At 39.0% G+C, this 60,948-nt stretch overlaps 2 protein-coding genes across 4 annotated transcripts; one reads left to right on the top strand and one right to left on the bottom strand.

Moving 5' to 3' along the window:
- Nucleotides 1–351: 351 nt before the first annotated feature.
- LOC117413635 (S100P-binding protein-like) lies at nt 352–6,359 on the top strand. 3 transcript variants are annotated; one of them, XM_058997407.1, is made up of 5 exons: nt 352–1,370; nt 2,451–2,560; nt 3,245–3,342; nt 4,453–4,552; nt 5,342–6,359. In XM_058997407.1, exons 1-5 carry the CDS (start codon nt 396–398, stop codon nt 5,484–5,486), a joined length of 1,428 nt encoding a protein of 475 aa, XP_058853390.1. In that variant the 5' UTR covers nt 352–395; the 3' UTR covers nt 5,487–6,359. The 3 variants fall into 3 exon arrangements, with proteins under 3 accessions (XP_058853390.1, XP_033878754.2, XP_058853391.1); XM_034022863.3 differs by having other exon boundaries at nt 352–1,421; XM_058997408.1 differs by lacking the exon at nt 352–1,370 and adding an exon at nt 1,429–1,748.
- A 4,330-nt stretch (nt 6,360–10,689) lies between these two features.
- On the bottom strand, nt 10,690–35,481 carry LOC117412734 (fibronectin type III domain-containing protein 5-like). The gene is made up of 6 exons (XM_034021285.3): nt 34,512–35,481; nt 19,509–19,624; nt 18,615–18,807; nt 14,793–14,882; nt 13,629–13,793; nt 10,690–12,027 (listed from the first exon to the last, which is right to left on the bottom strand). Exons 1-5 carry the CDS (start codon nt 34,579–34,581, stop codon nt 13,651–13,653), a joined length of 612 nt encoding a protein of 203 aa, XP_033877176.1. The 5' UTR covers nt 34,582–35,481; the 3' UTR covers nt 10,690–12,027; nt 13,629–13,650.
- Between the last annotated feature and the right edge of the window lie 25,467 nt (nt 35,482–60,948).

The following is a 60,948-nucleotide window of genomic DNA, read 5'->3' as shown; positions in this document are numbered from 1 at the left end:
CTACTGTCAACAAGGACTGGTTTGAGTGCAGAGGCCTGGTCACCTATTTCTGACTAGAGTGAAGTGTTGGTGTTTCTTACTGAACAGAAGTAGTGGTAACCTACCTTTTGCAAGGTACTGAAATGCGAGTTATTACATTTTGAAAACTATCTTGGGAACACCTTGTGTGGGTTTGATGAAAGTGCTTGGGCACTGACTGAAATTAAAATGACTTCCTTTGTGGGAGGATAGGTACTGTTGTTACTAATAATATTTGTGTTTTACAGGACAGAAGTTTGTAACCTCACAGTTAGAAACAGAAGAGGATGGAATATGAGAACCAGACTGAAAGCCAGGCCTTTGAATGTAAAAACAGACAAATTGAGACATTTAGTTTGAGCTGTGACTCTGGAAGCATGCCAGAGAAAGACTTTAGGTTTTCCCGAACAGTGTTTTGTGAAAGCTCAGATGGGGAGCCTGTTAATTCTGATCTGCGAGACCCGTTTTCTAATATAAAAATAGAAATCATTAATGTCCCGCCGCCCAGCAGCAAAAGGCAGCTTGACGATTCCTTTCTGGAGGAATCTTTTAAGACTCCTTTAAAGAAACATTTTATTTTATCCCCCTTTTTTAGCACCCCAGATGAACACCCTGCTAGCTCTCCTGGTTTAGCATGTGTCCTTGACCCCTGTGATTCTTTGCCTGTGGGTCACACCTTTAAATCCCCATCTGGCTCAGCTCAGCAGAAAAGGAAAAGATCATGTGATGAAAATTTTACATGTATAGGTAGCAAGAGCAGCAACTTGATATGTGTTGTAGATCCAGGTGCTGGTCTTCTGAAAAGGCTTGGCTCCACCCAGGGTGGGGAGTTGGAGCCCAGTTCTAGCCGCGATGCTCGGGCAAAGAAAAGTTTCTGCCCTATTTCAGTGCAGTCTGAGAAGAACCGTTGTGGTGAACAACCTCAGATTGTGTCTAAAGAACCAGAATTTGACTTTGATATTGACGAACTTCTGTCCCTAAGCCCGATTGAGTGTCACAGCCCCTACCAAGGGATTGAAGAATTCATTGAAAACTGTCACAGTTTTTATGAACAGGGGAGTAGTGGTAAACTAGGTGGCGAAGACCTAGAATCATGTAGGGTAAGCTGTACCAAGAAAGAGGCACAGCAGATAGACGGGTCAAAGCAATGTCCCGATAGAGGCTATTTTTCAAAATCCTACCACGAAGATTTGGAGCAATACATTGGAAATATCAGCGATGATCTTAAGAATCATCCACTTGCCCCCCTGCATCTAACGTCCTCTTCAAGCCCTATAAAGCTGGAAACCACGAAAGTGGACTTTGAAAAACCATGTATTTCGGCTGGTGTCAGACATGGTGACGATATCCAAGTAAATATACAAAGTGCACCGTCTGTGAACGCTTTTCAAAATGAAGTTTCGGTATGTAAAAATGTAATATTAATGGGGACAGAAGATAACACTGATGATGATGCGCTAAACATTGGCGCGCCTGAACACCAATCTTCTGTTTGTATAAATGTATTGGAGACGGAACATATTAGTACAACTGATGACGATCTTGGTTTGCCTGTGCACGAGTCTTCTGTATGTGAAGTTTTGAAATTACAGGAAACTTTAGATTGTGCAGTAAGCGATAGTGCCAGTGGGACTGAATCTTCAGTTTGTACAAGTTTAATACTGCAGGAATCTGAAGTTGCTGTCACTGATGATGATGATTCACTTAACATCACTCAGCTTGATGTCAAGGTAAAACTATTTATCATAGTTTGTGGGACAGCAGTGACTCTAGTATAGTAAAGGCTGACCTGTACTGTACGGCAGTATGTCTGTAACATTTTGTTTGACACCAAATTTTGTAATAGCTTGGCTAAGTTTTTTTTTTTAAATTTGTTTTTTATTCTTGGAAGATTTGTTTTCCAATCATTCAAATCTAAAATGCCCTTGCTTTTAAAAACAAACAAAAGACTTGCTAGTGTGTTAAATTCCGCACATAGCTAAGGCAAGCACATTGATCCTAAACATGACAGGCTGCCAAAACATGAACGAAAAATGAAATGTCACAGAAGTGATGGCTTGCGTTTTAAAGCGGGGAGTCTTGCATTTTTAAACTTCTGCGACTACCTCAAAGGTAAGCATTTTAAAAGTTTCAGTAAACAAAAAATTAGTTTAGTGCATCATACCTGGAGGCATTGCAGCAAGCTTAGTGGTGGGACTTCATAGTTATTGCCAATGTAATTATTTCCTTTGGGCGTAGCGATCACTGAATATAATGAATAAGGAAGGAAATGTTGGTGGTGTTTGCCTTTTATAAATATTGGCAACAACACTACTATTCTAATTATACATAACGTAACCCCACCTTGCAATGTGTTACCATTCATCTAACACGCATTCTGTTGAGGTCGAATATTTTGTTCCATTTCTTACCGATGCCTTTTGATTTGTCAGGTAAGATCAGTGGTTGTGTTTCCACAAAAAAGAAAAGAAGCCTATGCTAAAAAGGCTGGGAAAAAAGAAGATAAAGTGGGGATCATTAATCCATTTTCTAGAAAAGAAAGGTATGCTTCCCCCATTTACACTGTGATTCCAGGCAGATCAGTCCAATGGACTGCATCGTTGCAGGCATTTGTTTTTTGAGTACATAATTATCAAACAACACTACAAATATACATGTGCATTCCAGGATTACTTATTCTACCTGGTTGGGTGAGGTGTAGAGGTGAGCTTTGATCCATGTCATTGTAATTGATATTGTATATCAGTATTCAAAGTACGTTGATCAGTTCTCAGCCAATCGTGGGTGAGCTTGTGTTTGAAGTAATAGCCCTACACACCGGAACAAAAGGTATAAGGATATGTAGAATACAATACAAATACTTGGATATATAGAACACTGAACATCACCAATGTAGCAGGGGGTACTACTAACAGTCTAAAGATTTTGATACCAAAATGTATTAACCTAATTTTCAATAAGTACTCCTGGAGAAGGGCACCAGCAGGATTAATACAGGGAGGTGGTCTTTCTATCTGCCACTTTTTAAATCTTTAAATTAGACCCCAGTATCTGAAGATTGCTCTTGTCCTATTAAAATGAACAGCATGTGTTTCCCTCATTAACCCAGTAGGTGGCAGCATTTGCACATGCAGTACTGCGTTGTTTCATTTCGTGGAGGTGCGTTTCGCAGCGGTAGCTGGTAAGAGCAGTTTCTGATGGGTTTTTGTGGCCTCTTTCAATGCAGGGAGGTAATGTTTAAAGACACAGAGCTGGAACGGCGGAAGGAAATGTACCTGCAGTGTGTATCGGGCCACATTACAGATCATGATGAACAGAACCAAGGTGAGAATACTGACCTGCTGTGCTTGCTTTTCTAGGGGTGTACTTTTCTCAAGGACATGCCGATCCAATGTAAAACCTCAACCATTTAAACTGGCACAAGTAAAGGTGACTTTCTAGCCTCCTTCCATTCACTAGAGCGAGTTAATATTAGATATTCTGTTTTTGTACAAGCCAGTCATATTGCTGATATCAAGGGAATTGGCTGAGCTTGGGTTTCATACAGTGGTGTACAGATTAGCAAAGCAGAAAAAACAGATATTAAGCATGCACAAAAAAAAACACAACTACGTTTTTTAATAATTAAGTTCTCTTAGCTCGACAGAGGAGATTGTTCCCTTTCAAGGCAGTAGAGCATGACATCTTGTAGATACTGTGGTGTCCCACCTCTATGGGTTGCACATAGTGTAATGTTCAGTGGGCGAGGTAAAGGGAACACAGTTGCACAGTCTGCAGAAGCTCTTGCAGTCAGGAGTGTCTGAATTTATTTGAGCCAACCATTGCCAGTCATTTTAATTATAGTATGGATACGCCTCAGTGTTCCTCAAGTTTTAAAAGGTGGGTAGGATTTTGTTTGGGGTTTCTGTTGAGTGAATGTGTTTTGTGGGTAACCTCTTAATGAATTATTCTGCAAGGACATCTTTATCCATGTCTAGTTATAGTTTTAGGGTTGATGAAGTCAAAAAGCCAGTTAATCATGACAAATGCCTGTAGCTTGAATTGTCAACCCTTTTATTGTGAAGTGTGCTTTACACTAGTACACTGGACCTCCTTTCCATCATTACACATGTACTCTAATGATGCAACCCATGCAATATGAAGTGTTCATTTAACAAATCAACAACTGTCATTGCAGAAGAGCTTTTTATGGAGCAATTATAGTTTTATTTATTTAATTTTTACTTGAGCAGCCAGTGTGTTTCTAAGATGTGTATCTGACTTGACTAATGGTTTTTTTTTTTGTTTTTTTTTGTTTGTTTTTTTTAATCCAGCCTTGTTCAGCGATATTCTCAACTGAAAACAATTTGTTTAAATATCTCTCTGGGGTGATGGTCCGTCATGCTTTTTTATAGTTCTATAACCGTTTTTGTGTAACGAGTGTGTTCTTCTCAGGTGTGATGAATGAGTTGCTAAGCTTGATGAACACAGTGGCTAGGCAGGAGGGTAGAATAACTGACAGGCAGTGGCAGCATCCCTCAGATCTTACATCAAGGCAAGTAATATCAGATTCAAGTAGCACTTTGTTTAATCAGTTGCTAAACTTTTTTTTTTTTTCTTATGCATTGTCATTTCTAAGCAAGCTTAGAATTCTTTATGTACGCCACATGGATTTCAACACATTTATTTAAAAAAAAAAAAAACAACAAATCACCCTATTCTCTGGTGTCGGGCTAGTCCCTTTTCACCCATCTACAAACTAATCAAATCATGTGTGCCCAGAATGTGTACCTCGGAAGTGGACGCCTCAGTTCCATGTCCTGCACACACATTTTGCACTGTAAGGTTTTCTGTTTACAGTGACTGTTGATCATAGCACATCCATTCGTCTGTATGTCTGCCATACTTACTACATCAGCTTGTCGTCCAGCTAATGGAGACTTGTGTATGGACTGTTGATTCATTGTTTTCACTAAAAGGCTTGCATGCATTTTGCGATTATTACTAGCAGACCTTCTTTGCTGAAGTTGCAGTACTGTTTTGTTTTCTTCAATTACAGTTGCAGCTATGCTAAAAAGTTACATAAACAACTACACACTAACATGTTTACTGTATTTACTCTAACGAAGCAATAATCGCAGTTACAAATACAGAAACATGATGTAACACAGAATTGAACTGTAATTGATTACAATTACACAGGTGTGCCAAGGTTCAATTAGTATTATGTTGTAATTGCAATTAATTTCAAGTTGCACAATTACAGTATTAATTGACCCTAGGCTTGTCATATAAGAGCAAGCCTGAAGAATCTTTCATCTTGTGCTGCATCCTTTCTCTGCAGAAACTACTCCAGTGGCACTGACAAGCTAGCTAATAAGATCAGTCTCCAGGACTGGCAAAGCAAGAACAGGAAATACTTTCGACGGTTTGCTTCCATTCCAGACAAGTTTCAACGTAGCCAAGTCCCTCAAACGGAGGCACTTTGAATCACCTCTGTTTTGGTGTATGGATTGTTTTATTTCTTTTTTTATATATATAAATGTAATTTAACTTTAAATGTAATAAGAGTTTTGTATAATTTTATTTTTGGTGTCCGATAAATGAAAATCACAGTTCTTCAGTCCTGACGATAGAGAAGGATCCATCATTATTAAAGCAAAATGACTGCTTCTGTTCAAAGCAGACTTTAACATGCAAGTGTAATGCCTGTGGTACTAGGGGCATTTTCACCAGCTGGGTAGGAACCATTAGTTAAAGGATGTGATAAAAGTTTGCAAACATACACGTGTAGTACTTTGAAAGTCAGCTGTTCAATAAGGTAATGTACTGCATGAGCTAATGTTTTAAATTGTTCAATTATTTCGATATGGTATTAACTGTGAGGATGTTCTCCCTCCCTGATTTTGAAGATAATTCATTCAAGTTTGAAGTTGAGAAGCTATGCATAAGAACTTGCATTTATTCTCTCTTGTTAATGATATTGCGAGTTTTTATTGAGCAGATAAACACATGCTATGTAGTCCACGTCATTACTGATACACTTGTCATTTGAATGATGTTCAAAGACCCCGAATGATACATTTTATTACGAAACTCATGACCTTCAAAGGTTCAGATGACTTTTCTATCTTCTAGGCCTATGTAAATGAATGTACAGAGCTATTCAACTTGTTTTTTCATCAATCAAAGCACTTATTTTTATTGTGGACCAAATTGTTCCGGTTGTTTTTTGTTTTCACTTGTTTACTTGTTAAATTGTAAAGTAAGAATAGCATAATTACAGAAATGTGCACTTAAAATATTGTGTTTCTTTTAAGCTGCTTAAGTAAAAAGCACTAATTAAAAACTCTTGAAACTCCCTTTTTGTAGGAATAATGTATTTTCTTTCAAACCATCTTGTGATCTTTTTAATGCAAGTGTACTTTTATCTACAAGTTGGTTAGGGTCCATTCTCATGATAGTCATAAAGCAGCAGCATGTAGTAAATATTCTAGAACTGCAAAGCATTGCCTGTGACACTGCTATCCTCAGTTATCCTTTCGGATGAGCCATTTGAGAATCTGCATTTTAGCTTTCCCCCACCTTGAAGTACGGATTTGGTTCTTTGGGGTACTGTAAGGGTTAATTTCATCTGCTGAAAGCAGAAGTTTAAAAATGAGAAACGTTCCCGGCTGCTGAACTGCACATTCTGCCAAGATGGAGTAGCTGCTGGCAGTGCAGTGACCTTCACAATTAGCTACTTTAAAACCCTCTGTGTGTGAGATGCGAGTGGGAGAGAGCTGTAGTGTGTGGGAGGACTGGCTGGTTTGTTTTTCCAGCGTCGGTGATGTACACATTTTGAAAAAGCACAATGGTGTGATTAAACTAAAGTCTGCTAATTCGCTGCTGAGAGAACATTTCAAAACAGTTCTACACAACAAAATACCCCCCCCCCCCCCAAGAGAAAATGGCAAGCATGCTTGGGGGAAGGAGGGTCCAGCTGAAGGTATTACAATTACTGAGCTTGTGTGGCACCATTTTAAAGTAATAGTTTTTTTAGATCTATTATAAAACAAGAAAAAATGCAACAAGTTGTTTCGTGATGGTTTGGTTATCTATCTATCTATCTATCTATCTGTTTATCAAGGGCCAGAGAGAAATGGTGTATACACTTAACTCTGTAATACCCAAGCATATATATATTTTTGAGAACTGCTTTATTTATGTAACTAGGTTCTTGTTTCTTGCACAAAACACTTTTTTTAATGTACTGTGTAGGAAAAATTCTGGCAGTAATCCAGTACTGGTTATACTGGGTCGGACTGCCTTCTGTGATGTGTTTTTAGGCAAGCTGTGGGGTCTTCAGGATGTTAAATGGACTGTTCACACCCACTGGCTTAATAAGAACTTACACTATCAAAGACTATGTATGTGCCAGAGGAAATGGTACACGTCAACCTAATGCCTTTCAGCATGGGTGCTTTAGCTGATTGACTTTATAATATTACGAAACTCCTGCAATCTACACTGGCGAGAGCTTGGGATGCAGCAGCACACAGGGATGAATTGAGCTGCTCTGAAATGCTCTGCCCTCTAAATAAAACATGCTGTTAAAGCAGGCCTGGCTGTAGAAATCAGATTTATTGGTCGGAAATGGAAAGCCTTATAAAAGCGTGAAACGTGTGCAGTAAAAGCTCTTTAGGTTCATCCCAGATAAAACATACGAGGCTCTTAATTGAGGGACTCTTTAAATAGCAAAGACCTACTCCTTGTATATGTTTTGTTTTCTGAATCGACGACAATGTGAAAACAAGGGAGGAATAATGAATCTACGGTTTTATAGATTCAATCACTTGTGTTCAAATAAAAACACATAACTGCTGGAAGGTAATATCTCTCCCTACAAACCACAATGTTCAGCATTAAATATGATTCCTTTAAAAATGTGTGCATTTTTTTGTTTTGTTTTTAAAGACATTCGCTAATTTTAATAATTATTTTTTAAAACCTCTGATTAACGTGAATTGTGTAAACTTTTTGTATGACCTACATATTATTGTTTTGAAATGTTATCAAACAAAAAAAACACCTTGATTTGAAAATATTAGATAACTTTATTTGATTTACATTTAATACATTATCAGGTTTATATACAGTCCTTAATAGAAAGTGTGTAATCTCATTTGTGCATATTAGCTGAACCATGCTAGCCCTCTTTGTAAAGCAGTTGGATTTATACATTACATACAGAGCAATATGAACAGCATACTTTACATAATGCATACCTTTATATTATCCATGCTTCTTCACACAACACCTGCTGTCATAAGTTAACATGTCAATATGCTTGCTTTTGTTGTTTTTACTGCAACTTTGCATTTTAAGGTTCTGGCCAATGTGTTTTCTGGGAGCAAGAATTAAACGCTGAGGATGTAAAAAGAAAAAAAAAAGATTGATTGGAGATTGCAACAAAAGAAAAACTGCCTTACCTCCAGCCCATTTTTCTCAACTGAAGTCGCAACACCTGATCTCATATCCAGGGCCAATTAGCCGTGGTATTCCCGAGATCTCAGTGAAACCTGGAATGGATCAAGCTGCTACGCAATAGAAGCACTGTGAAGCGGTAATTGCATGTCTTTTTGACCATGATAATGACTTCGGGGCGATTTGTATTCTTTGTGTTGTCTGCCTTGGAAGTGAGGAGCTGCCCTGATTGAACTGACAAGTACAAGTAATACTAAATACTGAATCGCGATTAGAAAATACCTAACTGACGTGTGCTGTACCTATTCGTGTACCATGTATATATTCAATTTACAGTAATTGCATATGTTTTGATATTTTTATACAAACATCCATAAATATCAAGGTAATTGGGCTTGTGTTGCAGACATACATGCAGCACAGGCCAGCCGGTCTATACAGTATTCAGTATTGCATCAGTATGGCTTTACAGTACTGATTCTAGTAGATACACATTTTGGTATCCATTAGAAAGGGATAAATCAATGCGTACAGTACAGTCTAATTGTGCTTCGGAAGTGTATCCATTATACTTATTGCTATTCATTTGACCAGTTTCAAAAGCCATTTTTCCGAAACTTGATTCAGGTAATGTGTCTGAAGCAAGTCCTCGCTCCTGTCAGGCTTTCCTAACTGCCTGTCATAAAACATCAGCAAGCAAATCACAAGCCATTCCCATCGACTCGTGCTATTCATGACACAGAGCAGCTCCGCACTGTGTCTCAGCTTGGAAAACTACTTTGTTTTATTCGTTTCAAGAAGCATGAAAATTACATTAATTTATTTTATGATGGTAAAAGGGGGAAAAAAGCATTTGTTATTAGAAATGCACAAATGTTCATGTTCACTTTTTCTGAAATTAGGACCTTGTGCCTTGACGTGAACTGTTTTATTTTATTGCAAAAGCTTTGCATGGGGGGGGTGCTGCTAATGTGTCATATCACGGGGGTTGACGAGGACGCACTGAAAGAAACAGGAGCATTTGCAATAATCAAATTCGATTGATTCAAGCTACTGTTCTCAAACTCCTGTCAGCAGCATTCTGCCCATATGTGATCTGTTAGTTTTTATAAATGTCCTGCCCTTCTGAAACTCTTCACAGAGAAGAAAACGGAGCGGCTGCATGTACTCCTGCTTACGCAAGCCTCTAACCTAGAACATAACCATTAGCAGCTGCCTATCATTGTCCAAGGCTGATTGTCAGTGATTAAAAAAAGAACCAAACAGCAGTGCACTATAACAGCAGAGACAAATTCCCCAGTTCTCATGAGCTGGAGGCTTAATGCCAGTGCAGTGCCACTGATCAGCTTCCAACAAGGTCACGAGTCATTCCAAAACTAGTAGCAAGGTGCAGTGATATTAAACAACCATCTGGACCTGGTGATGTGGGATTACTCACTCATATATTCCAGAAAAAAAAAAGAATGCCTGTAATGCATGCCGTTCACTGCTGTATAGACCCTGTGACTAACACCATGCAGCTGGCCTTACCCAGCTTCAAATACTATTGGGATACCTGGGGCCAGCTGGACTAAGTAGTTCAGAGAGGGTACCATGGTACTGCACATACATAAAGGTATCAGTTTTATACTACAGTTGAAAAAATAAAACCAAAGCAAGTCTGCCATTTGTGTTCCCTTCTTAAACACCAATCTCTGCTGTAGTGTTCATGTTTGTACAGGTCCAAGCATGTGTCCCGGCTGGAAAGTGGCAACTGACATTATGTATTACTTGAAAACTAGCCAGCGCTGCTCCGATAGTAAGGGGTCTGTCTGCACCCTTCCACCCTTTCCTCTATATCAGGGGTGTTCAAACACGGTTGTGGAGAGCCATTCCACACCAGGCTTAACAGGTAAAATGAGATCATGAACTACTTCAGGTTCCATGGAGGCTTAATTGGTTTAATTAAACAATTTAGAACAGGGCTGGAATAAAAGCCAAGACTGGAAGGGCCAACTTTGGCCACCCCTGTTCTAAAAACTATTTAGAAGGCGTGTTGGATCATTCCATCTCACAGGGAGAGGGGGGGAGGCGGGACGCACCACCATCACGACCAAAGAATGTCAGCACAGCAGAGTAGGACTTTAAGATAGTGAAAACAGAAGTACAAAGCCAAACGAGGAATAATAATTAAAAACAAGTGTCGTGAAAAATCGAAAGGGGGATTATGTAGCTAAGTCCTGTGCATTTAGTTTTTTTTTTTTTTTTTAATTTAAACAGTTTCCTGTAGTCCATGCTTTAGGTCATTAGCCTGAGGGTTACTGTATATTGGGTAAAACCTATTCTCAGAATTCCTGCAGAAATTACCACTTATTGCAGACATGTAGAACAGCAAGGGCTTTTTATTCAGTCTTAGAAGTGAAATCAAACGTACAGGTTTCCCCAGAGGAAACCTCAAAGAAAACAGTGGCCTGCAGACACCTGAGTGCAGTGTGCTGAGGCCAAATGAAGCAGACTTACTCATGTTACCAGTATTACGAATCTCAACCTGCTTAAAGACAGAAGAGTAGAACCTAGATGCCTGAAAAATCAAGGCACCTTGTTGTAATATTTAGCTAAACGCTGTTCAAAAATGATGACGAGAGACCGCAAATGATCATCCAGGATTTTTAAAATCAAGATTTTCATCAAACCATCAGGCATCTTTTTTTAAAATAGTAATATTAATAATGGTAATAACAATGAGGTTTAAGGATAACAGGCTGCAAATACTGTCAATGTCTGTGCTTTTCAAGAGAATTAACTCTTAAGTGCTGGAGAGTTTTTTTTTTCATTTTTTTTACAGATAAAAAAAAAACATACTGACAAATACTTGAAAGATTTCTTTGAAATGCAATTTAAAAAAAAACCCCCACAAAAACACTGATTAATAATGCTTATAACAAAATGTGTAAAAGTATGAATCCGGAGAGTCCTGTAGGATATAAAAAGCAAGCCCAAGTGAAAGCAGGTTTTCTCAAACTGTGTTAGTACCCTGAAGGTCCTGACAGCTGCGGTTGCTATCGATTAACTAGGCGTCCAGAAAATGTTCTCTTCGCAAGCATCAGAACCAATCAGAAGCAGACTTGTTAAGAGGCTTTGTTCTCTTCATAAGCATCAGAAGCAGACTTGTCAAGTGGTCTTCTCAGAATCCCTTGCTTGTCTGGAGCTTAGCAATCATGATACTGTTAGAATTAGACAATAAATAATCAAGTATAGTGTTTTGAATAGCAATGCTAATGATGAATGTTGGCAGTTTTTGTTCCACACACTATGAGGTGTACTGAATGCGAGTTCATGTAGGCTTTTGATTTCCTCTTGATTAAAGCGGGACTTAATTAAAACTATTAAGGGGTCACACCAATGTAGACGTCTCTGCTCCACCCGCTACACCCTTCCTGCTGCTTCCTTCTCTTGTAAACTTCTGGACAGGGCAATTCCCAGGGCGAAGCTTCTCTGTCTCTGTTCTGCTGCTGTGCCTGCTGGGCAAACACCTTCTTGTTAGGCTTTGATGATGTTCACGGATGGCTTATTGTTTTAAGGGAACTGGAAAGGGAAACAAAGCTGGTTAAAACTATAAGTCTACTGTACAAAGAACTTATAATATACACATTACAAGCATGGCATTCTGGCTATGTAGTGTTGAGTGATGCACCACCGTTGCAGATTCTGTCCTGTCCCCTGTCAGTGAGGTTAAAGGCTCTAAAACTAGGAATGCAGACAAGCCTAGCTCTTTTGAATTGTGGTTAAGATTTAAACATACTGAAGCTCTATCACTGTATACATTTTCATAAAGTCTACCTTGAAAATATGCTCCTTGCTAATTCACATTCATAGATCCTGTCATCTATTATTCTCTACAGGCTGAATTACCAAGCAAATGACGTAGTAGGCATTGTTAATATAACTAGATTGTGATCAGAGGAGGCATTAGTACAGTAACTTCAAAGAGTGATTGAAGTGCCAGCTGCAAATCTTATTTATTTACCAGAAGCTGACATAAAAAAATGCAGTAAAGGGTCCCTTCATTCATAAATTGTATACATATATGCACAAAACAGATTTCTGTTAGTTAGAATGGGCCTCATTGCATATCCAGAATAAATGCCCTAGATCAGACTGCCTGTCTGTCTGGAATGATAGGCACATTCTACCCGCTAGGAAAGCTCCATATTCCTACAGTCAAGCAGACAAGTGGGTCCTAGAGTGTAACCCTATTGGGACTCATTCTGTGAAGCTCTGAGAGATCTTCAGCAGAATATGCAAAGAAAGATTATTCCCAGCTAACATATCCTCCAATACACAGCTGTGGGTTGAGTCTAGCATTTGAAAATCCGAAATAATGGGACAAATGTGTATTTAGTCTGGAAACTTGTAAGAGGCTTTCAAAAAGAAACTTAAGTCTTTGCAATTATTACATTTTAATATCTCCTTATTACTTTCCATTTTATTCGCTGACCCATGGGATCTGTAGTTGTTCAACAGAACAATTGCAGACTCCAAATATTGAGCTTTGCTTCCTTCATGACACCAATTTATTACAACAGGTACAGGCAGCTCGCTGCAAAGGTAATGAATAGATCATTTCGGCTGTGCGTATTTGCAGAAACGAGAGAGGATGGAACACTTCAACATTAGAATCAAGTCATTCTCAGTTTTTATTTTTTTTTGTAGTGCTGGTATTCTAGTTAGCCAGCCCATTTAAAAGCAGCTGGATAAATGTGAATTGAGAAGTTGGCAATAAGTTTTTATAATATGCCTCAGAGTTGGAGTTTTTCAGATTTCCAACTTTTTTATGAAGCTTTAAATCACTCTGAAGTCAGTTCTTGGTCTGACTTTGTATTTCATTTCTATCCTCAAATGGACTATAAATGCTACATGCCTTTCAAAGTCAAACCATCATTTTATTTGTAGAAATCAGACCCGTTTAATAGCAAGCTTCATATCGGAAGAAATAATCGGATGGCGACGGCTGGAAGATTTAGCCAAAAAAAAAAAAAAAAAGATTTTCAAAGGTTGTTTCCCCAAAGCTGGTTGAGGTTTCAAAGAGTCCTTATCTAAATAAAAGCATTAAATAAATGGGTTTCCAAATACTGTGGATTTACAAAGTATGGTTTTTAGATACATAGAATAAATGAAAGATTCACCTGCCCTGAAGCGTGGGGTAGCCTATACCTTGCTCCTCAGCAGCCCCCCAGTCGGATGCTCTGGTGTGCTGCACTCGGACTCTGAGTTCTTGACTTTATCCTTGTTGTTGTTTGGTTCATTGTCTTTGATGATGTCATATTGCCTGCAGAACAGGACAATCACACCTGCCAAAGACAATTAAAACACATCCGTTTACTTTAAGGTCTCGAACCTTCAAGAAATTCAAGTTGTTTTTTTTATACCACACAGTCTCTTGTTCTTGGCTATTTGAAGACTTGTCTTAGCTCCTAAAATAAAAGGGTGTGTGCCGCAGCTTATAAAGCACAACCAAAGCAATTTAAGCAACTGGATTCTACTCTGGTTTATTCTATATAGACACTCGGGTCTGATCAATTGATTAAAACTGTAGTAAATGTAAACACCACAGAGATAATTCGCATTTGTGTAACAAGGTCATTCAAATCAAGCATCTGACAATTCTGCTTCTGCATGTAAAAATAGGTGAATGCCAGGGAGGGTGTTTTACTTAGTGTTTTAAAGGACACCAGTGTTTAGAGACCCCATTGTTTAGATCAATTAAATAGACCCCATTGAGTTGAAAATTGCATGCTTTTTATGTGACTAGAGAAGGATATTATAACAGTGGCCATACTTTAGTTTAATCAATTGATAAAAAATGTATAACAATTTTTATGGTTATTAACAAGCAAGAACAGTTTATTATAACATTTTAATTACACAGTACTAGTGTTATGCTTGTTCTTATAATGTTTTAGTTTATTACAGATACCTTAGTTACATCAAACTACGTTGTAATACCCTGTTATTATATCGTTTTTAAACTGTCTAATATTGTTTCTTTTACAGATGCATCTATTTATCGTGTATTGTTGACTGTTTGTAATAAACCCTTAACATGCATCTACAATCATTTTCTTACCAATTGTACCATAATTAGAGCCCTGATTCCAAAGGATGCTATAGGACATACTTCTAACTAGCCTTTATACATTCATTAAATCCTGTTGAGCCCATCCTCGTGCATTACTTGTGTGGGTGTATTACAAAACAGGTCCACACTCGGTGTGACCTGGCAACATGAATGATTTATCCATTTCAATGATTAGTCACACAGTACCAACGAGACGCACACAGACACCCACCTGCCCACATGATTAAAACCACTACGATGATAATCATTTCTCCCGCTCGCAGCTGTGTGCTGTTTCCAACCTCCAGCATCGTCACCTCATCTGCGGAATAAAAAAACACCAACGGCAATGCAGTGCTGCTTGACAGCAGACCCCACGAACCCAGGAGCGAGACGCCTCTTTCCTAAATCACGTTGACAGCATGTGGTTACCATTAGCTTCATTCACAAGCGCATTTCCGAAGCCAGGGGAATGCTCATTATTTAGGGGGTGTGGATGCAGGTGTAGTGACCTGCATGCTTCTTTATTGATAACACTCTTTGCTGGTATAATGATCAATATACCCTGTGAGTGCCCAGTAACATCAAATGATTTCCAGAACACATAGATCAGAACAGGGGTAGAAGGACTAAAAGAGTCGAATAGGCGACCAATCTATTAGACAATATTAATAAAGAATGTATTTGATAATGTCTGGTGTGCTGCTTGTGAATGCTCTGTTCCGTAACACTTTGTGCATTATATTTTAAAAGTGTTACCCACGTTTATATGAAGTCAGTAATATGAGTGACGTTACTGCACTGTAGTGGTTAATTTGTATATAAACTACTCCTCTTTCTGATCATTGTTTCCTCTTAAAATCCTGGAAACCAAGTCAATTCCCACCCCAATTAAAGACTGGGAAGTCTAAAACGGTCATCAGTTACATGGTAAGAGAAGAATGCCTATAATTAGAATTGAAAAATGATATCATATGAAGCCCTTGCTAATGTAACGGGACAAATTCTCCATCATCTAAAGAAACCAGTGTATGCTTATACTTGGGAATTTCATTGCAGACACATCATGCAAGAAAGGGTACATGCAAATTAACAAGGCTTTTTAAAAGCGATGTACTCCTAATTAAACTACAGAGAACAGGTTGCATGTAAATGTGGTTTATGGAAGAAATAAACTAAAGACAAGAATCGATAGGGTTTCATTTTGCATACTTGGTCATGTTTTACCAGTCTATTGGTACTGTGTATTTACATAGTAGTTACTTAGTAAATACATGTGCAATTACACATCATTACAATGTTGTTATACAGAGTTACACTGTACTTAATGTGTAAATCTTTATCCCCACTTTGACTGTATCTCGAACCTCTGTCCCCAGCCTCTCTGTTTCTATCTCTCCTTCGCATTTGCCCAGGAGAAACTCCTTCATATGGTAGCGATCCTGGTTACCACAGGCAGGCGCATCACACAGGGCGAGGCAATCCACACACAGGCGGAGGGCGGGCGCGAACCTGGGACCTCTCGCACTAAAGCATAGCGCCAATACCGCTGTACAAAAGAGCTGGCTCCTTTGCAAGGAGCGTATATCGGGATTATGTCTTACGTCACCTACCAGCCCTGCTGCTGCCTTCCCCCATGCATGCTACAATATTAACATTTCAAAACCGGCTTCAAAGCCAGATGTTTCTCATCCGCAGATGTAAAGGCTACTGAAGAGACACCTGAGAAAATTCCATCCCAGGTAAGCTCAGGAATGAATACGGCATTAACTCATAACAGAGCCACACCTCTATTGAATCTGTCAAAACTCAACTCAGCTGGCATTTACCACAACCAGTTTGGAAACACATTCAAATAATGGCTGGAAATTCATAATGCATTCCGTCTGAATACCATTTTGAATTCAGCAGTACATTATTGTAACAGCAATAGAGGCTCATTAACCCCCAACAGGTGTGTTTCTGAACAATACTGAGTGTAAAGCAGGGTCAGCACAGTCTTCCAGTTAACAGGTAATACAGATAATGAAGGGCTAAGCTGACAGTATGGTGTGCGTTGTATCTGTGTAATTAAAGTACTGTACTAGTAAAGCACTTCCACCAATTATACATGCCCTGTAGCAAAATAATAACTGTACCCCACTGAACTTTATGTTGAATTAGAATGTAATTATAGCTTCATTTGTTCAACTCGAGTGATAACAAGATTAAATTAATGCTGGTGATGGACACTAAGCATTTAGCACTCCTTTAATAAGTGTTAATATAGACATTTTCTCATCAGATGATACATAGAGCAAACCCTGGAACATGTTCCTTACATTGCCAGGCCTTTGGTGTGTGTGTGTGTGTGCGCGTGTGTGTGTGTGTGTGTGAGACAGCAGCCTTGCAAGATGATTCATTGTGATGTGAGCTGCTGTTACGGACCCCTTGTACTCAGTGGAAAGCAGTCAGCTGTAAAAAAAAAAATAACAGATTAAAATTGTTGAATCTCAGGATGTAGCTTTTGACTGAACTCCAGAAAGACGGTTTAATCCTGGATTACAACACGGCCCGGAATGAATTAAAAACCAGTCCTCAGCAGGGTTGCCAGTGATTTCAATCCCTGGAACCCTTCAAGGGATCAGATGGCAGCATTGCCTCATTTTTATTTATTGTTTCGGGTATCATTGGCCAAATGCCTATTGCTTAATACCCTGAAGAGCAGTTGAGAAACTCTGTGGACGGAAACTTTATAATGTAACACTTTCCTGCCTCAGATACATATTTTCAGCCTGCAGACAACATCGTGCATTTGAAAACTCAAAATACTCTCCTGAAGGGTTATATTCTCAGAATCTCTATTGCTAGGCTTACATTTATGCATTTAAATTCCAACTTCTCTCCTGTGGGCTAATTATCCATTTAGTTACAAGACTCTGATTTCATTTCTTAAGCTTAATTCTCTGTCTTTTGACAACAACCTAGCGATAAATTAAATATTTACATCTTGTAATTTCATAAAGTAATAGTGTAATACCGAACGTGACGCTGTTTATTATAGCATGTCTACTGCTGCCACATTAAAACTCATTTAATTATGTCTTTGTTATGCTAGACTGTTCTTCCTTTAAGAATATCTAGCAGTTTCTTTGAAACCATATACATTTATGCACAGTATTATGCGTACAATCTATAGGTCACGTTAAGCATTAGGAATTAAATGTTTTGGCTAGTGCCTTCATCAAACTGAAAAAAAAAACTAACAAAAAAAACACAGTACAACCTTATAAAATACTTAAACGAAATGACTGTTGATGTTCATTGATGTATATTTAATTATACATGTATTTTGCAAACATGACCTACTTCAACAACCTCAGTATCTCACTGTGAAGGTTCATGCTGGAAAGCCTTTGTAAAAAACACGTTCTTTGGTGGTGTTGCGCATGGGGTGGGGGAGTGAGGAGATCCAGGAGATTTTTTAGTTAATTGATTTTTATATATATATAAATTAATTGACATTTATATATATATAAATGTCATTGCTGAAGTAAAACTGGGACAAAATGTCCTAGTTTGTATAAAGAACGTTTCCCAGGGAAGCAGCTAGGAATGGAGTCTATCACAATAGGGCTGCATGCATTGGTCACTGGATTGCAGTACCGCTGTTTAAAATAACTAGCACATTTAAATACTAATGCCGTTCTAGCATTCGGTACCAGCACAACTTCGAATGCTGACCTTGTGACCAGTGTGATAACGATAATAATGTTCAGAAGGCTATCATGACATCACTTAGAAGCTTATCTGACATCACCTTTGAGAGGAGCGGGCAGATCAAGCAAACCAATGGTAGAAACCTTGAAAGAGCATGAAGTTGCTAACATGTAAGGATTGCACAGAACGTTAAACCCCTTTGCGTCACCAATGGAGCTTTACCTTGGTCTATTACCAGAAATTGAAAACTGGTGGGGGCTCAATTACCATATCCAATGACCAAGAGGCTAAACAGGTTCTGAACAAAGTTTAAATGTAATACGCAAAGCCACTGCTACACATGTATATTCTGTACCTTTGCTCTTGGATTGCTGCTTCTCTGCTTCCTTCAGCGTCCTGAAGAGCACGGGGTCGCTGGCCGGGCTGGTCCCTCTCAGACTGATGGACTGGACATGGACGAGGTACTCAGTGTCCTGCTCCAGATCCCACAGAGTGCAGGACCGTGTGGTGGTGTTCACCTCCTGAATGAAGCGCAGCATGTCCTTCTTCTAGAGACAGAGGAGGCGCAGAGCAGGAGCGTTAATAATGCCAAGGGCATGGCGACATCACAAGCTCCTGATTGGGGCTACACCAAGAATGAGGGTTAACACTAGGGGGGTGCTGGAATCGTAACATTGTTATGCATTGAATGGGAGGGGGGGTTGGCAATCTAGATCTTTTAGTGTAAGCTCAAATTTTAATTTACAGAAAGTACAGGCACTAAAACCCTTATCAACATTTCCATCATTCTTATCAGATGTCTGAGAAGAACAAATATGGGTACCGATAAATACCACATGTGTGCATTAATTATGTGTGTGTGTACAGTACAGTTCTGCGAGGCTTGAGCTTGCTTGAGCTTGCTTCTTGCAACAGTTAATATATGGAATGTATTGCACATGTGATCTAAACAAACAAGCAAAAGAGCAGCCTTGTAATAGAACTTTTAATAAACAACACAATACCCAAGCTGTTACCTGAACATACAGTACTGTAGCCAAAACTCCAGTCCATTGTTATATAAACTGCCTTCCTGGGAGAGCACACGCGCTAACAATGAGACATCAGGAACCTTATCACCGATGAGAAGTCAGTGTTAAAGCTGAAACCACTGTCCCTGCCCTGTCAGTCTCTAATTACTAACAATAGGAGAGGTGTTGAGAATCTAGCTCCCACTGGCTTTCAACGTGAAGGCACTGATTGCACTGACCTGCTGTGAGATTGCGAAGCCGATGACAATGTCCGCGTCCAGAGTGTCCCATGACACCTCGGCAGAGTTTGCCTTCAGATGTTTGATCGTGACATTGACGGGAGCCGTCGGGCTGTCTGAAACGAGCGAGAAAGAAAAATCAACAAAAAAAATAAATAAACACATTTTCTGGTTTCTGAATAGAAAGCAGCTTTGATGACCAAAGTGGCTCGGAAGCTCGGGTTTTTTTTCGCTAACTCTCGGCGAAAGCGATTCTTATAATTACTGCCAGACGGTAAGAAGTGATAGTTTTTTTTTTTTTTTTTTTTTACTATTGAAAAGCTCAAAGGATAGGACTCCCAGATCTGTATTGAGCCTGGGAATCTGGGGTATGCTAACAGAATAAATTACACCTTCATCCAAGGTGACTTACAGAGACTAGGCTGTGTGAACTATGCATCGGCTACAGAGTCACTCACAACAACGTCTCACCTGAAAGACAGAGCACAAGGAGGTTAAGTGACTTGCTCAAGGTCACACAGTAAGTCAGTGAATGGCAGAGGTGGGATTTGAACTGGTGACCTTCTGGTTACAAGCACTGGACTTCACTGCCTCCTAACTAGTTAATGAGATGACTTGCTGAAATGAAATTGACTTATTTTCTGCTCTTGAAGAAAACTGCTTGTCCTGGTGCCAATCTCTCACACTTCTATAGTAACATAAGATGCAATTGTTGTTTATTTTAACCCTGATGTATCGATCCTGTCTTTGGGATTTGATAGTTTGTTTTTTTTTTGTACCACACAAACACTTTATTTTTTTTACTTTTTATTAATTTTCTAATGCACAGCTCATTTCCCTTGATGGAAACTGCAATCAGCTCCATCGGGTTTCGCAAAATGATCATTTCTAATGAGGGTCACCATTTGCATATTGCAGAAAGTTGTTTTTGCATTACACGCAACGGTGCTCCGCTGAAGAAAACAGTAGCGTTCTGATTGCCTTTGAGATGCATCCCATTTAAATATACGAAATGCTCTGCTGAATCTCACCCTCAGGAAGTTAAAGAAACTCCATCTGCTTTTGCTTTAGATTCTTTTTTCTTAAGTCATTTTACCGTGAATCCTCTTCTGAAGTCAGCCTCCCTACTACTCACCCTTATATCCTTGTGGAACATGCGTTTATGCACAGTCTAGGATGTCTAGTAACTTCCCTGAGACCTTAAAGTAATTCAAAATAATCAAAATCTTCATTGATATGTAACAGCAACATGACTCTTTTCGTCAAGCATTAACAAGACAATAATGACGAACTTGCTCCTGACTATTGCTAATCGGCTCACAATCCCTGGTTACTGCTGACTGACTGTGGAAGATGATGGCTGAAGAGGATTGGGGAAGATGATGGCTGCAGAGGACTGGGGAAGATGATTGCTGCAGAGAACTGCCACATCTGAAAGGCTGAATGTTTTGCATGCTACACTTTAAAATGAAAACCTAAAACTTTCCACAGAACTGTGAAACTTTGCTAATTTCTCAATGCATGCAGAAATGCGTCATGCTCCAGCGCTCTGCGGGCTTGAGTGAAGTTCCATTGTGGGATATATTTACACTCTAAAGCCTGAAAGATTGAGGCTATACATCTGATTTTTCTAGAAAATCCACCAATGAAAGGGGCTTTTCATAAATAGCCTGAAAGCATACAGAATCTCACATTCTGAATAAAGATTCAGAGATGAAAGCAGCAGAATCTCTTTATTAATCCGATTAACATATTTACATTTCGATGTGAATTACACTTGGAGATGGGAAATACATTGTACGCTAAAATATTCATTTCATTCACTGGTGTCTGTACACTGCATCGCTCCCCATTTTATCCTGTGCACAGCTCTGCTCTTGAGCAGACAGCAGCTCTTGTGCACCAGTTAGTTTACACCCCCCTTGAGTATTATAAGTTACAGACACATGCACTGTCAGCCTGCTTAAAAACCTGCTTACCACAACAGCACACCGAGCTCCAGCTCTACCCAGAGCACCACAGTGTAGTAGAGTCATATAAATAACATCTTCAGCCTCTGTTATACCTAAGAGGTGTGCGCCACATAAATATCACATAAACCACTCTTCATTAACACCTTGGGCAATTACAGACTGGTTCAAAGAAGTACTTTATCCCCTTCTGTAACCCCAAGGATAACACTTTTTATTGACAATTGCAGACATTATTATTTTTTTATTACACAACAGTAGGCAAAGAAAAGTCTCAATGGACGTGCACACTAAAAGACAAGAATCCAGATCCGAGACTTACTCACTGTTTGATTGCAGAAACATATATATTTATAGACAGGTAGTTATCCATAACAATTAAACACTCAATAGAGCTGCATTTAGTTTACTAAAATGCAATTGAATTTTTTGTTTCTTTTGGTATTTCTATAGATAGATAGAGTACAGGATAGAGCACACCAGGGCTAAATAAACATTTCAGTTATTCATGCAACCTTTACACAGCAAACCTGGTATCTTTTTTTAAGATTCCAGTAATTTTCCATCTCTTTCAGTTTCAGCTGCCTTGAAGTTAAGAAGCCCTTGAAAACTTCTTACTATCACGCTTAGTGTTTATTTTAATCTCCCTTTCCCCTGCTGCTGATGATAATAAATCATCTTCAGAGAGAAGCCAGGGATCAGCATTGCTTGATTCTGAAGTGTACAACTGCCATGTGGTGTCAGCTGTTAATGTGATTTTACAAGAGGATATATAAACCTTTATAAACCGGAGGTCCTATCTGAACAGCTGTAACTCCTTTGGCTAACAAGTTATTATTAAGTACCAGCATTACAGTTATCAGAGATGCTATGCTCCATGTCTGTATTGCAGGCTTTCATGGACAAAAAATAACATAGTAAAACTATAGTAAATTACTACAGTCTGCAGAAAAACTACTGAAAAAGTTATTGTTAAACTCTGCAGTATCTTACTACTATAGCAGATTCGCCTTTCATTTCTGTGAACGTTTCTTTAATCAGCACATTGCTCATCAATTGTTAATCTTCTACCAGATGATTAGGGCTACGTCTGCCTGTTTCATAACTGCAATGGGACTGTGCTATAACATTTTCATATGGGATCCCATGTGATACAGTAAACCTGTTTAATTTTTTATCAGGCATTTGGCTCCGTAAGATCAGAAGCTAGCTCTCTCTCTCTCTCTCTCTCTCTCTCTCTCTCTCTCTTTCTCTCTCTCTCTCTCTCTCTCTCTCTCTCTCTCTCTCTCTCTCTCTCCCTCCCTCCTACACCATGCAGCAAAGTCATCTGTCCTGGAACAGGTCCAAATGAGACCGATGTCTAAGAACACAGTATTCCTTAGCAATAAACAACAGAAACAGATAAAATATTGACAATAATAAATACCACCACTGTATGTATGTGTGTATACTGTATACAGAGTAAAATAAGAACAATTATTATTATTATTATTATTATTATTATTATTATTATTATTATTATTATTGTTATTATTATTATTATTATTATTAATAATTACTTATTTATTTATTTATTTGTTTGTTTGTTTGTTTATTTATTTATTTATTTGTACTGTATTTGAACTGAATTCAATAATGCTTTGTCTTCATCTGCACTGGGACTGAGTTGAAAGCATTCTGAAATCAGCCCCACTCGTTTCCATTGGCAGCAGACCAAGATCAAATCGGTCTGAATTAGGACTGGGATGTTGGGTTAACAGAAACGCAGAAAACAAACATGTAGCCAGAAGGAAAGGCTGTCAAATAACTATCCTAGCAGAGAGGTAGAGTGGGCGAAATGCAGATGGGGTAGGGATAGGAATTGTGTCGTATCACTACAGCTCTCTGCAATTCAGTGTTGACATAAGTTAATCACATCCTTCACCAGCTATGTGCGGGACTCTTGTTGACTGGCAAATCCAAGGTTTAGAAGGGAACACTGTGAATAGTGTGTTTGCATCAGCTTGCTTATCTGTAGTCAAGGCCAAACTCTCTAGGTTGTCACTGCCTCGCTAGCTTGACCAGGATTTGTGCAAACTCGCTTGAGAAGCTGTGTTAACATATTCTTTAATTATAGTGTCCTGAAACAAGCTCCTGAATGAGCATTGTCAGCACACTCGCATGCAGATCCACCTATTTTCAGAATCATAATGGGGAGGAGACTGATGCAGGGTTCCTTGACACTTCAACACTGCATTATTTTTCCATTGGTAGTCTTTGAGTGAGTGTCCTGCTGCCAAGAGAATTCCTTACCCTGAAACGCCACAGAGGACACAGCAGAGCATGCTGCCCGCGCACGTTCAGCAGAGCAATGGAGCACCTTTCTGATTGCTTTTTATTGCTGTTTAATGGCACTGCAATGCAACTGTAAGAAAACAGATTCACTCCAGGCACACATAATCCCATTTGTTCACAGAAGACATTAGGCCTTATTTGTCTTTAACCATCTTGGTTGTGGTGCAATATTTTAGCGCTTTAGTGAGATGAACGATGACAAGGCTGGAGATCTGTGATTTAAGTGTCAGGTGCTGCAATGCCACTGGTATATATATTTTTCCCACCTCATTTGAATTCAATTTTGCAGATGTCCACCTGTCTGAAAAATTGCACCCCAGAGAGTGATTATAATGACCCTAGTCCACATTGTACCCTTATAAGTAAATAAAATCCTATAGAAAACTACAGCTATGTGTGGGCTCTTACAGACCTCTATTCAAGGGTGTTGTTATCTTTAGAGTGATGTAGAGTTAACAGGTTCTCGACTTGGCACCACACACAAAGCATTAATTTGCTACATTATTAACAATGCAGCATTTGGTTACAGACTAATCAGTCACTGCAAATCTGTTACCATCTGTTACCATCTGTCCCAGATCCCTGGGATCTGTTTTTACCATTCAGGTCCAGAGGCATGGTATTCAGTATAATCTATATGTGTTAGCTGTGTTTTGCAAACACAGGGACATATTTAAACCGGGCGATTGGTATATTATTATATAATACAACCGGTGCCATTATTCAAAGTGTGGATGCAGTCAAAATAACTGTACAGCGGCTTCCTAGAAAATGCATATTTTATGTTTTGCCATATGGTAATTTTGTTTTGTCTGTGCTGGAATCTGAGCCCTCTTGTAATGAATGCAATATTGTTTTAAATGTAGTTTGCGCCTGCGTGCCATTAGAGGAACATGATTGCTAATTAGAATTTTTCCAGCTGTAATTGCAGACAGACTCTCAAGGTATAAAGGGGAGGGTAATGTTCTGTTCTGAATATTAACAGTTGAAAGCACACTATAATAACCCATGCTGCAATAACAGATCTCATTTATTTTGGCTGGAGAAAAGGCTTTGGTTTGCTAGTTTTGCTGCAGTTTTTACCTCAGGGGAACCTGGTATTAGTTGTATTGATCCAACATGACAGATTAACTTTCATCATTGGTGTTGGTGCATGACTGTGTTTATCAATACTCTCACTGCAACATCAAAAATAGCCTTTTTCTTCTATTGTGTGTCCTGGAGTAGAATAGCCTCCAAACAGATCTTCCAATTAGCTTGGAATACCCTCAATGAAATCAAGTAAAATAATTGTATTGAGGGATGTAAAGCATTATTTGAGCTTGCATTTCTTTTAAATTGTCAGCTTAAAAATGCATTCACTCCACTATAACAATTGATGGATTAATGTCTTTTTTTTGTGCAAGCTTCAATTAAGTGTTAATTAATTTCACCGGAGTCCAGCTACTCGGAAACACATGGAATAAGCTAATGGAAAAATAAAAAAGAAGCTTTTTAAGACTACCATTTTCTCAATCTATATAGTAAATAATATAATAATATGTACAGGCGTGTTTCAGTTGTATTGTGTGAAAAGTCTACACATTGTTCTTGTTTTTTGCTTCTGAATACCAAAGAGTTCTCAATGCTAGATTGATATTTGATAAGGACATGGATTGCACCTCCACTGGACTGTGCATCAAATAAGATTCAAATTAGGTTTCAGACCAGTCATTAGCTATGTTGTACCTTGGAGCTGACTACAACACCTGTGCAGTGAAATACAGACTACCATTCTCTCCCTGTATAAGCACAGGGAACTGGCACTGTGAGAGGGTGAAATGTATTGCCATGCTGAACCACACATTTGCAGAAGCAGACTTTTTGGACGACTGAATTTTAAGATCCCTCTGTAGGACCGCCTGGGATATCTGGTCTCAAACCAACCTCCACAGGTCTGTTTACAACCACAGCTGTCAACAGAACGTTCTCTCCAGAAGCTCCTTAAGCGACAAGACATAATCCTTCTCATTTGGCAACAACGGAGCAGACTTCAATATTCATGGCAGAGTTAGAGGTGTGAAGAGAGACTTGTTATGACTTCATTAATAATGCAGGAACGATCTACTAGAAAGTTAACGTTTTTATTCTTCTGTTAGAAATGCCAGATATTGCTGCTCTATAGCGGTGGCAGACACTGACAAGAGTCACTTTTTAGAAGCTCTGGGGGAATAATACGTTTCAGCGCAGAACCTACAAGACAGTGAAGCTTGACAGATACAATCTCAGACTGTTTGTGGCTATACCTTTTTGTAAAACACAGCTCCAACACAATAATTTTCCCTATAATTATTCAGTTGCTTCGTTAAACCGTATTCTTTTCTTCCTCGACCTAGCGTTACTGAGCTGTAAGGGGGAAGAACATTTCATATTTAGTTCCTTGCATCACTGAATCAAGGTGGTGGGTATCTACTGTACATTCAACGCTGGGAAAATGGCTTACTACATAATGTAGTCCTTTCCTGTCACTTGAACCAGGACTGGAAGGAGAAACGAATGGCTCCTCATTTATTTATTTCACAGGATAATAACCATCGCTCTCTCTTTTTAAATATAACAGTTGAAAAGTTAGTTATTCATGGTTAAATAAAACCTCTGGGCAACCTCCCTTTGTCATTTTACCTATCAAGTATACAGTATATTGATGTTTTATGATATGTATCAACAGTTACTTGAGTATTAAATACTGCACAGTGTATTTAGTTACTTGACTCTATGAATGACTGCTTGTGTGTTTTTAATTTAGAATCTTTTGTTGCCATGTCCCTCTTCATATATACTGTATATGAAAAAAAAAAATAGACATCATTGTAGTGATGAAAGGACAAACATGCTGTTGTGTTGTGTAGTATTCAGTACAGTGCAATGAGCAGGACTTGTATTGTAAGAGGTGCTCCACTTCCTTCAAAATGATATCACTACCTTTTATATTTTTACTGCTGATTTATCAGTATTCATCAAGAATTAGCTTGTTGGTAATTGCATAGCCCTTATTAGCGTATTAACCGGTATTCAAAATTGTGTTTTATTTCTGGAAGTAATGTGGATGTCAAGATGCCAATTAGGTATTGCTGTAGAATGATACATTTTTCTTAATCACATGAAACCTGAGCTGACATTTGAAAGTGTGCATTATCATTTAAAGCAGATCTGGAATGAAATGATACGAATATAAATGAGTTTCTGTGTAGTTATTCATATTGCTGCAATGCTAAAGTTGCATACACTTTCATTGCCTATATTAACTCATCCTCCATACTGTACAGTATATCAATTCTAACTAAGCCTATGAAAACTCGACTTAAAGACTAAACCTTACGCCTTATGGCAACTGAAACCACAGATTATAACATCAAGGTCAGTAGTTTGATTAGATCCTATTAAAATATTCTACAATTTAGAGTGACTTGTACAGATTTACCTTTGACCTTCTCTCAGCTTGGATTGCTCCCCAGACTTCCATGCGGTGATTGTAACATCACTTGGGCACATAGTGATTAAACCTGGTTCTAAAGCAATGTTTGATTGTAACATCACTTGGGCACAGAGTGATTAAACCTGGTTCTAAAGCAATGTTTGATTGTAACATCACTTGGGCACAGAGTGATTAAACCTGGTTCTAAAGTGATGTTTGATTGTAACATCACTTGGACACAGAGTGATTAAACCTGGCTCTAAAGTGATGTGGCTGACAACTAATGTTTTATTGCATTACAGAGTAAAAAGCTTTAAATGTCATTTGAATTGATTTTTTTTTCTTACATTCAAATCATGTAACAAGTATAAATGTATGTATATAAAGCACAGAGAGAGAGAGAGAGAGAGAAAGGAAGGAAATGTAAAAATAAAATTCAATTCAAATTGTATTTAAAATGGTTTGCTGTTTCCTCTAACTGCTTACTCAACCTAGCATTCATCCCAAGGAGTGGTTTCATCATGGAGACCACATTTTAAAAAAATTAAAAAAAAACCCATCAAAACCCTTCTGATAGACACTCCTAATAGACTGTATACTTTAATGTGGTTAGAAATACATTTCCCTCAGTAACCATATGGACTGGATGAGTATAAGCTTAAAATACCATGAGAATCCTTTACCACCGCATGCTCGAAAAGGTCTTCTGTTTCAACTCTTTTATTTAAGTGATGAGTTTACATTTGCTTTCATCCACATCCCATGTGCATTTCTTTCCCAGGCAGTTTGCATTGTATTCTCACGATGCAGTGGCCTTGGCCCACTTTACAATCTCTTCTCATGTATCCCTATCATTCCCACTGTGATAATGTTAAAAATGGAGCCTGTGTCTGTGGCCACCCCTACACAGCCTGTAATCATTTCAACACTTATCAGCACAACACTTCACTGCCCCCTGGGTTTGTATGAGGGACACACAAGGTGGGTGACAATCATTTTGTTTTATTACTGTGAATGTATGCAGCCCTGTTAGTCAGCCTGCTACTCTGGTACAGAGGTGCTAAGGTAGGCTCAGACTACACAGCTATTCCCAGTACAGCACAGATAGGATTCACTGACAGGATTGCAGGCCACCATGTGATATATATTTAGCTCATTCTGAACTGGTTTTATGAAACATTATAGTTTTCTCTTCTACCCTTCTCCTCTGTCCTTACTGGGAGCAGTATCATAGTGTATCCCACTATAGCACTATTGTACTGACCAGTCCAGATCAATCTAAATGGACAGGAGTTTATTAAGTGACATTCATTAAAGGCAGTTGCATTGGACAGATCTCATTACAAACAGAGCACTAAGCAAGTACCCCTGCTGCACTCTTCCAATGCACCAATCAGACCCAGGGCTCTCATCTGATCCCTAAGCTTACCATTTCACTACACCCAGGAGTTTGACAGCTTGGTCTCATGGGCCTAGCCAATCGGACCCGCTGTAGCATTGTAAGGGATTGGCATCTCAATCCATTAACAGTGAGCTCCTCTCTCTCTCTCTCTCTCTCTCTCTCTCTCTCTCTCTCTCTCTCTCTCTCTCTCTCCTTCTCTCTGAATGAACTGTCACCTGAAAACGAAGCCACTTTGTCAAACGTCGTTAGTCTAAAACTGAGCTTCGGGTTTTCATTAATGTAAAAAAAAATAAAAAAATTAATCATGTCATATGAAAGCACATTATAACTGAAAATGTACTGGACTGATTACTTCTGACAGCAATTGACCTTTAAGTACAGTCAGTAACTTGTCTGGTTTGAACGGTATCATTCATAGTCCATGTATTTCGATTTTTGCTGTTCCCACTCACTGGGTATGGAGATTAATCTGTTACCATCAGTTGCAATCTATAACTGGCCCCCTGGAATCCACTGTTAATGCACTGGGGGTAATAAATTGCTTTACATCTTTGAAGTACAGCACAGCTTGCAGGTGAAATTCACAAGACCCGACAGCTACAGGCAGTAAAACGAGCATGCCTGTTTACGTGAATGTAAAACAACTGGAACGCCAACAAGGTCTGCCACTGAAGTTTACAGAAGAGTACATGTAAAAGGATATGAGAACCACCCACACACACACAGAAACAGAGAGATGCAGCTGAAACGCTGGCTGTGCCCAACATTTATTTACACAACTAAGCAATCAACACAGTAAAGTTTCACATATATTAGACTAGAATAAAGTCCATGCCAGTTCCTCTAGTCAACAAGGAATTGTATTTCATTTCAAGACTGAGTACAGAGAATTCAAAACTATAGCCATTTTGATATGACGATGCTTCCAATAGAAAAGTGTACAATCCTAACATGACTTAGACTTTATTTCCCCACATGGACTCAACCTTTTAGGATTGGAACTCCACCTCAGAACTGTCTGTGTCATAGTGTTCTTAGAACATTCATCTAAGTCACTGTGCAACTTTCAACCTCTCAAACTTCAACAAGATCAGTCTGCCTGGCTATTTCTACCATGCTCTCTGAAGAAGGCGGAAGCTGAAACGTTGTAGCTAATTATTAAAACAGTGAGTTATCAGTTTATCATTACATTTCTTTTTTGTTAAAAAAAACTGAATGACTGTGGGACACAGAACCAGCTTTTATACATTTGGTTTTTTTGCAGTCTGGATTTCAAAATTACAGGCTTTCAGACCAGTAACTGAAGGACCCAAAAATCAAAACGAAGCTTAGAATAGCAACCAGCAATCATTGCATTACATGATTGTCAAAGCCTGTACTGCATGGCTGATTGAAATGGGTCCGCGCTTGGCTCTTTTTTTTCTTTTTTCTAATCTAAAGCAATTCATTAGCAATCCACGCTGGAAATGCACGTTGCTTCCTACAGCAGACTGCTGCAACATGGAGGAAAATCATACGATGCCCTTAATGTCTATTGCAGAGGACATCGAGAGCACTGTAATCAGTGCGACAGGCATACCGAGGGCAATGTGATTTCTGTTTTCAATAGTCCTTATCTTATGGTTCTATAGGGTCACTGCAGAATAGTGAAATGTAAAGGAACCAGAATCCTGATCTACAGTGAGCAAAGGAAATCACCTGGCCCTGTGTGTCCTTGTGAGTGTGCTGCATTCTGCTGTTTTTTAATGTCATCTTGATGATGTCCTTATTGTCTACACAGGCATTGTCTACACCGCTTATATTGGTTCTGCAGTGAACGCTTTACCCAGAGCAGCAATGAAAAGTGTCTCTTTGACACTATAAAACACTGTGAAGGACATACCGTTTTTACTGTACTTAAATAAAGCTAGCAATACATTACAGTGAATCTACAGTAATCTCAAAAGGAATCATAGTTAATCCTTAATGAAATATGGTCCTGGAGAAGCCCTAGGCAGAAAACAATACTGTACCATATACTGTAATACTACATGGTGTTTTCTTTTTAACTGCTTCTATAATGCAATGCTGCTGATGTTTTAAAAACGCAGTCAAGCACGTAGGTTTCCACATAAGATGTCCTGTCACTTCTGAGCCTTGACAGCAATAAAATCCCCTAAAGTTCAAGCTGAGATTTGTCACAATTAAAGCCTGGTCAAGCTGTAGATGGTGATTCAAGAATCCTAATTCCCAAACCCATTCGTTATTGCAGTGTCATATTTATTTTATATATAGAAAAGAAAGTTTTTGCTCAAAAGATCGAACTTCTGGGGGCTCCCGAGTGGCGCATCCAGTAAAAGCACTTGCTAGAGTGGAGGATGCGCTCTATAGCCTGGATGTCGCGAGTTCGAATCCAGGTTATTCCACAGCCGACCGTGGACGAGAGCTCCCAGGGGGTGGCGCTCAATTGGCCGAGCGTCAGGAGGGAGGGTTAGATCGGCCAGGGTGTCCTCGGCTCACCGCGCACCAGCGACCCCTGTAGTCTGGCCGGGCGCCTGGGGGCTTGCCTGTAAGCTGCCCAGAGCTGCATTGTCCTCCGACACTGTAGCTCTGAAGCGGCTGCACGGTGAATCTGCAGAGTGTAAAGAAGCGGGCGGCTGACGGCACACGCTTCGGAGGACAGCGTGTGTTCATCTTCGCCCCTCCCGAGTCAGCGCAGGGGTGGTAGCGGTGAGCTGAGCCTAAAAATAATTGGGCATTTCAAACTGGGGAGAAAATAATAATAAATAATAAAAAAAAACTAATTGGCAACGACTAAAATTATTATTATTTTTTTTTAAAATCCAACTTCCCAATGTTTCTGTATGTTTAACAGGCCTTTGTCAAGGGAAAGTGTGTTTGAAAACAAACAGTAGAGATACTTATAGGTTTTTGATGTAACTACACTCGCTTATTTCTATTTAAATCTATTAATGTGCTTGTGATGTCATTTAATACATAGTTTATGATGTAACAATCTACTATCCCCTTCCAGTATAGGATGACTTATCCTCTCTCGAGGTCAGACCTGCCAGGAAGGTAGTAAGATCTATGTAAACACATGCACCTCCACTTTATCCCTCTTTACCGCACGGATTTACAGTTTTCCAAAACACAGGAACATATTTTATATAGAAAGTTCTGGGCATTTCAATTGGCCACTGATCTGATTTCCAATAGAATTGATTCATGATGCAGGTTCTACCCATGGCTATTAAACACCAAGTTAATCAACATATAATCATCAGCAGGCGCATTGAAACAACATGTGAAGTAATTACAAAACACCTGTAGTTGCTGCAAGTCAGTCTTTATACCCTGGGGAATTTAAAAGCTGCAATAATTAAGGATTACATATCTCCTGTTGGACACATATGGACAGCGTGGTACAGTAAATTAATATAGGCAAAGAGTGCCTCGTCTACGCGGTGGACTGTATTTATTTGCTGAGAGATCTCGGAGACAGGGTCAACCATCATCCGATTGATGCTGCTTAGATTGTTGAAAGGAGCATTAGTATAAACTGTTTTCAGTGTGTGAATGTGCTCAGTAAGCTGCATCACAAGATCACAAGACTGACACCTTCTTCAGGACAAGGTCAGTAGAATGTGAACACAATAATTAGGAGTTCATTCTATTTTTTTTACTTCCACTTTTCACCTTGGTTCCCTTTATCAAATTATCAACCTCAGGAACAACCAGGTTCAGCATGTTACTGCAATTCGTTTGCATCCCTTTTACTTCTAATTCAATATTTTAAAGCGTTTGTGGCCAAACCTTACTTGCAGGTAATCTCTTACCGTGGGGCTATGTCTAGCACATGGACCTGATACTGCAGCAGTAGGTTAATTGAAGCCTTACAGAAAACAGTCAGGGGTTCTTGAACCACTTATTGCATTGAACAAAATGTAATATATATATATATATATATATATATATATATATATATATATATATATATATATATATATATATATATATATATATATATATATATATGAAAATGCTAATGGAAACCCACAGGAGAAAAACTGTTTAATATATCCTAACCTTGCCCCTGTAGAATGTTTACATCCATGCTTCAAACAGTAGGCAACCATTTGAGATTCCAACTGAATACACCAGATCCTACGTGTCTGAATCATGATTAGGCTAATCATTAATATTGGTAAACGCCAATCAACAGTATGGGGATAGAACACGCCGTGTCTAGCTAGTTGGAACGTTTAAAACCTCATGCAAGTAGTTTATAATCTAAAGCTTCGAAAGTTGAAACTCATTTTATGGTTCTGTTGGATTAAAGGGTTCTATTTAGAACACATTATTCAGAATCTAAACACACGTTTTCCAAAGCAATACTGAAGAAAACATCTACTGTACACTCTACACTATGATTGTATACTGTATAGAGATCCTAGACAGGAGCCCACTATTCCAGCACAGTGTAATGTTAGAAAGCGGCACTTGATTTTTCAGTATGGCATGGGCCGCTCACTAATGATCAATTAACAGCACAGGGAATACAGAGCAAGCTGAAATTGTCATACTGTATTAGAGATAAGGTGTGCGTCGTGCTTTTGTATGCATAAGCCCCTTGCAGTTAATGAAACAGCGAGTAGTCTCTTACATTCCTATGGGACCCCCGCATCTCAAACCAACTTGGGCAGCTTAACCTTGCTTGTCAACACCATCAATGCAACACGATATTCTCAGATTAGACAATACGTTAATTATTAATGTAAATAAATAAACGTGTCATGCTTTTCTAATTAAAGCCCATGTAGCCTGCTGTTAACATTCACGACCTACTGAAAAAAAACGATTGATCTCGATATAGATTAACTAATAGATAGAAATTAAACAGTCCCAAATATAACACTTCACTTATCCTAAGAGAGCTGTTATATAGCTACAATACTATGCTATGCCACAGAGTATACAGTATATTTTATTATTATGATTTTTCCTCTGTGTCATCTGCGATGCGCACTACTCAATCTACATAAGTAAGTCCGCATGACTTTTCTGCACAGTAGGCTACATGCTCCTTGCACCCATAGATCTACCTCTCTAAAGAGACTATCGAAAAAATGACATACAATACAAACCAGAGAATGCAGTGCCAGCGTCTAAACCTACACACTAAACGCCGTATTCTAACAGAGAGGGGAGTGAGGTTTTAACATAGCTGCTGTACTTGAGTTGCGTTTAGACAACTAAATACCAAATAAGATAGAAAATCTTGATTTTCATTAATTTTCTGTAGGTATTGTCACTTCATTGAGGGAGCGCTTCAAAACCTCATCATGACATAACACCGGTTTATTGCAGATCCAATGAGATCGTGACCTCACGACCAGGGCAATAAAATAAGTGAAAAGAACTTGTCAGGAATGTAAAGAGCTACCTTCGATGATGTAACGGCTATGTATATCATGATATTATCGGCAGCCAGGTTCTTTTTGATCAGGTTTATTTAGCTAACAAACAGCCACAATTGATGTCTCAGGCACTGTTGCTCAATGTACCCTTGAATTATAAGATTTCTGCTCAAATTGGGGATACATCCAAACATTTCATGGATAAAATAATCAATCTACTGCCTATATATATGCATTTTAATAATTTATAGGTTTAAATATTGCAACACATATAATAATTTTTTCAAAAGTAATATTTATACAGGCACTGTTATACTTTGCATCACCCCAAGGTTAATAATGAAAATAATAAAAAAAATAATAAATCAGGTTAATAATGATTCGTCTAAATCTAAACAAAAAAAAAAAATTCGTGTAAAAATATTAAATCAAATTTAAACTTACCCGCTTCCACCAAGCAAACACTACCACAGCTGAGAATTAGAAGCACAGCCGACAAAGAAAAATGCTCCATTCTTGAGACAATTTTTACATGCTGCTTCAAAAACGTGAAATCCCATTTACTCCGAGATATATTTATTTATTTATTTATTTATTAGTGCATTTATGTAATAATGTATTTTACATTCCAGTTCGATTGTCCATGCCCCGTCTATCTGCTTTGCATTTCAAAACAGCAACACAGTACACCAGTCAGAACTGTCTGCCGCAGAAACCGGCGGTTTTAGCATTTCAGCACCTTGGACAGTTCTATAGCGCGGCGTCCGCCAGATGCATAGTCTATTTGATTTAATGAGATCGACATTAATCCGGTAAACTGTCAGGTTTGAGAAAAAGGTGGTACCACACGGAGAGCAGACACCGCAATCCTGTTTAAATCCACCAGGTTAAGAGATCCCCGACGCTATTTCTAGTCACTACCCCGTCTCAAGATAGACACAGCTGTGCGAAGCCTATTTCGGGAACTGCTCTGAAGAGCTAAGCTACTGCAGAGTGAAACGTGCTCGCACTGACAGACGTGCAGATCCTGTCCATTCACTCAGTACTCTGAGCAAGAAGCGGCTTGAAGAATGAAATTACCTTGCTGCAGACTTCAAGAGTTTTCCCTCGCAACCGTCTTAACACTTTACCGACCAGTATAATCATGCATCCGGGGTGTATGTGTATTCAGCTGAGTGCAATTCAGTCCTGTGAGTTTACTTGTCTGTTAATGATTTTTAAGGCCCCTGAAATGTTTTTTTTATATACAAAACTATTTTTATTGATACAGATTTTTTTTTTTTTTTTTTTTTTTTGTAATTTAAAAACGCAAGGTTAGTTTTTTTTAGGATGTGGCACTGAAAAGGGACACACCCTCGCTGCTTGTGAAAATCAATCCAACGTAACTCTTTGAGCACTGTTCTGGTTTATGCGGGTTATTTGTCTGGCATGCTATAGCACAGTCCTCTGCAACACGTGTCTTCCCTTCATCTAGGACATTTGACATTCCTTAAAGACATGCAACATTCTGGAGCCCCTGATTTCTCCTGTGAACTTGCAGTCTGGACTACAGATTCTCCCAGTAGTTTGGCTCCTTAAAATTTTCACCAACCCCCCCCCCCCTTTTTTTTACAGACAACAAATTAGCAGCTAAGTGCTCTAGGTCTTAAATACCACAGGTGTGTATTATACAGAATTCTCTACCACAGCTTGTATAAGACCAATAATACATTCATATTGTGTTCAGTGATGTACAATTATGCATTCAATTATTGGAAACACCTGATTAGATACATGCATGTCTTCTCTCTAATCATTAACATAACCCCCTGCAACACTCTGCCCCAATTGATTTAGAAATACCACATTTGTTCTAGGAGAGGAGTGTTGCAGGGGGACAGGCTAATGGTTACTCTGGTCACCAGGATTTGATGACTGAAACAGAAAATGATATAGAAAATAATCTAATCAATACTTTATACCAATACCAAGTTGATCTTTCTGTAAGCCGTAAAGACCTAAACTATACCATAGCTATACATTATATTATCAGGACTCTGACTCAAACCAGTATGACATTGCATTGTTGCTGACTGTGTGCATTAGAGCAAACCTGAATACAACTTTATATTATTCCAATCTGCACATCACAAGTCACCAGGAGTTAAAACACTTCCTCTAGTATATTATAACCCTTCTGACAGGTGCATTTTTCATATCTCAGTTCTGACTCTGACCGTATGTTCCCAAAGGTGCTAAATCTTCACAGCTCTTGACCTTCTGTCACACCTTTCATTAAAGTAGGTAAATATCAGGTACAGGTTCCTACTATCAAGGCTCAGTCACTAGGTAGCAACATGGATGACATAGCTTTGTTGTGTAACAATATTGACATCACATATAGATTATGCTGTCCATGTACTTTGATTCCACCTCAGTGTCTTATTCCCATGGGCTACAGTTGAACCATTCAACCAAACATCAACCTCAATTACATTTAATGCTGAAAATCCAATAACAGTAAAGGGGAGGGCAATATCTAACAACCCTAGAGATGTGCAGGACTTTCACATTTGATTTTCCCTTTTGAAGGACAGATACAGCCAAGGATTTCTAATCTCATGCTAATAAGAAACAAGGAAATTCATTCCAAAGAACATTACAAATCCCATGATTTTTTTTCATTCAATGGAGATAGGGACATGTGGCATGCCCCTACACCAGTCTGTATGCAGATCAGAAGGTAATCAAGGCACTGACACCAATTAATACAAGATGCTACCGTATATATGTGGTGGTGTTGAAAGGGACACGATTGTGGGTGTCAAACTACTGAGAGAATCTGTATCCCAGACTGCAAGATTTTAAAGGAATGTCAAATGACTGATTCGAGGGAAGACAGGGGCTGCAGAGGATTGGGAAGCATCAATTCCGGAAAGGCTGGTATGCATGGAAAATCACAGATAAATATAGTACAAGCAGGCAGTCAGGAACATCTGTTAAATTAGCCTGCACCTCAACCAGTGTATTGCAATTAGAAAGTCATCACAGCAAATGAGAAGTTACAGTCCATCTCTGGGGATCTGTCCTGTGTATCTTTCAGTCGTAATAATATAATCTGAAACTCTTTGTAAACCGAGACCGTGGAAACAGACACCTCCTTGTGTCTGTCATTCCCATTTGGAATCTTGGCCTGGACTTTGTCCTGGCATTACTGCCCAAACAGATGAAGCCAGTGGAAATGAAATATGTTGATAGAGCTTGCATAGTGTGCAGGGCTTCAGTAACTCATTACCTTTTCAGTTTTCAATTTTCAGGGTGTCAAAGAGGCATTTTTATGGCCCATTGCTGCCTTGGAAAGATTACATTTTATGTTTGTCTGCAGCACTTGAAATGTGGCTATGCAACCTGGCTTTAACAAGCTGAGATTGGAAGATATCCTCCATGGTTATGGTGTTTTGCAAAAAAGAAGCATGACAAGCCATCAAGGACTGTCAATGGAGGACATCATCAAATCTCAGTGTGTCGCTCTATAGCCAAGCTGCAGAACAAAGCAAGAATAAAGTGATTATTGTCAACTGTCGATCTGAAAGATCAATGTATTGTTTCCAGAAATTACATTTATAGCACTCACACACATTTAGCCTTGGTTCAGGACTTCAAGTGCACACTAGAAAAAAGGAAGTTCATTATTAAAAGTCATGTTACCATATCCATTACCATATTTAAACAGGACATGTATAATATAGCAATAATAACAGCGCTCTGTGACAAACAGTCAATTTGGACAGAATAGTCAATCACTAGCTTTCAACCCACATCATTAAAATCATCTTGTAAAGGCATTCATAATGTATGTAGTGTACCATTGGGGTAGTGTAATTGTGGTAATGAAACCTTTTTCCATTGGCCTAGTCAATAATGTTCTTCTATTATTTAAATGCTAAAGCGATAGTCATGTATTTACTAATGTTAGGCCTAGCTGAATGTTTTTGAGGGTACAATGTGTAAAAGCTGCGTTGTACCTGCATTGATGTTCACCCACAGCTACATCAGGGATTTCATTATCAGGAAGCAGAAGCCTTTCTGTATATGATGTGAGAGGAGCCAGATGATTAATGATACTGTTACAGGATGATCGGCTTGGTTAATTTGAAAGCTACCTTGGTTTCTATATTCCCCAGTGCGGATCCAGTAGCATAGATACATTAAAAGTACATGCATTCAATTAGGCAACAGATGCCTTTTACTGTGCTGTAAATTGTTAGTCGTATTGGGATGGAGATGGGAAATGAAGAAACCATGTTGAAGTTGATATATCTTTTATTGCACCAGCAAGGGAGTTGAACATGCTTTCAAGACCGCATTGGTGTCCCTTAATCAGGTATAAGTGTAAGATGATCATATATAGGAAACAGTGTAGATCAGGGTTCTCCAACCCTGGGCCTGGAGAGCTACTGTGGCTGCTGGTTTTCATTTTAACCAATCTCTCAGTTACTTAATTGAACCAATTACCGGCTTAATTAGTCAAGATTAACAGGTGTTCCAGATTGTTAGCCACTGATGATGTAAAGACACCTGTAAAACCTGCTGGATAGGGGCTCTCTATTTTAAAAAGGAATTCAGACTTTTCAAAATCGAACCCAGTTGAAAAAACCCATTGCATAACAATGTATTGATTTACTGTTGATCTCTTTGTTTTTAATAAGGTGAAGCTCAATTGCTCTCAAGACACCAGTTTGATGGAAGCACGGCACTTATATGGGACCAGGAGACTCCTCCTGGTCCCATATAGTATCCTTTGAGCAGCATAGCACACAAGTGTACGATTCAAGAGAGAAATGACAGACTTTTGTACAAGCAAACCTGAGTTGCTTGAAAAGTTGCCACAAAGTTGCCTGGTTTTACATTGGCTATACACAGGAGAGAATAGTAAGAAATAAATAGATCATTACACCTTTAACTATTGAATTCCAATGCAAGAATAACACCCAATTCAATGAAACATAAAGAAAGCTTCATTCCAAACCATATTCATATGAGCAGTAGTGTCACCCTGAAATTAATAGAATTCATTTGATCCACTACTAAATCTATTAAATTCAGTCCAGGGCTCCACAGACAAATCATTTTAAATCGGTTGTGTCACTGTGACCAAAACTCACGCTTACCAATAATACAAATACAGGCAGGACACGCAGAGATTACGCTATCAATAAAGCAAGGGATCAATCAGGGTTTGAAAAGTGTCGCTCCATGAATGGAGAGCTGTCTGCAGGCTCAACGAGAGGCTAACCTTGGAAAAAAATTATAAAAGCTTTTAGGAAACAAAACTGATTACCAGCCTGTTCCTGGGCATTGCATTTCAGCAAGATTCCAACAGTCATCTTTCTTGTTGTGTGTGGGCTTTTCTCTGCTTTTATACTGCATTTTGTCAAGTGTGTTTGTGACCTTGATTTATTTCATGTTTTCTATTACTGTGAAAAGAATAATATGCTTTTGAAGGTTTGTTTGAGTGTAGCAGCATGCGCAGTGGTTATTAAAGCCAAGTCTATGGTAAACTGAATGCAGGGAGTCATTTCAAATACTAATAGCAGCCAAAGGTTTATAGTAGCAAATGAACATTTCCTGGCCAGTTTTTTTAGGAGATGGATTTGGCATCAACCTGAATTACAGATGTGAATTAGGGGGATCATGTGATGTACCATGTGATCACTGCAGCATGATAAAGCTGCCACTGTTTACTTAAGAGGATCAAGTCCAACCAGCAATGCTGCGCTTGTACCAAGACGAGAATGCATCCATCCATCATGCCAGCATTTTGTGGGAAAGACTTGAAGGGCATGACAGAAACTTCAGGCAGCTCCCATGGGACCAGTTATTATTATTATTATTATTTGTTTATTTAGCAGACGCCTTTATCCAAGGCGACTTACAGACACTAGGATGTGTGAACTATATATCAGCTGCAGAGTCACTTACAATTACATCTCACCCGAAAGACGGAGCACAAGGAGGTTAAGTGAGTTGCTCAGGGTCACACAATGAGTCAGTGACTGAGGTGGGATTTGAACCGGGGACCTCTTGCTTACAAGCCCTTTTCTTTAACCACTGGACCACACAGCCTCAGGTCAGTTCCTCAATCTCAATCAAACTGAGCATGTTGGGGATTCACTTGAATGATGCATTTCTGATCACAATCTGTCCGCTCCTTTTGAGTAAAATATTATTGACTGAATGGATTAACGTCCTGTGAGGCACCTTCCAGCACCTTGTGGAATCTAAGGCTGTGATCTTTGCAAATAGTCGCCCAACCTGATATTAGGTATGGGTCTTAATAAATTGGCCAGACGGTGTAATTTTTTGTTTTACCTCAACATCCGAGCCATGAAGGCCCCAAACCCCAGACCCTCACGGTACGGGTGGTTCTCCACTGGCTATTTGTCGAGCTGAACAAGAACCAAACCGTGTAGCTCTGGCCTCACAGCACATCTGAATGTGGCTCAGAGCCGAGCAGGGTCAGGGGGAGGGGTTAACAATTTTCATCATTACGTTATGTGGGTCCTGGCCTAGCGCAGCTCGGTTGTACAATAGAAAAGAGGTAATAAAGTAATTCTGCTTGATCTAGCCTCTATGATATGTGTCTATGGCAGACAAGGAGATCTAAAGAGCAGCTCTTGAGCTTAAGGCTGTAAAATATATAAAATAAACATCCTAACATCTCTTTTTCTAACTTTTCGATTTATCCTGGTGACCATTAAAGTTACTTTCTAATCAAGGGAACCTCAGCCATATTATTCAAATCATTGCAGGTCCAAAATGAAACAATTTTTCTCTCCACCACAGTTGCCGTACTTTGTGAGTTACAGTATTTTTCATAAGTTGACATATTCATTCCATTCCCCCAGCTTTTCATTAGAAACGAGGAGTTATGGATCAGCGCTTTTAATTTTGTACTGCAGAGTCGCCCAGATTGTATTTCTTTTACCGATAAATCAGCCTTTAACAGCCACTGATTGCCATGTATACAGCATGCCCTGGCGTAACTGGTGCATGGCTCACAAAATAAAAAGCCATTACAGGGAGAGGCATGAGAATCGGTCATTCTGTGTTCTGCTTGAGAACCAGGGTCTATTAGAAGACATTAAGAATCAGGGGTATTGGGTGGGGGGGCGGTTCTGATTGGGTACACTGTCCAGTGGATCAGTATGGGTCAGTCTGACACCCTCTTGAGCTTTTTGCATTGTTTGTCAATTTGACCCCCATTTTGGCACAGATTTGAAGGGCACTTCACTCACAACCAGGAGGACTGAAGATCGCCCTCTGTTCCACTGTCAAGTCATTCACCGAACCCCACCAACAGATGTAACCAACTTACTGGACTTGTGGGAAGCCTGAGCTGTATCGATCTGAAACAACCAACGATCCTGTTTAAACCTCATTTAAATAAATATACATATCCAATTTCATAAGAGTGGAACCCGTGGGTAATCTTGTTAGGTTTGTGAACTCCTCTATTTTTATTGTCAGCTTACTGTCCCGCTATGAAAAATGAGAACAATACGAGATGTCATAGTAAATAACTAAAAGCTGCTTAGGCTGTGTGACAGGGTCTTCCTCGTGTCACGCGTGTGGGTAGCCGCTGTTCAAGCATACAGAGACAGACGTGGTGTTGTTGAAAACGCCGGCACAGGCGCACAGGTTTTATTCACAAACAAACAGAAAACGAAAGTAAAATAAAGGTGGTCATGTGACGTTACCAGCGATGGTAACGCACAGAGGACTAGTACTTCAAGCTGTACAAAAAGTGTAAAATAAAACACAATACCACAAACTATAAATCAAAGGTGCCGCGAAAACGGCAGCTATCTCCCGCGGATGTTTTTAACCTGACGGACACTCGATCAGGACCCGCCCACCTGCTGATTGAGGTCCAGCCCAGCCAATCACTTGCTGCCCTTCCCCTCAACCAAACCTAGCAGGCAGCAAGTCTCAATCAAGCGCCCGTCTGTAAAACAATAATTCAATGAAACAAATCAACTCCAAAACATACAACAAACCCATTTCCCCATACAAATGATACTAACACTCGCCCTGCTACAGGCTGTAAAAAGGCAGATGAAGGTTTTAGGATTAAAAAAAAAAAAGATCTGGATGGTTACGCCACATCCTTATGGTTTCCACAGCAACGCATGACGCAAGAAGAACGAGACTTTCCACGGAACAGTCACATGACAAGGGGACTTTGGGTCAAGTGCATAGGGATTTATATAAATAGTTTTTAATTAATGAGATTTAGGCAAATGACTTCCAGCAGAGGACCGTGATTACCTTTTAGTTTCACTTGAAATAAAAATGCGACAAACATATTTATGACCGATTTTATGTCAGTCTAATTACAAATAATTCTTAGCGGGCTGATACCCCAGGAATTCAAATGGTGTCTATTTCTACTTTAGTTCTTAACATTGTGCATGGTGCAGTCAAGTACTGTATTTACTGTGCCTTTGAACTTACTGTATCCATGTGGAATATCAGGAGCCCTGAATTATTGCACGTTGAGCAAAAATATATACATTTTTCATTTAAGCCACAATCAGATTAAAACTGTTCCTTGTATGAGGAATGCTCATGACTAGCAAACATGGCTAAACTGGAGATAACTTTTAATATTCTGTACAGAGACCTTGGCATCAACATTTTATTTCCAGCTTCAAGAAAAGGACTTGTATCAGCAAAAAACTCCTCCAGTAATGAGATGCATTAACATGCCTGTCCACGTGTGCCATGCGATTTGGTAAATTGCATTTGCATTACAGAGAGGTGCGCAGATGTAATCCACTGATTGCTTAAGCTAAGGAAAAAAAACCAAAAAAACAAAACAATCAATTTAAAGCCTCTTTCGATATATGATGAAAATATGTTGTGCGCTGAATTGTGATTCCTGCGCCGCACTATAATCTAGCACTCGGTAATGATGATGGCAAATGGTGTGTGTCAAAAAATCTTCTGTGTACATGGATATCTACTTATCCGAACACACGAGCAATGGTGGAAAAGTCTGCTTTTAAATCTAGTTTTAAATCCCAATTCAAGCCTTGAAGCTATGGGTGAGCTCTTTTACAGAGCTGCAATATCTTCTCAATGCGATACTCGTAATACACTATCTCTCCCACTGTACTGTGCATGGCTTTCTTAATCATTTACAGGACACACGATGACTCATAATGCTGATGAAGTCAAAACATTTGTATACTTCTTGTCTTAACAATGAATCAATATAAACATTCCTTACCAAACCATTGCTGTAGTCCAAACCTCCAGTCTGAACCCTAGGTTACCATATTAGCATGTCAAGACGAATGTTATGCCTTTGCAGTTGATATATTAATTTAGCATTCTGGTGTGTTAAGGGTATGCCTTTTAGCAGGATTTTAACCCCCCTTTCACTCGTGCAGAGACAACAGACGTTAACGGTAGGGCTGGTGGCTGTGGGTAGATTAGGTTTAACCTACAAACAAAACCGCATCTGCTAGTGTAACAGATACTAAAGATCCGGAGTGGGTTGTTACTATAGTAATCCTTATGAAGAAGTTGTTCCAAAGGACAGCACTGGTTTATCTTGGGCAGAACTGGTAGTTGGAGCTAAACTGGCAATAGTGGTTCAAGAGACAGCAAGGATGGTTCAAGAGCTGTTATTTATGGGTTCAAGACCCTCCTCAAATTGGTTTAATAGGTGTTCTGGGGATCCAAATCTCAATGTCGATGGCTTACTCGGTGCCCTAACCTTTGTGTCATGGTTTTTTTTTCTGGGTGTGTTTGTAGAGTTGATTTAAATACTGTAGTGAAAATGCTTTTAAAATCTGTCCCCAAGCTTCTTACATTCTGCAATAAAGCAGCCTGATTACTGCTTTACATCTTACAGGCAACATATGCATATGTTCATTTTAAGGTTGTTCTACCATATGGACAATGCCGTGCATGGAAGAAATTGACACAGCAATTCTGAAAAAAATCAGTTTGTAATTATAATAGTGATAAAACCATGCAAGTGCAAATTATAATACAGATTGGAAATGGGGCGGGTTCTTTCCACAACAGCAGGGGTCCTATGAGAACAAAACAAAAAAAAAAAGATTGTGCTCTGTACATGAAATTAGCTGTGCAGTGCTGTCAAACATAAATCATTTAAAATCTGTTCTTTTACATCTTTATTGCCAACAGGGGTGTACTTTGGTAACTCAACACTATTATAGCTAAGTTTATTACTTTTTAAGATTAAACTGATATGCAGGTTCTGAATTCTTTTTTTAAATTTTAAGAGACTCTGAAGCTATGAAGTGCAAATTGAAGGATGGATATAGTTTCCAGTCATATCCACTATAAAAGGTACAGTGCATCATTTTCTGTCTGTTATATAATCATTAGTCTTCAACATACCTGTAAGCTAATCGCCTTATGCATTTTTATTTGGTATAGTAGCTTTTGAACGAGTAGGCAATTAAACCATTCATTGACGGACAGTACTTATGGTGCCTAGTCAGAGAATGAACCAACTCCAATTACAATCCCAGACTGTCCGAGACGTGCTATTCTTGTTTAAAAAAGTGAGACTTATGATGTAGTTGCTCTTCAGGCGTTAAATAAGGGATCTGAAACTTAATCTCTTCAGGCTACATTGCAAACTCAATGTGCCGTTTACCTTGCAAGGGCCACATCATCAGTCCCCAGGGGCTGCATGCAGACCACTGTAAATCTAACTATTTTTTTTTACAGTCTTAGTTTCCAATCTTCAGTGTACCAGTGTGGTTCCCTCTGTCTAGTCCACTGTAATGTATTCCCTGACTGTGTGGAGTTGCATCTCCTGTGTATACAGATGACTGGAAAGCTCTTGAAGGCAGTACTTGATAAGCGCTCTATAAATTCTCATTATTGTTACTTTTCTCAGAGTACAACAGCCCCGTGCAGTGAGTCATCGCACACATACTCTGAGGCTTGGCTTGTGAGGACAAACACAAACACAGCAAGTACAGGACAAAGCCATAACAACGGACATTGTAAGGGTTTGTACAGTTGTATGTAACCCTTTAAAAAGGTAAGAAATAGGAAATCATTGAAACTCTTTGTCTGTGCCTGATGCTCCAGGTTTCAGCTAATAAGACTATACAGTCATGATTAGCAACACAATCATATCTGTGCTGGGACTCAGTGGAAAGTTACACAAGAAGATTATCTAGGCTCATGTAAGGAGGGATGCAGGAGTTTTCCCTGGTGTTCAGAACATGCTGTGATTTATCTGTGTATCAAGAGTAACAATTTGTTATCTAAGATTCTGCTGCCCTTGAGGGAAAGCAGATGTTAACTGAAGTGTGCTTGAAATTTGTATTACACCATGCATCACGCTAGGGAAGTATAGACTACATTTGGGCATGCAAAATGATGTAAGTCAACTGTATAACTGTGCTGTACAAAGTGATTTCTTTGCTCAGATGAACATCAACTGATGCCAATAAGGAATCGCTCTTTGTGCTGAGACAAGAACACCCTTTGACGCCATTAAGAGTGACAAGACCTGCATTAGTTGTGCTATCTTGCTCTTCACTGTTTATGAAAAAAGGCCTTTCTTGCTTTGAAGATATCTGTGTCCAGACTACTTGATGAACACAAAAGAAGAGAACCATACAATATCGATGTACTGGGGTGAAGATATACAAACTAAAAGATTAAGATAACAAACCTTTTTCTTTGACCGACCTTTAGTTGCAGAAAAAAAAACAGAGCAAGATTAATTCTAAAAGCAATCTGAGAATTCAGTGTGTGCTCAACTGAGCGGTGCTGAGAGAGACCTTGCAATCTTGCGTCACACCGGCTGGCCTTGACAAGAATGGCAGCCCTCCCTTTTTCTCAGGCCAGCAGTCCTGTTGCTAACTCATCGGCTGGTATTGAGAGTCGATTGTGCCTGCAAAGCACAGATAAGGCTCATTGTAATATTGGAAAGAATGCACAGGCTTGTCATTGTCAGTCATGCTAACCCCATTGGATAAGCTATCAGCACTCAGGTTTTATGAAACACACAAAATGCAAACAATATCAATATCTTGACATGCTCTTGACGTTTTTTCTTTTTCAGCAATAACATCACCTCATACAAATATTACATCAGAGCAATCCAGCCTCGGTGTTGATTAGACACTGCTAGATTTTTTTTTTAGAGAACTTTACAAAAGAGAATGACTTAGGATTACATCACCTCCTGCTTGAGTCATCCTGCGATTACCCCTAAAAATAGGTCTTTGAGATTCTATCCTTGCTCAATGTCTTTGGAACATGCTTTGAATCTGGCCGGGGGAATAAGGTGTGTATTAAGTTCTGAAAATCCTTAAAAGAAAATTCTTCATTTCTTTCTGTGACTGGATATCTGATGGTCAGGAAAAGAAACAGGAGTCACACAAAGAAAATATTAATATTTTTGCACATTTTAATAATATATATATATATATACAGTGTAAATCGGAAGGTACTAGCCCATTAGCCAGTGTCAGGAGTTTAGCTAAATTCACCCAAGCCCAGACACAGCACACACATAAACATTCACTCTACTTCAGTCCCAGTCTAAACTGAACTGGAGACTACTGTTTATGTACATGTAGCCATGATAGATTGGAAATCCGTTAATCAGTTTAACGTGGCCACCTTCTCACAGCTCTACACTCCCACTTGGCAGGCTTGCTTACCTGCTGGAGAAGAATTCAAACACAAAAGGCTGGGTTCAACCCTAATACACAATATATCCAATATGTACAGATATTTTCGTGTGACAAAAAGACCCACTTTTCTCATACATGTTTTCCCTGATAACTGATCAGCCGTGGTACGAAAAAACTATTTACACGACAGCAAATTAAAGCAACTCCTTCCGCATTTACACCACTGTAAATCAATTAGTAATTATCTAGGTTTTGACAGTGATGTTAAGAATTATGTAGTTAAGGGTTAGGGTTAATGTAACTGGGCCAAGGTAAGTACTACCTATTTCAAACATTCACCATTGTCCAGTAGCACTGGACCGGAAACAATGGCTGATACGGTACAGTGTACAGGATTATAATGAAGTTATATGCGTTTGAAAGGAACGAGAATATTCGGTTTTGAGAGTAGAGAGAAATCCTGTGAATAATTGGAATACAAGTAATTCACTTGAGGAGTTGACACGAATAAATATTTATAAATGTCATCTGAACGCCGGGAGTGAATTTATTTCTGCTGTGCCACTCTCCAGCAGTTTTAGTAACTGCGTTTTGTCTGCTGACACACATAAAAGTAATAGATTCCACTTCCCGTATGGTGCATACCTGTCTTTATTTAGCACCCGGTACTCGTAAGGAGAAATCGAGTGTGACTTTGACGCACAAGCCCCAGACAAGATATTTTAAGACCTGTACAGCCAACTGAGAATCATTTTCAGAACAGAATAGGGTTCGAGCACTGTAAACCGTTTATCAGTTTAGACTGATGAACATATCAACTCTGTAGGTTACTGTAAACAAGGTTTGCTGTCTGATAAAGCAGTGTGAATTGAAGGTTAATTTCATGGATGAATGTATTAAACAAACAAGGCCGAATTATATTTGTGAAAAACTGAGCAAGACTGCTGGACAATGCAGCTTTTAAATCTGTTGTGGGACCCGAACAGAGAGCTCTATAAAATATTCCACCCTGCAAACTCAAGATAGTATAGAGAAGTTTAAAATAACGGATCTTGATAAAGATATCAAACAGAACCCTGTCAAAATAAAAAAGGGACAGTGACAACAATTTGAGCGTATCATTGAAATAATTCCACTAAACAAAGTTCTGATTTTTAAAAAAATTTATTTCCAAAATGAACAGACAACAGAACAACTGCTGGTATTCCGTTGTTGCTCTGTTGAAAGGCTTTAAAATGGTCTCAATACATCAGTGCAATTAACTATCCTTCAGCGAACGGCTGACACAGGCCAGCCTGGCAAATGCTGATACAGCGGCTGACCGAGATTAAATGAACGAAAGCCAGCCGGAGAGCCGCACTGATCCAATAGCTTTAACTCTCCAAATCAATGTCTACTGACAAAGGAGCAGCAAACACGAAATAGCGCAAGACAACAGGACCGGGGAATGAAATACACAAGCTGAGTTATTGCTGGGAGAGAGATGTCTGCTTTATCTATTCGATGCGGCTGAATCACGTCAATATCACGGTCTCCTATATAAATATACGCTAGATATACTGTAACTCAGTTTCTCGTCTGCATTGGTGGTTTTAGAGCTTTTAACCTCCTCTCATCTCAGGTGTGCAGGTGTTTGAATTATTCATTTTTGCAACTCTGTTTGAAACATTTATTGATGGTGGGTGATATGAGTGAGCTCTTGTTTTTTCTGCATCTATGCAAAGTGCTTTGTGCAATGACAGGACTCCTGCAGTCTTCTTACGGCTAAGGAACGCTAATGAAACGGCAATCGGTTTCCATTAGAAATGGAGTAACCATGTAATTGAAAACTCTGCAGACCTGAAGTCACGAGGGGGAACATAATAAGAAATCTCACTGAATCTATTTTTATCTGAATATGACTAATCTAATAAACATGTATGCGTCTGTAGTGTATGACTAATAGAAAGTTTACAAAGTATTGCTTTTGTTAAAATCTTATACGTATAATTGAATATATAACTGAAGTGTATCCTCATTATAGCCCTGCACTGGAAACTATGAGAGGTAATTAAAATGTAATCTTCACTGTGTTTTAGAGACTTCTCTAAAGTTAGGATATTTCAAAGAAGGGGTCATGTGGAGTGGCTAGAAACTGGAAGAACGTAATGACTTTGAAGTGGTAGATACAACTGAAGTGAGATGCTGTGCTTTTAATAAGTTTATGTCAAAGAATTGGCAGCGTCCAAGTCTGACCATTCTGGATCTTATTAATTTTAATCCATTTAAAAAATAAACAATCAAGGCTCAATTCATAAAAATTCCAAAGGCCTTCTGGATGAAAATTCACAAATGACTATCAAATTAATTAGCGGTGCAAGCCTGGTTTAGAGCTGCTGGCGTATGTTTGATCTGGTGGTGATTTTGCAAGGGGTCATGAAGGAGGCACAACAGGCTAAAAGTGATCAGTGCTGGCTCTGCTTCTGTGTTAGATTCTCTCTGGTTCAGTCTGCCATCGTTAACACGGGCCTCACGTGTTTTAAAGTCTGGGTTTTGCTCTGTTTTGTTATCAGCATCTCTGCATTTATTGATGAATATGTATTATCTTGTAAGAATAATTAATTTGTTGCGTTATTAGTTTGGACTGTCGCAGGGTTCCAATGATAGACATTTCCTCGCCGTCCATTGACCATCCCTGATTGGTTATGCGGTGCAAAGCGGGGTTCCTCATTGGCTCACACACTTTGTTTCCATTCAGATATTTACTGTCTGCCACAGTCCGCCTCTGATTCAGTCGCTGATTGGTTTCACATATACCAGTCTCCATTTACCCTGAGATTTACGAAGGTCCTTTGCAAGCCCTCCATTTCTATACAGATACTGTACACCCACTTCCACTATTTCCATCGGTGGGGATACACATTCCCAGTGAGGAATAATAAGAGATAAAAAAAATGGATTTAAAAACCTTGGCAAGCACTGAAAAATGCGGCAGACAGGAAAATGTATCAAGAAAAAAATGAACAAAAATGTTATATATTTGTTCAGACAAATCTATGGTGTAATTTTGTAAAGTCAATAATAGGCACAATAGAAAGAAAGGCAATTGATATTTGACAAATGACTGCAGAACACAGTGAGACATTTTAACTTGTGTTCCTGTGTTAATCTGCAGTGCCAATGCAGCTGCAGTACAGTCTGGTTGCTAGAGTACCAGCACTGAACCATTTTCTTGTTCATTTTTTTTTTATCATCTACTACAAAATCGTCGTAGAATGGACTAGTGACAGCCTGGTGCAGCTTCTAGACCCTTTGCAGAAAGGGTTATGTTAATAAGTTTATCATGCTTCACTGCAGAGGCGATATACAAACACACATTCAAGTATTCCAGCTGTCCTGTGTTCTCTACCTGGACATTGAAATGCTTTCATCAAAACTTCCCCTGTACGGTACTATAGACCAGATTCAAATGTGTCCTTTATTTGGCTTTGAAGATTTTCTCTGCCTTTCCCTCAGTAAAAAACACATCCCTGTAAAGTTTTGATTGGAAAGTTCTGATGTCTCAATATGTGTAAATGATTTGCAGAATTGAAAAGGATTTCTTCCCTTGGCTCCAGTTCAGTAAAGCTCCAGGCTACGACTGCTTGCAATGCATCATAAGTGTTTCATTAATCAGAGCTTTTAAAATATGAGTGATTCTATCTGTTAGTCTTTTGTTCTCTGTTGAGGGTTTTCATCCTGTTTAGTGTCGTAGCAGTTTTCATCTCAGGTCCATGATGGGTTTCTGTATTTTCTTTTGCATAGACCATTTCCCGATAATTGCAGGATGACGAATGTGTGCATGATTGCCATTGTCAAGGCAACCCAGTCCATGCACTTCAAGCTTGGTATCAAAGATGTAGTATTTAAGGTTTTAAAATGTATTTTCCTATCACTGACCTTTCGTTCTGCTTTTCATTTCTAATAAGTTTAAAACTTTGAACAGCTCTTCAGAGCAGCACATACCCACAGAACCAGATGATGGCAATGCAGCATCTCTCACATAAGCCTTTCTCAACCATTTGCAAGAACTTGGAACAACAGAAGCATTCAGAGTGAACAGAAAAAAGACAAACAAACAAAGCTGGGGCTCTCCGCTTTCTGTGCCGTAGATTAATTTCATGCCATTTTTTAACATGATATCTGCCACTGCATTAGGGTAAAGAAAGCTATCAGTTTCTACGCCTTACTCTCAGGAAATCCATTACACTTCCATGTCATATCACATCAGCAAGGTATTCTGGGTCAAGGCATGTTACTAACTGAAAGCATGTCAGTCAATAAGGGAAGCAGCTGATTGGTAAATGATTTACAGCAAATGTAAAAGCATAACAGGTAAGATTATTTGGAATTCTTTTTTTTAGCTTCAGTAACTTTAATCAGAAACATGAGGCATGTGTAACTTGCTCATAAGAAGCAATAGAGGAAAGAGAATATGACTTTTTCAGGTTGGAGCTGCATGCCATTTCTTCTCTATCTTCACTGTTACACCTATGCATGTCGGGGGGTGTTGGGACAGCATGCAGAGGCTTGACAGGCTACATGTTTTCTGCAAAAGGTTCAAGAGAAGAGGTGACAGTGAGCCAGAGAGTGGGCTGGTAGTAGGATGATGGTAGAGTCCTACCCTGGGTCCCCCTCCTGAAGTCTAAATAAGCATGTTTCTATTGCATATGCTTGAAGCTACCTTGCACTCAGACAGTTTTATTTAGAGACCCCACAGAGGTAAACCATTTTTTTTTTTTTATCTAATCAGAATAATTCCTCCATTTCGGCTTGTGGTCCCCCTGGGAATGCTGTCAGGAAACATCAGGACACCTCAAGGATAATATAGGATGTGTCACCATTAGTTACAGAACAGATGATATCTAATTAGAAGTCTGCTGTTTCTGGCATCCTGTGTGTGATATGGAAAGTGAATCAGTCCATTTTCCCCAATCCTCTGATCACTTTAGTAATTAGTGGAGTAATTTAACCCTAGGAACCTGACTGCTGTTTTTGAGAAAGCAAACCCTAACTGATGAAGACAGAGTTCTAACTTTGAATGTATATTTCTGTGTTACACAAACTCACAGTGATTTCTGTAAGAAGTGTAGTACCTCTAGTGTTCCTGTGGGTTTCCTTACTTCTTCCCATTCAAAGCGACCTGACTAAAATGGGTGTCAACAAATGCAGGTGCCATTTTAGTAAAGGCAAATTAACATAGCAGCCAGTGGTATACAATACATGCCAACTCACACCCAGCTGGGGGGTTTTCAACAAGAGAATATGTGTAAAAAACAATAGGATTAGATTGTAGGTAACATGTATTAGAAACCATTCAGGAGCAGCCTCATTCTACACAAAACCTGCAGCTCTGTGCATAAGACAAACTAAACTTTGCAAAGATTAATGAAGCTTTTGTGGCGATTTCATCTTGCGGAGGAACAGGGAAATGTGCTTCATTATCAAAGACAGTTTATCTTGCATTGCAGATAGTGCACAGGGATAAGAGGCTCTCACAGCCACATATACTGACAAACAGAAATTAAGTATACTATAGAAGCTTTAGCTCATTTTTGCTCATATCAAGCTGGGTTGAGTTTATGACTTTCTATATCTCAGCTCTGAAAACTACATTTTAAAACTATGCTTGAAATCATCTTTCTAATTTAGCTTAGTGGTTTAGTGGTTGCATCCCCAGGCACCTAGTAAAATGTAGGCATCATAATTGGGGCGTCATTAACACCAGTGTATTGCATCCAGTTAAAGCCTCTAAATCAACACTTGAAACCTTTCCGAATCGAATCTGACAGCTAAAACCTGTAAACATTTTTGCTGCCCACTTTGCTTGTAGGCTTTGTGTTAGCATTAGAGGATCAACAAGTCAAGAGCTTGAAATAGCATGTTTATCACCTATAGTTCTGCTTTATACAGACAGTAAATACCAATGAATAACGTGACCATGCTGGATTTGTTGCCCTAGGGCCCAGGTCGGTTACGGGGAGTTGCTGATGAGATTCAGAACTATAGACCGTCATGGCATACGGCACACACGATCCTGTGCTGTGTGGCATGTCCGCAGTCTGTAATGTACAGTAATTTGCAGGACGTTTAGCTGTACTTTTTGTGAGCTGTCTTTTCAAACGGTTTCAAAAAGACAAACCGTGTGAATGAGCCACAGCACATTGGGATGGTTTTGTAGCTGTGCTACAGGCAATATATGTGATCCCTGTTCCCAGAGTAGCCATCCGGCTATGTTGTTTCAGTGGCTTGACAGCTGATTCTTGGCAGACCCTAAAAGGCCAGACCGAAGATAGAATGGACCTCCCACTGTAAGATAGAACCACATACTGTTAATACGTCATGTTAAGTCTCTGGAAACACTTTACATTAAGTTTCTCTAATTACATGTAGTTACTCAAGAAATACATGTGTGCTTACACTTAGTTACAATGTTATTAAGCATAGTTACAATATCTTTAATGTGTAAATCTTTTTGCACGATATAACCCTAACCCTAACCTTTTCTGATACAATTACGTACTTACATATAATGTGCAAAAATATTTTTCTGCTATGGACTTCCTATAATGGAATTACTACTAAAATAAATCATTTTCAGTACATTGTTACCACAGATTTGTCCTGAGCTGAACCCTAGTTTGCGAAATTCCTTCCCCCACTTGACTGCATTCACAAGCCCCGGGCCCCAATTCAGGGGTGTGGCCAACGTGAATTAATTCACTGGTGACCTAGTGCATTAAGCAAGTGTGCAAACAAGCCCCTATTTTCAATCAATCTTTATTTTATATAGCGCCTTTCATAGCGGACCACCATCACAAAGCGCTCAAGCAATACTTTTTTGAGTGCAGTCCAGAAAGGATATATGTTTTAATTTTTTGTATATACGGTAGAATGGATTACGTGCAGACAACAACGAATCTGAATGGGAAGACTATACCGACTGCAGGCTTTTGTTCCTTCAAGCAAAGAGAAACGTGGATTCACAAGAAACTAATTATTCACACGCTCGGAGAAATCCGAATGCGTATGTCTGGACACTTAAATTATGACTCATGAGTGTATTATTTTCACAATCGAAGCTGCAAGTTTGAACAAGGAAGTCTGCATGTTTTAAATTAACATGATTTATGGCTTTGTTTTCAACATTACGTTCCAGTTATTTGCTGCAGTGCTATTTACATATAGAGTATGCACAGTAATAACCAGCAGGATGATTTGATTGAGATTACATTTTTAATAACTTGTATGCTGTGCGCACTGTATGATTTGCTGGGAGAAAAACTTTGTTTTAGTTAAACCTGTTCTTTAACAACTGGTTAAAATGTAGAGAAGACATATGGAGACAAGCAAAAAGCCTGTGTGTATTTCAGCCCATGTTCGGTGCTGGTTAATTATTTAAGTGCTTTCCTTAACATTAATCATACAGAAGTAAACTCGATTGATTTATTTGTTGTGTAAAAGCTAAACTGAAGCCAGGGGAGATTATTTATTGTGAGAGAACTTCATCTGTGTTGATGAAAAGCTGTCAAGGGTAGACAATGGACCAGATTTAATAAGGCAAGTTACACCGAAGTTCAATTTGCACCATTTCAATAAAAGTGCTTTGTACTTAATGTGTAAATCTTTTTTTGTACAATATATATAAGTACCCAATCGTATCAGAAAAGGGTTAGGGTTAGGTGGGGTTAGGGTTATAGCGTGCAAAAATATTTACACACTAAGTTCATTGTAACTATGCACAATAACATTGGAATTATGTGTAAGTACCCATGTATTTACTAAGTAACTACTGTGTAACTACACAGTAATTAGAGGCATTTTTCAAATATCAGAGATGAATTCAAATGGAACTGCTCTGTTGATTGGGCAAAGGAATCCATCCATCCACCAAGGGGCGGGACTTAAGTTATATAAACTCATTCACGGCAAGTAGAACGTTTGTACTGTGATTGATACTCGGAACTGAAGACTGTACCCAGAAGCAGGCTTGAATGCTTTTGTGATGAAAATGTATTACCATGCGCGTTTATACTTGTGAACAAACAGGAACGCTTTTCCATTGAACTTGTGAGCAGTACCAGAGGATCGCGAAAGACTAAACCACACAGAATTTCAAGACTTACGCAAGCTGCGCCATTTCTTACAACTCTACCAATAGTATTTTATTCACTTTGTGGCCACAGTAAACTTGTTCACTTGTTATTTTTTTGTTGATAATGCTCAGGGCTGTTTCTTGCTGGCAGGAAGCCTGACCAGCTCTCCTACATCTCTTATCATGGATATTGAGTCAGTGCCCATTAGCATTTGGATACTCAAGCTTGTGCTGATGGTTAGAATGCTAATTATGCCCTGTGATTGGTAATGACTGATGGTACTTATTGAAGACTTGCTCCCGGTCTCTTCCAGAGAGGTTAGACTTTGATTTGTCAAGAGTCTGGAAGAGTGCTGAGATGAAGAAATAAAGATCTCCCCTACTTTATCACATTACTCCTTCTGACTACAAAACTATACCTAAGGCAAGAGCTGCACATTAACGCGTTCTCTAAGTTCTGTTGCAGTGTGCTGCAGAAGAAAAAACACCTAGCCGATTTGAAGGATACCATCCATCAAGAGGTTCTATGTGTCCCTGTATAAAGGCTGCATTCGGCTGTTCTAGTGTTATCATGACAACTCTTCTTCAAGACAAATGGCTCCCATCATACGGAGCAGTATACACTCACACTGTTGGTGGTCATGGTGGTCCTAGAATCATGCTGATCACTGTTTGGTCCTTGCACTATACCGGTAAATGGCTTTCCATAGTAGCTACGCAAAAAGACACAGTGGATTTCTAATCACTACGCTTGGGGGCTCGGGGGCTCTGAGTTTTGTACTGTTAGAACTTGGTAATGAAGGCTGGTGCCCAGCCTACAAGTGTGTTATTCTTTTGTTTGAATCTTTATTTTGGCCCTTGTGCCGTGTTTTGTTTGTTCCTGTGTTTTGTGCTATTTTGTTTAATAAAGTGCGCAACAGCGATTTAAAACTGCAGCTTTCTGTCTCTGGGTCTATTTCCTGCCAGTAGCCAGCCTGGGCCGTGACGCTACCCTGTCACACTGTAATTTTTCTTTTCATTGTTAAGATACTGACAACTTTTTACACTTTAAAGTCTGTTTCAAAGCTCTTTTCAAAATGGCTAGTGCACTGATAGTGTAAGAACTATTGCCCACATTGTCAAACAGATAACACAGCAATAACAATCCATGGAACAGAAAAGCCAGAGCGCTTGTTGTTATGTTTTTTTTTTTTTAAATCACTCTTCCTGCAGTGATTTAGAGGACAGATCTCAAACCCCAGTGCACTAGAGCAGCCATTTTGAAAAGAGCTTTGAAACAGACTTTGAAGTTATAAGTGTAAAAAGTTGTCAGGATGTTAACAATGAAAAGATAAATCACAGGTACATTATTTAAACAGTTGTAACAACACGTGGGGACATATAACGGTATATTTTTCGGTTACCCTGCTACTTACTCTTTAAGCTGACCTCTGAGGGACAAAGAGAAGCAAGGTTAAGCATTCTAAAGCAAGCCACTATTTTTCAACCTGTACACTGTAGTTTGGGTCGTTGCCCTCTTTGCTTGTACTATTATACAGTTAGTATCGGTCCAATATTCTTTTATAACATTACAGATATGGCTGCTGGCCCCAACTGAATTCAAATCAATAGTTTAGCTGGGCAAGTCACGTATCAATTCGTAACTTAAGAAAAATACACAAACAATGAATTCTATTCACTGACACTTATCGATCTGACAAGTTTCGGCTGTTATTTAGTGTAATTACATTTTACAGTTTGGTTACACATTGAAAAAATAACTTGGCCATCTATTGATTTTTTTTGTACAGCAAATAATGAACTGCATAGAATGCCAGAAAAATTGCATTGCTATAGTGGAAATTCTGACTCAGAGTTTTGAGACCATGATCCTTTTTATTTTAGGGTTGTCTCATACGTTGTTCATACATGCACTGTAGAACACCTCGCTTGTTTTATTTTCAGTCACAATCACATCCCACTAGCTTTACAAGGCTGCACCATTTTACATACTGTACCTAAAACACAATAATGTGTGCCATTGCATAAAAATACCTACATTCATGTTTCTTTGAAAGACGTTTCAGTCTGAACACATAAGTACGCTGTCAATATGGCACAGATTATTATATTATCGCAGCTTTTGTACTACAAATGACCCTTACTACATCACTATGACATTGCCATTGTAGTGTCAAGCCATTAAAGACCATTTGGGAAATACTCAATTAAAATATCTGTAAAAGTAATACAGTATTGTGAATAGTTGACACTTCAAGGCAATGATTTTTATTGCACTGGGGGACTTTAAAAACATGTAGTGCAAATTGCTTGCTGCTGTAACAAACAGTGCAGATAAATGCAAAGCAAGCAAGCACATGCAGAAACAAGGCACTTATTGACATCATTAATTAAAATGATATAGGGGGTTGAATTAAGACTTGTCACCTTTTAGATTATGGTTTTCGCTGCTTGAGAAAGATAGATGGTCAGTATTGCTGACGTCAGGTACTGAATCATTTGATAAAGTGTCTGATATCCAGTATTAGTTTATATTACACCAGTAAACATCACATGCTGTAGATCTCTGGTGTCCGTCCATATATTAGCTGTCTATTTACTGGCATTCTAGGAGTTATATTAAAATAAAGGCTGCGATTGGGAATGCAAAACTCAAATTAGCTTTCAGGATATCAGTCAATAGTTCAGATATCACTAGGTGCACTTGCGTCTCTACTGCAGATTAATTTACAGTGACAATGGAATGGTACTACAATGAGAATTACGCGAAAATAATTGTGTGTATGTGGGCATTATTCACTTTGAGTTGTGAGTAATTGAAAGAAAGTTTGTTTCTATTAATGACGTAAGTCTTCACTCTTTTCCAGACTGTTGTTGGCTTCTTTAACAATAGCCCAGAATATCAAATTGTATTTAATCTACGAAACCTATTTGTAAGTTTTGTAAAAAAAATAAAATAAAATATAAACAAGTACGATAACTGAATACAACTGTGGTGTATTTCGACATGTTTCTCAAGGGAATTATTATTATTATTATTTATTATTATTATGGAATTCTTCCATCCCAATAACAAACTGAACTAAAAAAAAAGTCTCAAATAAACTTGTCTCCCATATGTTACACTAGATACATGGTCCATATTTTCAAACTGTTTCCTTCATTCTTTATTTAACTCCTATTTTTTGAAAGGAGAAACAATCATGTTAATGTTACAAACGCTCTGAAAATATGGCCCAGCCGGTTATTATTATTATTATTATTATTATTTATTTCATAGCAGACGCCCTTATCCAGGGCGACTTGCTGGACCACTGTGACAGGATGGCTCGCAGTGGTGAGGTGTGGTGACGTCACGGACCAGGAAGTACAGAAACCAAACAATGGATGGGCGGGTGAAGCTGAATGCAACTGCATTCAGCGTATTTAATAAATAAACAAACAAAAGATTTAAACAAAACAGAAAACAGAAACCAAAGGGCACGAGGGCCAAACAAATAAACAGACAAACAAGTAAGTGTCGTGCTGGCTAATCCAGCACGTTTTAGCAATTGTATTGTCTCCTTGCTCTCTCCGCTCTCCATACTCTCCTCTGCACACTCAACAACCAACCCCGCAGCGCGGACAGCTGCAGGTTCTTATACTCTGGCCGAGGGGTTAACTGGCTGTTAATTATCTTATTACCCCTCGGCCACAGTCTGCACGCGTTTGGTAAGGATGCATGACTGTCAGCTAGTTAAATAATCAGTAGCTGATCAGTCATGCATCCTCACAGGGTTTTTAAATTATAAATATAAAAACAATAACAAAAGCTGCGGCGATTTTATCCGTGCGGCAAACAAAAATACAAATAATAATACATAGGGACAGGACACTCCACCACAACCACTCAGAAAAGCCATTAGGATAATAGAGACATTCTCTACTGCTTTTGCTAGTTTTTTAAATTCATGGTGGGAAAGAGCCATTGTGCATTTACAAACATCCATCATTCTTGACTTGTAACATTTGTCAAAGACATTTCTGTTATCATCTCTACACGTCTCATGATTAAGTGTTTTAGATTTATGGATGAAGTATTTGTTAGCACAGCATTATTTAAAAGTAATATCATAACTGCTTTTTGACACTGTTCTTCTGCTCATGTGGTTTGTAGTTTGTTTAACATATACATGCTGTCTGAATAAATCATAGTGATTTCGAACCTGTCTCTATCCCCTTGCAATACCCTCATAAACACTCAGAAACATATGCTTATTCACCACGGCATACTTTCGAGGGAACAAACCCTCCTACACTTCTTGATCAGATAAGCAATCCCATTCCTTCTTTGAAGGAAATTGCTTCTTAATTAGATGAACCTGATCGATGGAGTGTCACACAATGGCACTCGCAGTTTATTGGAGGGGTGCCCAGTTGAAGTATGCTGTTTATCTCTCTGGCTGTCTGGGAAAGGCAGTGGAAATTGATGCCGGTAATATCCAACGGGAGGGAACCTGGTCAGTCGACAGGGACAGAAAGCGTCATTTTTAATTTGAAGGGTCATTCATGGAATGAAGATTCAACTGAACAGCTTCGGGACATGAAACAGAAGGCTAGCAATTGATTTCATAAAGGCAGAATATCTACACAACAGTGTGATGTATGTATACTACGCAGAATACTGACTGCCGTGCAGGGTGCTGCATGGTGCAAACCTTAGCAATAGTTCTGATAAGAACCCTTCATGGTGATCATCTCAATGTGCTCTGTGGGTTTCCGATGAACGATAGAGGAAAAACCTCAGTAATTGACACCGTAAATGATAACATAACTTTACATGACCTTGAAGGCTGTTTACTCTAAGGGCTTAGCAGCCACATTAGCACAGGAAGCAGAGCACAGCTTTATCATTCAAATCTCCTTTTTCAATCTGTCTTTCTCAGTCACCTGCTCGCAATGTGTGTGGACGGCTCATTAGGCTGCTGCTGACAACACGTCCAGTTAAATGAACTTTTTGACTTTATGTCTTTCTTTATCGGTAGTAGAACATTCTAGACTTGAAAAACATTACCCACATTTTTGTTACTTGGTATTACTGTAGACATTTTCAGAATTCTTATGTGTTATAAAACAAATTGATTCTCTCAGCCAATCAGGGTTAGAGTAGAGTGGTTATTATTCGAAGGTACTAAAAAGAAGCAGAACTCTATAAGGTGTTCGACCTTATGTGGTCACATTGTAGCTCATGCAAGCCTTCTGAAAATGTGAATTCTAGTTCTAGAGAGTACAGTGCAAAAGATATGGTAGTCAGATAACTATATAAAGGCATGCAGGCAATCCTGCCTTTCTAACAATGTGCAGCAGCAGCTGGGAGTCCTGGTCCCTTATGATTCCTAATGACTTTCTGGATCAGCCTGCCGAGCAGTGCCTGGGGTTTCAACACACGACTGGGAACATAAAGGGACAGCAAATCCCAGTGACAGAAGGGCCTCAGGCCACTAAGGACCTTACAGGGGGGCGCTGAGTGCGATCTTAAAGGGGCAGAGCCATTCAAGGCTTTGCAAAGATTTTTGTACTTGAAGGGATAGAGTTAATGTGATGAATCAAGCTTGCCACCCTCACTGCTATATAAAAATCGATCATATTTCAATTGTTCAGCATGATCCTGTTTGAAGCAGATTTGTTAGACCTGCACAGACTAGTCCAGATTGGGTCCCATTAGCTTTAAAGAGCACAGAGAAGCGTCAGCAATGAAGCACAGTAATGATAGTCTGATGTGTGATACATCACTTGTGCACAACTTCTAAAAGGCTTGTCCTGTTATAGTGCTTTATTCAGTCACAGTGGCTGTATGTGCTTGATTACAAAGTCTTTTTAGGGTGATAGGAAGAAAAAAAAAACACCATCATAAAAACTGCAGATGGTATAGTTAGTTGTCAAATACTTAATATGAGAAACACGCTGGGAACTAGCTGCAGCTATGCATCCCAGATCAGTCACAGGCAATGCAGGCCATTGTGACAGGGTAGCATCACGGCCCAAGCTGTTACCAGCAGGATGAGAGATGCAGAGACAAGAAAGCTGCAGCGAAACACTAAAA

Source organism: Acipenser ruthenus, chromosome 23, assembly GCF_902713425.1.
Source record: "Acipenser ruthenus chromosome 23, fAciRut3.2 maternal haplotype, whole genome shotgun sequence".
Classification (NCBI taxonomy): Eukaryota; Metazoa; Chordata; class Actinopteri; order Acipenseriformes; family Acipenseridae; genus Acipenser; species Acipenser ruthenus.
This window is presented reverse-complemented; position numbering and strand designations above follow the sequence as displayed.

Bases quoted from the DNA above. Each gene is read 5' to 3' on its own strand.
- LOC117413635 (XM_034022863.3), top strand. From the start codon at position 396: ATGCCAGAGAAAGACTTTAGGTTTTCCCGAACAGTGTTTTGTGAAAGC. The intron at 2,561-3,244 runs GTATGCTTCCCC...CTTTCAATGCAG, and splicing joins CCATTTTCTAGAAAAGAAAG to GGAGGTAATGTTTAAAGACA. The intron at 3,343-4,452 runs GTGAGAATACTG...TGTTCTTCTCAG, and splicing joins TCATGATGAACAGAACCAAG to GTGTGATGAATGAGTTGCTA.
- LOC117412734 (XM_034021285.3), bottom strand. From the start codon at position 34,581: ATGGAGCATTTTTCTTTGTCGGCTGTGCTTCTAATTCTCAGCTGTGGT. The intron at 19,625-34,511 runs GTAAGTTTAAAT...CGCTCGTTTCAG, and splicing joins TGTTTGCTTGGTGGAAGCGG to ACAGCCCGACGGCTCCCGTC. The intron at 13,794-14,792 runs GTGGGTGTCTGT...TGTCTTTGGCAG, and splicing joins GGTTTTAATCATGTGGGCAG to GTGTGATTGTCCTGTTCTGC.